This window comes from Pelobates fuscus, chromosome 7 (assembly GCF_036172605.1).
Source record: "Pelobates fuscus isolate aPelFus1 chromosome 7, aPelFus1.pri, whole genome shotgun sequence".
Classification (NCBI taxonomy): Eukaryota; Metazoa; Chordata; class Amphibia; order Anura; family Pelobatidae; genus Pelobates; species Pelobates fuscus.
The window spans coordinates 32,450,196-32,522,284 of NC_086323.1; the positions used below are offsets into that span (position 1 = coordinate 32,450,196).

At 40.0% G+C, this 72,089-nt stretch overlaps 2 protein-coding genes across 5 annotated transcripts; one reads left to right on the top strand and one right to left on the bottom strand.

Moving 5' to 3' along the window:
* The first annotated feature begins 260 nt into the window (after positions 1–260).
* LOC134569126 (interleukin-12 receptor subunit beta-2-like) lies at positions 261–29,356 on the top strand. Its single transcript, XM_063428031.1, has 15 exons — positions 261–297; positions 1,390–1,668; positions 2,107–2,221; positions 4,468–4,655; positions 7,701–7,840; positions 8,655–8,802; positions 12,624–12,703; positions 14,206–14,422; positions 17,744–17,938; positions 19,711–19,812; positions 20,811–20,969; positions 21,524–21,693; positions 22,574–22,716; positions 24,086–24,185; positions 28,775–29,356. The coding sequence occupies exons 1-15, from the start codon at positions 270–272 to the stop codon at positions 29,246–29,248; spliced, it is 2,538 nt and encodes an 845-aa protein (XP_063284101.1). The 5' UTR covers positions 261–269; the 3' UTR covers positions 29,249–29,356.
* A 5,147-nt stretch (positions 29,357–34,503) lies between these two features.
* Positions 34,504–50,334, bottom strand: SERBP1 (SERPINE1 mRNA binding protein 1). 4 transcript variants are annotated; one of them, XM_063427897.1, is made up of 9 exons: positions 49,955–50,333; positions 45,915–46,110; positions 44,157–44,300; positions 43,986–44,057; positions 42,092–42,166; positions 40,532–40,712; positions 40,268–40,297; positions 37,154–37,384; positions 34,504–36,958 (listed from the first exon to the last, which is right to left on the bottom strand). In XM_063427897.1, the coding sequence occupies exons 1-9, from the start codon at positions 50,217–50,219 to the stop codon at positions 36,899–36,901; spliced, it is 1,254 nt and encodes a 417-aa protein (XP_063283967.1). In that variant the 5' UTR covers positions 50,220–50,333; the 3' UTR covers positions 34,504–36,898. The 4 variants fall into 4 exon arrangements, with proteins under 4 accessions (XP_063283967.1, XP_063283966.1, XP_063283969.1 ...); XM_063427896.1 differs by having other exon boundaries at positions 43,986–44,072; positions 49,955–50,332; XM_063427899.1 differs by lacking the exon at positions 40,268–40,297 and having other exon boundaries at positions 49,955–50,334.
* Positions 50,335–72,089: the final 21,755 nt, after the last annotated feature.

Consider the following 72,089-nt stretch of genomic DNA (forward strand, 5'->3'; position numbering starts at 1 on the left):
CCAGTTTAGTGACTGTCCCGGCGGGTTACCAGGGATACAGTTATGTGTCTTTTGCAGGTTGCCTGAGTAGGTTAGGAAATGTAGTCAATAGAAGCTGGTTTGCTACAGTTTGGTTATCCCTAGGTAACCAATATTTGGTCATGTTTCTTTTCAGTTTTGCGTGACTGATATTCTTTTTTTATTATTATTTCAGTAATGCAGGCCGTGCAAATGCTCTGCCTATGGAGAGTGGATATTGGGAAAAATGGTTACTCATCAATGTTTTTGTCATGTGGCTTCTACTGAATACAAAAGCAGGTTAGTGTGGAAAAGTAAATTTTACGGCAACACCTTGTAGTAAAGAATTGTAGTGAATCAAAAAACAAACTGCTAAATTTTAAGGAACACCTATAGTTTCAGAAATACAAACCTGTATTCCTGACACTACAGTGTACAAAAATGCATTTTAGGTTGTCGGTCCCCCTTTGCCCTTGTTAAAAGGTAATAAAACTTAAAATAAATTTGGCCCCCGCAGCTGGCTCCGTCCCCGCTCTGCTTCCTTGGCTGATATCTTCAAAATTGACAATCTCAACCAATGCAATGCTTTCTTGTAGGAAAGAATTGAGAGGCTATTGTGCATGCGCTTTGCCAATCAGCATCTACTCACAGAGATGCATTGAATAAGTACATCTCTATTAGGAACGTGCAGCCTCTCCATGCAGATGGTGGAGACGCTGAACGTCAGAACTGCACACTTTGCAGCACTGAACCAGGAAGCACTTCTAGTGGCCGTCTGAGTGTTCCTAGGCAGTAATGTAAACACTGCCTTTTCTCTGAAAAGGCAGTGTTTACATTAAAGTGCCTGCAGGGACATACTATACACACCAGTAGATTACGCTGCTCTGGTGACTGCAGTGTCCCTTTAAGAATTTTGAAAAATTCTCTAACTCAGCTATAGCTTGGGTATTTTAGCCTCAATTTTGCAATTCTGTTTTCAGTTCACTGCAATCCAGTGTTTATTGAACCCCATTATATTATTTTTATTGCAATTAAAGAGAAATTAGAGGCATCTCTAAATAATGTATAGTTTCACTACTACTACAGTATGTGCGTATAGACCATGCCCTGCAATATCACCAACACAGCCTTGCATGAAAAAAATGGTTTCATTTTAAATCAGATGTTAACTTATTTTAGAAGTTTATATCTCCTGCTCTAAAAATTTTTACTTTAAACACACACAGCAGACTCCTGCAGGGTCTAGAAGACTATTAACAGAGCAGACACAAATTCTGTGGCTTAAAGAACTAGATCAATTTTAATGAGTAAAAACAAATACTGTAAAAATTAAACTATTGTAGTAGACCATGGTAGCCACTAACCCTGACACTTTTTGGGTTTTTCCCCTAGCATCAGGATGTAGAACAGCAAAAATGTCAGCAATTCCTGGCACAGTGTTAAATCTGGGATCTTCTGTCAGCATTACCTGTACCTTAACCAGAGACAGTAAGAATTGTCCAACAATATTTAAAAGAAAAAGCAGGTCAATGATGAACAATATTTGCAGCAATAATGCTTCCAGCGTGAGCGTACAAGACATCAACCCGTCTCCTGGTGATACAATATATACATGTCACCTGAGACCCGTCCAGGACCGGTCAGTTTGCATGATAAAGATCTCTGTTGGAAGTGAGTATCTTAATAAATTCCCAGATTTTACTATTTACATGATGTAAAGTCATAATTTTATTAACGACACGGAGGCGAGTATTATGCAATCTCTCTTTTTTACTTTATTCCTCAGCAACAAAGAAAAAAAATAACTGAAAGAGAAAATATGAATAATATGAATAATATATAACAGATACAACCAGCTCTGCCTAGTAACAGGGCATAATAGGAGCCTCCGTGTCATTAATAAAATAATAAGTGGTTGTATCACGGAGCGTCACGGTTTAATTCTCTCTCCCCTGTTATCATTGCATTCTCCAGACCTAAACACAGATTTCAATTTGTTCTGGAGTGCGCATTTAAATGATAAAGTCATTACTGACCTTTTATTTGAATATGAGAAAAACTATTAAAATGCTCTGAAATTATTTTTTTATATTCCCCGTCTCCTGGCAGAGTCTCCAGACCAGCCTACGATAGTGAATTGTGGAAACGAGGAGGAAAATAGTACAATGTTGTGTTCGTGGACAACTGGAAGTGAAACCTACATCAAGACAGCATACACTTTACAGTTGGGTATTTGTGTTTGAATGACACACTAAAGGGATACCTTCACTTCTTTCACCTACAACTTGTTTTAACCTGTTTGTCACGCGACGGTTTGTCTTCTTTTAAATTCATGTAACTGATTTACAAATTGACATCACATCAAAATGACATCACAATCCATTTAAATCCTGGCACAGCGAAGGCACACAATGCAAAACGGGAGGAGAGACAGAAACATTGGGGATTATGTATAAAATGTGTGGTGTTCTTAAAAGTGGTGCAAAGATGTAATAGGGGAGAAGTCACCAATGGAATGTGCCTGCTGGTTCCACTGGTTTCCATAGTGATTGCCCAACTTACTTTTTAGAGCATGGCACTTTTTATGCCTAATCCCATATGTTTAATTGCTTTCTCTGCCTAGTAGCACGATAAAGACGTGTTAGGTTCTGCATTTTTTTTTTACACCTCTCAAGTACAACATTGTTAAAGGAACACTATAGCATTTGGAATAGAAACATGTATTCCTAACGCTATAGTGTTCTAGTCCCTATTTAGATTCAGCTCCCCTCCCTCAAACTGCATAAAAAAAAAACTAGGGAAAAATAAACATTTTACGTACTGTTTTCCGGAGCCGAGACTAACTCAGTGCTGCTGCCGGCACCTCCTGGCACAACGGTCATTCAGCAGGACCACTTCATTGAGAATAAATGATCTGGGTGCCTTAACTGTCCCTTTAGGGGATAAGTAATATATATTAAAAATCTCGAGACGTGACAGGTTTCCTTTGACAGTGGCTTTCACTAAACCTGGGCTGGAACTATCCAGAAATGATTTTGAAGTTGCTAATCTTAGGTCAAAACAATACCTTAGAGTCACCTACTTTTCACCTATAATTTGAAACATTGCACTTTTTAGCACTGTGCACTTTATCGCACATTGTGCAATATCCACTTTAATATTCTTTAACTTTTTTTCACTTATCTATTTATCCTCATTCTGTCTAGTTAGTTTTAACAGGGAGAGAGGGTTGCTCTATACGTCTTTCCTGATTTCTAATATCTAGTGAATTAATACTCTGTCTTTCTTTGGAGGCTGTGGACCAGACGATCTATTTCACTAATGACAGCCCACTGTTTGAATAGGTAATTGTATCCACTCGTGTGAGCATGTGTTACTTTGTGTCTTTATATCACACAGTAGGGACATAGTGACCACCTTCTAAGAGACTACGTCCCCATCCCCCTTTTTACTGTTGTATTCTACACTAGACGCCATTGGCATGGTGAGAGATACCGTATGATCGATACTAGATATTGGACTCCGTGAATAAAGCCTCAGATCACATATCATTCTAATGCCTAAAGTAACTTGTGGACAAAATAAGTGTTCGTAATCAAATGCAATTCTTCTGTTGAAATCTTCTAGTGTAGGGTTGATTTTTTGAAAAGTTTCTACGTTGTAGTATACTATGGGTTACTTTTATATCTAGTGACGTATAATTAGATTTTGGGAGCTTCCCTAAACATACCAGATAGCTTTTCCCATCTCTTTTGGGAGAACAACTGACTGTTTGTATTTTGAACGGTCTTGCCCTGGGACCAACTGGTGATTTGGCCTGTTTTTTATTCAGACCAAAATATTAGTTTTTCTCCTGCAATTTGAAATTAATTTTGAATTCATACTGAATTCTTGACAATCCAGATCCTTGTTATTAACTCTATATAATCATTTTTTTCTAAAATAATCAACATATTAGAATATCCAACTACCTATTTAAATACATTATCAATCTACAAACTGTATATCAACTAATTTTCATTTTATTTTATTTCCTACACTAACTTACCAACAAGTTATAGCTAACTGATTTCCCGATAACACACCGCCACAACAATAGCTATTTACACTTGGCCTAACCATGATAAAGAGATTTATTTTTTTTTAATAATCAAAACATAAGCTGACTCTGAGTTTACAAGTATATATCTTTAATAAAAAACGCTTCCTAGGAATTTTAAGACATTTGGGACATTGTCTATATAGTTACTTCCAATCACAAACTTAGTGTATATGGGTTTTTTTCAGTGAATGTGTCATTCTGTTAATTTGAATTTGATATGAAGCAATTCTGAGTCTTTAAATGTAGGATAGACGACGGACGTGATATATTTATAAAGGTGTTTAGTGACTGTGGACTCCAAATTTGTGTGGGTGGCTTTAGGTTGTTTATTTACACTGTGTGAAATCCACTATTTTATTGTGTTTCAGGGTTTGCCAGGGAACATCATGCACTGACCATGCACTTATCTCTGGAGGGTACGGAGAACGTGGAATACGGTTTATGAAGTTTCCGTTCATCATGAGACGCGGGGAGGATTTTATAGTTAAAGTTGCAGCATCTAATGGTCTGGGTACAAACTCCTCGCTGCCACATACATTCGCATATTTTGATGCAGGTGTGTATAAAGGGTACTGCTGAATATGGGCCCAGAGGTCAGGGGAACATGTAAGTGGTATTATCTTACACATCTTCACGCAACTGTGAATTTAGTATTGGGTAAAAGGATAGTGAAAGAGTGTGGGAACACGCAAAACTGGAGGGTCGCAGCTGCTCCCACATGCCAGCCTCAGGAAGGTTAGCACCAATAATGTACTTATTAATTTCTTTTTTTTTGTAACGCACCACCATATTCAGCAGCACGGTACAACAGCAGATACGCAATTAACTGACATTCAGCATCAAAAGCTGAAGTTTGCCACTCCATATGCTGAGGACTACATCTCCCAGGATGCTCTAGCAGACAGGAACTGCTTTAATGTGGTTTAAAGGACAATGAAGCAGTCTGGGTGCAGTGGCACCTTTTAACCCCGCAATGTAAAACATTACAGTTTTTTTTTTTTTAAATTACAGTGGTGTTTACATTGCAGGGTTAAATCCACCTCTTGTGGCTGTCATAGTGGCAGCCATTGGAGGCGCTTCTGTGAAACTGGCCGAGAAAAACTCCATAACGTGATGCGGAAGCTCAACGTAAAGCACTAGTTACAATTCTGTAGGATTGTTTTGACTGATGGATTGTGGGTAAATTAGCTTAACCACTGAAATGGAACATTGCTTAAAGAATTGTCTCTGAAAATAAAGTGTAGCTCATGATCTCCCTAACTTTAGAGAGAGAAAAAAGCTGTTTGTTTTTTTTAAATCATGTCTATGTAAAATATTCTGGAAAATACTTATCTACCTCATCTTCTTCCACCACAGTTTAAGTCCTCTGTTGGTCAGAGAGTCCCATTCATATCTGTTTAATCTCTAATGTGTTTTCACACCAACTACTGTGTTCAGTGTGAGGCCAAAAATACCACAAAGATGTAGTTGTCATGGACCGTACTCTCCGACGGACGAAGGACCTACAAGGTGGTAAGCAAATAGACACGGATGTGGTAGTAAGGATTTTTCATTACATTTTAGATAAAGATAATTTTTGAAAATCTCCCCGCACACTCAGACAATACACACACAAGATTCAGCCACACTCAGACTCCCCTACACACACACACACACACCACTACAGCCACTTCGAACACACTCACACACAACATTCAATAACATAAACACAGTCACCGCACACACAATATTGTACAATCGTAATTTGATGCTGGTGTAGATAGATGTAGTTCAGAAGTTTTACAGTAGATATAATTATAGTAGATATCAGATGTAAAAAAATGACATTTAAGATAATAACTGCAACTGTGTTATACAGAGACAAACTTTATCACACAGAAGGAAATAATCCCACCCGCCCATCCATCTACCCAAATAATATAAATCACATATTGTTGTATAAATGTACAGATATGCTATGATGTTAAAGGAACACTATGGTGTTAGGAATACAAATCGGTATTTGTAGAACTGCAACGTTTTACATTGTAGGGTTAAGAGGACCGGGACACTGCACCCAGATTATTTTAATGAGATTAAGTGGTCTGGGTGACTATAGTGTGCTTTTAAGCATGCTTTGATACCTTGTAACATATACAATACACGTGATGGATTCATTTTAAGAAATACAAACAATAAAATGCTACCTGCTTCTGGTCATCCTGTGGTTTGAGGCAGGAACAGGTCAGGAAATAATGACACATTATAATAGCTTCCTGTGCTACATGTGACCTGAATTGTTTGGTAAAACACAACTTAACCTCATCATTGCTGGGAAAATTTGCAATGCTTAAGAAACCCTTTAACCGAACCAGAAAGTGAAACTTGGGATGCATGTTCCATTAAAGTGAATCCAACGCCTTAGAAAACATCCTGTACTACACGTGTCTGTAACGAAAATATACCCCAACACGCAGAATTCAACTCAACAAAAGGCAACACAGAGGGGAGATACGTCTACTGGACCTTAGAATGGCCGGACTCGACGTATATGAGAGGAGTACAGAGTCAAGAGCGTTCCGAGGTCTAGGGCACAAAGAGACAGCGTAACCTAGGACTAGCCGGGGTCTGGTACACAGTAAACAGCAAGCCGGCAAACAGAACAGATAAGGATAAAGAGATAACGTAGTCAGAAACAAAGCCAAGGTCAAGTACGAAGGAACACAACTGAACACAACAAGCGCTAAAGGGAACTGAAACAGAAACCACGATAGGGCAAGGAACTAAGGGAAAAAGGTAAGTTTAAATAGCTTCTAAACTAATGTGATTGGCTCCTGTCATATCCACACCCCCAAAAGGTAAGTGTATGGGGAGTGTGGCATGACAGGGGCCAATGGGAGCCTTTTGGCAATTTAGGCTCCCACTGTCTCTTTAAGAGCGCGCCCGAGACTCGCGGCGTGCTATTAGATTCAGGCGGGACACGTGGCCACTTCTCGTGGTCACTGCCAGCCTTCCTATTGACGCCGTCGGGTGAGCCGCACGCGGCTCGTGCAGCAGCAGGACCTCGCGCGGCTCGAAGAGAGGACCGCGGCCGGCCCCTGGATAAGATAAGTAACGCTACAGTGTCGCAGCCTTCTACAGAGGTCACATGAAAGTCTCAGATATCACAAAGCATACTGCGGACATGTGTTGGTTGTTTATAAAGAGCAATGTCTGGGCAAAGTTATAACTTCAAACTTGTAGAACTCAGTTGGAACTTTCCATTGGTTTCCATGGCGATTGCACAACATTAGAACTCTGTTTTAGAATTGTTAAGTACTCCTTGGTGTAGAGAGACTGGAGATAAAATATATAGCAATAGTTAATAGTCCTGAATTTTAGTGTCTGATACACCAGCATCTTATTAATTATTGCTCCATTCTGGTAGTCACAGAGTTAAATGTTGATGCCCAGAGCCTTGCTGGTCAGTGGTTCAGTCTTGTAGACTAGTATCCGTATTGTAATCACATTTAGTGCACATAATGTCCTCAGGTACAGCTGTTTGATGTTTCCTCTTCGTCACGTTTCCTCCTATCTCCACATCTATATTTCAGTTTCTCAATTAATATTATCTCTTTCATAGTGAAACCAAGTCCACCACAAGATATATTAATAGAGTTTAATAACGCTACAAGTAGCTGCAACATCAGCTTTCTCGATCCGCAAGATTCCCAGCATTTCCGGTTAAGATATCGACCCATCCATGACAGATCTTGGAATGAGGTAATACATCATTATATGAGGACTTGCTGTCGTTGTGAATTTTTGAAGACTTGAGATTTTCAATGTAATCTCATGAAATGTAAATTGGAATTTGAAACAAAGATTGAGCTGATGGGTTGAAAAGTCAACTAGTTCATTAGTCTATACATTGTCCATCTAATAACAAAGGATTATTTATTTCCTTGTCTGCCCCAAGCTCCATTGAACTCTTCCCCCATATTTGTCTCCTTCAATTACTAAAAAAGTTATTATTTTTATGTACAACTTCCTAATGTTATCTGCAGGTTCTAACCTTCCTTCATGTCTTCTACTGGCAACCCTACCATTTCAGAATTAGGGTTTCCATCCATGACCTACAACACAACCACACTTGGCTTAATATAATATCTTTGGGCCTAGTTCCTAGTTTCTTTGGGCCATTGTTGAGCCAAAGTGGTTTGTAGTTTAGGTCCAGAATGGGTCAAATATAACCACACATGATTCTTTTAATCTACCTATGCAGGTACATGGTCTGTATAGTTCTTAAAGACCCCAGTTGACTTCCCATCCTATAAGGAAGACAAGGCCTCCAAAATTTAACCTGGATATGTAAAGTGAAACCCATGTAGAAAAAAGAGATATGAAAAGTGAAACCCATGTAGAAAATAGAGACTTCAAAATATTACTCTCTGATAAGTGACACCAAAATATAGGAAATGTAGGGTTGTCTCTGATTTTACTGGAGTTTAGAGATGTTATTTATGGACTGTTTAATGGTTAAACTGTTATTCAATATATTTACTTTAAATGTCTCCTTCCAATGTGATTCATGTAGGTGGACATTCTAGGAACCAAAATCTATAATCTGCCCAACCTGATTCCATTTACAATCTATGAGTTCCAGGCTTCATGTAAATTCTTAGTCAATACTGGGAAATGGAGCAACTGGAGTGATCCAGTGATAACCCAAACTCCAGAAGATGGTAAATACGTCAAATTACTTGAATTTTTAGAGGTTAAACAAATTAGTGCATGTTGTCATAATATGTGTCAAATAAATCACAATGCCATTTATAAATCAGTTTATAGGTTACAGGCAGGGCTGCCACCAGAAATGTTTGGGCCCCTGATGCAGCCCAAGGTCTGGTCCTCCAGGGGCCCAACCCTTGAGTCCGCCCACATGACCCAGCCCTGAGACCGCCCACATGACCCACGCCCAAATCCACCCACAGGACCCATCCTGAATGCACCCACAAGGATGAAGTGTGTGTACTCAAAGATAATGCACCTTGGATGTAAAAACCCAAGGGCAGAGTACAGAATATTTGATAGAGTCCTAACCTCAACATCTGAGGAAAGGGATTTAGGGGTGATTATTTCTGATTACTTAAAGGTAGGCAGACAATGTAATAGAGCAGCAGGAAATGCTAGCAGAATGTTTGGTTGTATAGGGAGAGATATTAGCAGTAGAAAGAGGGAAGTGCTCATGCCATTGTACAGAACACTGGTGAGACCTCACTTGGAGTATTGCACACAGTACTGGAGACCCTATCTTCAGAAGGATATTGATACTTTAGAGAGAGTTCAGAGAAGGGCTACTAAACTGGTTCATGGATTGCAGGATAAAACTTACCAGGAAAGGTTAAAGGAACTTAACGTGTATAGCTTGGAGGAAAGACGAGACGGGGGGATATGATAGAAACATTTAAATACATAAGGGGAATCAACACAGTAAAGGAGGAGACTATATTTAAAAGAGGAAAAACTACCACAACAAGAAGACATAGTCTTAAATTAGAGGGACAAAGGTTTAAAAATAATATCAGGAAGTATTACTTTACTGAGAGGGTAGTGGATGCATGGAATAGCCTTCCAGCTGAAGTGGTAGAGGTTAACACAGTAAAGGAGTTTAAGCATGCGTGGGATAGGCATAAGGCCATCCTAACTATAAGATAAGGCCAGGGACTAATGAAAGTATTTAGAAAACTGGGCAGACTAGATGGGCCGAATGGTTCTTATCTGCCGTCACATTCTATGTTTCTATGTATGTTTCTAATTTCTATAACGGGGATGCATGTACCAATAAAGGACAAACAAATTAATCGATAACATAATTGCTAATTATAATTTTATTCCACTTAGAGCTAGTAGCAATTAAATAGCAAGTTGCTATTAAATTTCATGACTGCACAAAATTAATCACTGATTAGAACAGTTTTAGCGTGTAAGCATTTCTAAAAATTTCACAGTAATGAGTTATTTTAGCATGTTTTGGGGTTTGTTTGTTTTTTAAGTAATATTTATTATGCGTTTTGTTATTTACGATTTATCACTTTAGTGCAAGGATACTTATAACCATTTTGTTTTACCAAGAAAAAAAAAACAATAAAAAACAGGTTTAAACAAAGTTATAACTTTTTCCCCACAAATCTCATTTTATGATTGCTTAATTTGGGAAATCTTTTAGTAAATGCTGAATCACTAAATCTTCCATTAACGTGCAATCATCTCTCTCTCTAAGATTACTAAAATCTGCTAATGGTGTTTTATGCTATACGTGTGTTAAATGTGTAAAAATAATGTATTGCTTGGTAATCGCAAGACACACTTGAAAATAACAGAAATACGAATGTATTTTTCCATATAAAAACATTTCCTAAATGAACCAACATTTAAAAATTGCCAAGAGAATTCTGTTAGTGCCACAGCAGCCTTGCATTAATAAAAAAAATTTTTTTAAATGAGGTTTATGTTTAAAAAATAAAAATGCATCTGTCTTATCTAATATAATGCCACGGCAGCTCCTCATTAATGCTTTTAATAAAAGGCTTAATTAACATATGTTAGATCCCACTGTGGTTTGCTGACGCAGTCGATTTGCGTTTGAATTCTCATTCTTCCCACTGTGTAAAACTGCCTCATTGTTTTCTATTTTTTTGATGCGTCATGGGTTGTGGATTAAAAGGTGTGATATCATTCTTAGCAAGTTTCATTTTCGTGTGATACAATTAATCTTATGTTCACTCCTACTGGCAACCCAAAGACTCACCTTTAAGGATCCTGTGAACTCGTTAAAGGGTCACCAGGGAACGCTACGTCCAAACTCTTTTTTTGAATAGCAGATATTTCGGGAGAATTTGTTCTCCCCACCTGGTTTCGCAGAGTGACTTTGATCATTGAGGAAATCAGTTATTTTATTGCGATTGACATTTCCTGTCTGTACTTTGCTCAAACTGAATCTAACAACCTCAGAGTAGGTTAAAAACCCTAAACCCGAAACGTAAATAATAAATAGATAAATAAATTATACAGACGGTTGCTTCCAGTAGACTTAACAAAAGACTGAAGAATTTTGCATTAAAAAAAAAATCAAACAAATATTAAGAGACTTTAAAAAAAAAAATTTAAAAAAAAGCTTCTGTTATTGAATCACTTGGTTTGGGGTATAAATGGAATATATGGTTTCACATAATTCCGGCAAACCAAAAATAAGAAAAGGATAAATCAGAAGGGTTCGATTAACAAGACAAAAATGCCATATCCTCACAAAATTGCTGCTGCAAGAAAAGAGATCGGTCTCTAGACATAGAAAACATTGTATAAATTGAATCCTTACTAAATAACAAAGGGTCACTACTTTGTTATTTAGTAAGGATTCAATAAAGACATATGTCAACTATTTAATTTTGTTTAACTAAGGGCACTAGCCAATGCATTAGAAAGTCTATTTTTTCATATTTCCCCTCCGATATACACACCATACCTACTAGGAATTTGTAGGTATTATTTTACTATTGTTGTCTATTCAATTTTGCTGTCAGCTTTAGATCTCCTTAGTAGGAGGTCATTTCCATTTTTCACTTCTGGAACGTTAACTCCTTCTGTCCTGATCAGCTTCCCTCTTTTTGCTATCATCCGCCCGCACTTCTCTAGTCCGTACGACATTCCGATGTCCTTGCTGTATATCCCAGTTAGGTGGATCAGTGAGTCAATGTCTCGCTCATTCTTGGCATACAGTTTGATGTCGTCTATGTAGCGTAGGTGACTTTTGGTATAAAAGCTATGTTTAAAATAGCAAGAAATTACCGTGGGAAACTGCAGAAATGTGGGCAGGAAACCATACAAAGTTTCAGTGCTGTTTGTGCTTATTTGTGTAGTTATGGAAAGGCAATTCAATAAAATTCTGTTTAGAATAGATATTGTACTCCATCTTTGGGAAGTATGAAACCAGAAGAGGAGAGGCCAGGACTAGAGAGAGGGAAGGACACTGCCAAAAGAGACACATCATTTGGACTAGTAGCCATGGTGAATCTAGAGAGTTCTTTTCACGGAATGCAAGTTTAGCTAATTGTGCTCTTGTGCTATAATTTTGGGGGATTTTTATCTGGTGTCCTCAGGAGCAGATCACTATAGAAAAAAACCCAGAAGGGTAAGACAGAGGAGGTTTAAGAGATGGTAGAGTTATACGTGCTTTATTTTTAAATATCACATTTATTGAAGTGATTCATCAAACACAGGAAGTAAACAATATTTCAAAGAAAATCTTAATTGCCAGGAACAGTAGGTTTCAGGGAAATTAAATAAAACTAGTACAAAGGAGGGCCTCAAAATATTTTTTTTCGATTATTTAGTAACAATATGCAAATAACCGATATTGGGATTTTCAAAATCTAAATAAAATGGTTTAACCCCTTAAGGACCAAACTTCTGGAATAAAAGGGAATCATGACATGTCACACATGTCATGTGTCCTTAAGGGGTTAAACATTTTTTAACATATTTTTTTTTCTTTCTTCCAAAATAGTGCCAGTTGGGAAGGTCGACATCTGGTACAGATTACGGAACGTTGATGATAATACAAAGATTATAAATCTTTTCTGGAAGGTATGATTTTAGTATTTTCCAAACAGAATTACATGAGATATTAAAATTTGAGTTATTTATATGACAACACGCTTAAAATCATACAGGGTTTTAATAAATCAATGTTAAATCAAAGTGAATTTCAAGTTTAAGGTCAGAGTAGCTAAATGAAAAGCATTGGGGACTTTTTTTTTTACCAAATGCGGTTATTTTGACCTTACGTTTCAAATTCACTTTAAATGTTCGATTCAATGCAGATTCTTACAGGACTATATACTAAAGTGATCATTCTTAGGGACTCATACTTGCATTCCAAATGTAATGCCAAAATAGCTGAATTGGAAACATTCTACAAGTCAGCTATGCTTCCAGTTTGGTGTAAAATGTGATATTCACTTTGAATTCCCGACAAGTCTCACTTTAGTATATTAGTGAGACTTGCCAGTAAAAGAGGACATTTTCAGTGAGTCTCTGCATCAATGAACAAATTTTCAATAACTCAAGTAGACTCGACAGACTTCCAGCCTCAAAATTGTAGAGTACTGGGATGAATAAAGAGATTCTCAAAATCTCAAAGGAGAATTAGCAAGCAGTCAGGAAAAAAATATATAGACTATAAGGTATTGGGGGACTGGATTTGTAGAGTGTCAGGAGTGAACTGTCAGATTTGTAGAGTGTATGGAGTGAATTGGCAAACTTGTAGAGTCAGGAGCGAATTGGCAGATTTGTAGAGTGTATGGAGTGAATTGGCAGATTTGTAGAGTGTATGGAGTGAATTGGCAGATTTGTAGAGTTTCAGGAGTGAATTGGCAGATTTGTAGAGTTTCAGGAGTGAATTGGCAGATTTGTAGAGTGTATGGAGTGAATTGGCAGATTTGTAGAGTGTATGGAGTGAATTGGTAGATTTGTAGAGTGCATGGAGTGAATTGGCAGATTTGTAGAGTGTCTGGAGTGAATTGGTAGATTTGTAGAGTGCATTGAGGGATTTGGCAGATTTGTAGAGTGTCTGGAGTGAATTGGTAGATTTGTAGAGTGCATGGAGTGAATTGGTAGATTTGTAGAGTGCATGGAGTGAATTGGTAGATTTGTAGAGTGCATGGAGTGAATTGGTAGATTTGTAGAGTGCATGGAGTGAATTGGCATATTTGTAGAGTGCATGGAGTGAATTGGTAGATTTGTAGAGTGCATTGAGTGAATTGGCAGATTTGTAGATTTTCAGAAGGTTGTACACACTTTTTTTAAACTGTGATTTGCAGTGAATGGGTAGAATAATAATGAATATATTTTCTGAATAGATGGGCAGATTTTCAGAGTGGAAGTACAGATTCCCAGGTTGAATATACAGATTTCTCTGATTAAACCTCATTCTTAACTGTGTTAAACCTGTTGATACACGACTGTCCAACATCTCTGCTTCTTCTGTGTTTGGTCTCAGAATTCACAATAAATATATTTTCCTAAACATGTTGTGCTGCACATCAGTAGCCATTTTAAATAAATTTAGCATTTATTTTGTATTTCAGAATATGACTTTATCCCAATCAAGGGGGGTGATCCTGTATTACAATGTGTTTTTTTACAATGAGAATTATAGGAGCCCTGCCAATAAAATCACCACGAAAAACACGTGGCTTGCCACAGACATCGACGTGACAATATGTATCATAACTGTGTCAGCTTATAACTCGAAAGGAAACTCCCCTCCCACGTACGTTAATGTAACTGCTCAGCGTGTTTCAGGTAAATTTTCTCGGTGTTTGAAATTCTTCATTTACAAATGTATCTGTGGTCCAGACTCTTTTCATGCAACGTTTTGTAACATCAAAAGTTTTTAAAAGTTCTCTTACTGGAATTCATCGCTTTGTATAGTGGACAATTCTACGCTCGGCCCGGCATGAAATTTTGAATATCAGACTTGACTACTTTACAGAAAAATAAGAGTGTTTTTTTATATAACTGGAAATTGTGGATAATTTAGTAGGGAGTTGCTTTAAGAAACAATTAGTGGAACTGGACAAATTCTCCAACAGTTACTCTTCCAGCTGTGGAATTTTGGGGTAACTTTTTCAATTTCTCTGCAATTCATGGTGTGAGTAACCCAGCTGGTAGGTGTTTAGGAGGAGCTGTTAAATGCCAGAAAACTAGAATTACCATATTCTCATATTCTGGTAGAACACTAGTGCCTATTATTTAGGATTTTGCTGTTCCATGGAATCTTTACTAAAGATATTAATGTGTCCAATCCTGTGCCCAATCTCTACTTTCTTGCCCTCTGCTCCACCAATCAATGTATTTGCCTGTCTGCCCCGCTCTCAGAGAACACTAGTTGATGACCGCCGCTGTGTAGACATGCCAAGCTGAACCGAGATGTACTCTACTTGGCGATGAAATGAAGTGTAAATGAATGACACTTGGGCAACATTGCCATCTTCAGGATCCAACGTCATGCTGGGCTTAATCTCCTGTAACCATCCTTTTAGTGAATTACCAGAGGAATTTTAACTTCTTGACCCAACTCTGTAGTTAGCAAATAATTCCCTAACGGAAACTGGATACAAATAACACTAAATATATCTAGAAATATATCCAGCGCACTTACCCGTTCACTGAACAGCAATTTCAAGTCTCTCAGAAAGTTATAGTTTTCTTTAAAAACACCTCACCTGTTAATTAATCTCATAAGAGCAGGCATTAGGCTGCTAGAGTAGAACCTGCCGAGAATGGGGTACATTGACGTTGTGGCAGGCTTATGCAATGTATGATCATATAATGTAACTAAATCCTCATTTGTTTTGTCTAGGTGATGTGTTTTTAAATTAAACTAATAAATTCCGTGAGACTTGAAATTGTTGTTTAGTGAATGATCGATGGCGCTGGATCTTGTATGTAGCCCCAGCAGCACCCTATAATGCATGTATGTTCAGCCGAGCTCAGCCCTCTTGTGTTTTTTTTAAATTATATTTATATATACATATATATATATATATATATATATATATATATATATATATATATATACACACACACAAACATTACTTGGTCTCTTTCTGGTTGTTGTGGCTTGCTTTGTATCAACCATTGTACTATTAAGACAGCAATCTACGCAAGCAATTTATTGGTATCTCTCGCTGCCATTTAAAGAACGCAGTGACCCGATCATCTCTCTAGCAAGACAGGAAGCTGTGGTCTTCACCAAATATTCTGTTTAAGTAACACTTTGAGACTATATTTACCGTTAAAAAGAGAGTGCTTTCATTTAATATGGTGACTCAAACTGATTCTTTCGCTCGTGTCAAATTATCATAAAACCTCACATGAACATAAATAATGCTTGTGTAGTGCGCTAAATTCATTATACTTTTTGATAAAGCAAATCATTTATCATGTCAGGCATGCTATGAGTGATTGAGAAACTCCTCAAATTTCATTTGGCAACAGCTGGAGACTCCAGACACCATGAAAGTTTGCAAAAACATTAATTCCTGTTTTTCCAGATAATTAGGATTTGTTTTAATTATCTCCTAGTGCACAATGTTATACTGCAGTAAATGCTTTAAATATCAGCTTGAAAATGCAGGAGATTATTCAGATTAATACAAACAGGAGTGTGTTTACTAAACACCGAAAACTGAATGGGAATATTCAGGCCAAAACAGGTCCAAACGTCGGTGCAAGCATTTTCTTCGGTTACAACTTGGATATTTTAGCCTGGATTTTTAAGTGAATATTTTTTTTATTATTTTTTCTTTTTTTTTTGTGAATACATTCCTAAATTCTAAATTGCATAGAATCATGGTAAAGATAACCACAGATATATACAGTAAATACCGGTGATTGATCTACAAAAAAAGATAACTTCGTAGTTAAATACAATTAAAACTAATTTGATCACTGAGCAGCCAGAAGTGCACTCACAGAATGGATGGTGGTTAAATGGTCTCTAGGTGCCTTCCCATACATGTTTGGGGGGCTATCCACATATCTCCTTCTGCACCTGCTCACTCTTATGGTATAATTATCTAGGTATCTCCTGGTACCTCCATGGTAGGCGTCCAAAGTATAGTTTATTTTTAAAAACAACTTAAATTAAAAACATTAAAAAAAAAAAAGTGACGAAGCTCCTGTTCTCCAATTGAGTACCTTGAGTGTCTCCACCAGGTCAGAGCTGCTTTCAGGGACCCGTGAATGCTTCAGCCCCAGTTGCTGAAGCTTGACTGGGGTCGCTGAGCACTTCTTCCACCCTGGATCAGGTTGCAGCTCTCTTCTTCCAGATATCTTCCCCTCTGTATTTGCCTCCTCAGCTCCTCTCCCAGCCAGGAGTCCACACCTCTCTGGCTCTCAGACCTAGCTCTTTTTAACTTTTCCTGGAATCCAGGGACCAGCCAACAGGGCCAAAGACTCGGTTACTAAGATGGCGGGTTAAGACCATATGAACTGGGGATGCGCAGTGGAAGTTATCCTGAATAAATCCATTCCGATTAAAATAGATGTAGTTACTAACCGGGCTAAACTTACAGAGATTGACGTGCTGTTAATAGCATACATCAGGAGGCAGGAGAAGAATGCTGTGCCACTGAGTACAGATCTCCTCTTCCCCCTGAGTAGCAAAAAGGTTGTATGGACTTAATTATTTTTTGTGTGGAAAATCGGCAATCACAATCCATAAACATTTAGTTTTTACTTTTGTAAAGTAAAATAAAGCATGCAGGGGGGTGTGCAATGCAACATGTACCTGGTGTGTGCCTATCAATGTGAAATGAAAAGTGTGTCCTGTGTATGCAAAGCAATGTGTGCACAAAGATGTGAAATGGAAGGTATTCATGGTGTTTGGTGTGATTCCACAGAGATGTGTAACGCAGCATGTCCACTGTGACATGTAACGCAATGAATTGTACAATGTGGCACAAAAACAGCAAAAGGGCAAACAAATAGTATCCGATCTAATATAAAGGAGATTACAGTGTGTTTGCAAAATTAAATTGTATTTTGTGAGTGGGTTCCCATGTCAATAGAACATACCGTTTAATACACAAACCCTAAATCTTCACTTTCCTAATACAGATTTAATGTCTCCGATTAATGTTGCTGCTCAAGGAGCTGGTGACAATGTAATAGTGCGGTGGGAGGAGTCTCCGAAGAATGAAATGATGTCCGTGGATTATTTTACCATAGAATGGGTAGAACGTGGTGCAATACACTATAACCATCCAAACTGGATGAAAGTGCCCAGAAATAACAGATCAGCAGTAATATCAGGTAATTAATCTGACCATCTTAAAAATTATTACTTTCTAATGTATCCCTCCACTGTCTGTTATTTATATTGTCAGGTAACACGTCTATCTAACGTGAATGTATATATACAGCTGGTGGACATGTCTACACACGGGGTATGTAGAAAAAGGGGGGAATTGTGGACATACCCAGAACATGCATATCTCAGCAGTGGTGATGCTGTAAAGACCAATATTTATACAAAAATACAGATTAAGGAACATGTCTACTAATGGAGTATGTGGGCCTCAGGATGGTGACATGTCTACTAATGGTGTATGTGGGCCTCCAGATGGTGACATGTCTACTAATGGTGTATGTGGGCCTCCAGATGGTGATATGTCTACTAATGGTGTATTTGGGCCTCCAGATAGTGACAAGTCTATTAATGGTGTATGTGGATCTTCAGATGGTGACATGTCTTCTAATGGTGTATGTGGGCCTCCAGATGGTGACATGTCTACTAATGGTGTATGTGGTCCTTCATATGGTGACATGTCTACTAATGGTGTATGTGATCCTCCAGATGGTGACATGTCTACTAATGGTGTATGTGGGCCTTCATATGGTGACATGTCTACTAATGGTGTATGTTGGCCTTCATATGGTGACATGTCTACTAATGGTGTATGTGGGGCTTCATTTGGTGACATGTCTACTAATGGTGTATGTGGGCCTTCATATTGGGACATGTCTACTAATGGTGTATGTGATGCTCCAGATGGTGACATGTCTACTAATGGTGTATGTGGGCCTTCATATGGTGACATGTCTACTAATGGTGTATGTTGGCCTTCATATGGTGACATGTCTACTAATGGTGTATGTGGGCCTTCATATGGTGACATGTCTACTAATGGTGTATGTGGGCCTTCATATGGTGACATGTCTACTAATGGTGTATGTGATGCTCCAGATGGTGACATGTCTACTAATGGTGTATGTGGGCCTTCATATGGTGACATGTCTACTAATGGTGTATGTTGGCCTTCATATGGTGACATGTCTACTAATGGTGTATGTGGGCCTTCATATGGTGACATGTCTACTAATGGTGTATGTGGGCCTTCATATGGTGACATGTCTACTAATGGTGTATGTGGTACTCCAGATGGTGACATGTCTACTAATGGTGTATGTGGGCCTTCATATGGTGACATGTCTACTAATGGTGTATGTGGGCCTTCATATGGTGACATGTCTTCTAATGGTGTATGTGGGCCTCCAGATGGTGACTTGTCTACTAATGGTGTAATGTCTACTAATGGTGTATGTGGGCCTTCATATGGTGACATGTCTACTAATGGTGTATGTGGGCCTTCATATGGTGACATGTCTACTAATGGTGTATGTGGGCCTTCATATGGTGACATGTCTACTAATGGTGTATGTGGGCCTTCAGATGGTGACATGTCTACTAATGGTGTATGTGGGCCTCCAGATGGTGACATGTCTATGCAGGTGGCTCTCCAGGACCATCAATAGCCTAGGTTTCATTGATTTTCTCATTAGTGTGAGCTTGATTAATCCTTAAATTCTGGTCCTGTGAACAGTCTACACAATATACATTTACTATGAAGAACTGGAATATTTAAATTGTTCTCAGAATATTTTGAGAATATTTCTATTCTCTCTGTCAGATTTTTTTTCATGATCATGTGGGCCCGTGATTCCTTTCTTCAGACTAGAAGGAGATGTTAAATAATCTGCCGTCCAATTGCAACTCGTTGAATCATCTAGCTTGTTTTACTCAGGTAATCTCAAACCCTGGACGTGTTACGAGCTCCGTGTTTACCCAGTATTGGGAGGAAGAGCCGGAATACCTGGGAGAACCTCAGGATCCATCAAAGAGAAAGGTAAGGGTGAATCATTATGCTTGCCAGGGTCCATCCAGTCTCACAATGTATAGGGCGAGGTAGAGAAATCCTGTGGAGGACAGGACGTATATTTATTAAATTAAATTTACTTTATCTGTTTTGTATTATTTATGGAAGCTTTTACTAGTTTAAAAATCCCTAATAAATCAAAGAACATATAGTGAGGGTGGGAGATGAGACATTTTATAGTAGACTTTTAGTTGGACTACTTGCAGGCACGCTCAGAGCGAGAAGCTGGTTAAGTTCATTGCCAGCGCACAGTGCATGCTCTGACAGACAGAATTTTATCACAGGACTAACATTGGGCAGTCCAGAACAGATTTCCAGCCTGCCTAAGTCGTGTGTGCTGGGGCACAAAATTCTAGAGCATGTATAATCCTGGTGGTTGGAATAATCCTTTAAAGGATTTATACCAAATTCCAATCATGATTTAGCATAAGCAGAGCTGTGTCACTCCTCCAACTCTAAATATCCAGGAGATACACGCTGGCACCGAATCATCACTGGTTAGTTTGTGAAAGCAAAGTGTAATATTATTGGGCTGAAAAACAAAGACAATTTAAAAGTGCCTTATTGGGCACATTAAGCAGGATGATTCACTGAAGTGAAAAATTTAAGTGAATCTCAAATTTAAAGACAAAATAGAACAAACTGAAATATAAGTCAGTTATGCTTTCAGTTTAGCTACTCTGGCTTTAAATTTGAAATTCACTTTGAATTTTCTAGGTAGGAATTAGACTTGTGCACAAATGTGTTTCAGCTGGAATAAAATGCTTTTTAATCTGCGCCTAAAGAAATCGATCCTGCCTGGATTTACGTGAGGAGTCTTATTCATCGAGTCATTTGATTTGTTTATTCCAGCTGACACGCATTCCTGCGCAAGTCTCGTAGAAACAGAAAACACTGTGGCATCATTTTTATGGCATAATATTCACCCTGTCTCCTTTTTTTTTTCTCGTGGTGCATTGTTTCTCAAGCTCCACTTTCCAGTCCTGAATTTCACGTTAAAATATTGGATCACCGTAGCGTGTTGGTGACATGGGAAGAGCTCCCCCCCAGAGAGCAAATGGGCTGTATTGTCAAGTACACTATTTATATTAAGAATACAATCTTCGGCTTTACCAGTCAGATTACAAGTGAGTAATTTATATATGACCAAGAAAAAAAATAATAATCAAAATAAAATAAAATAAACATGTTGAAGCGTTTGCATTGATATATATATATATATTTTTATTCTTTATTTTTCAATGACAGACCGTACATAGTATCAACAATAGTACGGCTTTTGCAAAAGCCAAGGTAATGGTTCAGACAGATTTGGCGGACGTATTGTGGTTTATATGCATTCTGTACAGGTTTTTTACCTTTTTTCTTACAAAGAAAGAACCAAATAACATTTATAAGCTACACTTGTATCAAAGGCATTGATAATAATTTAAACGAGTTACAACAGCATTTAATTATTAAAATTGGAATCGTAGAGATTTTAAAAGGCAGTTAAATATTTTTGCCCCAAATTAGAATTTTTTCATCTCGTCCATTTGGACTAAAATGTGCAATTCTCTATTAATGCTAATATTCCAAAATTCGTGTTTAAGTAAGTAAACCCTTATCGTACATAACTAAGTTGATTTAGTCATTTTTTGTCAATTCTACTATTTTACCCTATTTTTGTGTGTTTTCTTAGTATTCCCCACTGAATTGTCAAAGAATCAATACAAGATCACTGACATGAAGCAAAACGTTCACTATCTCATCTGGATGACGTGTTCGACAGGAGGAGGAGAAAGCACTGGGCATCACGAGCGTCAAATATTTATCGACTCGCGAGGTCAGAACTTCAGAAAATCAAACAGATATTGATAAATGTCTTTTCAAATATGTGACCGTTTCCATGTTTAATTAGAATAGCCTTTAAAAAAATTACAACTCAAAAATGCGTTTGTTTTTACCACTGAATTGCAGCTGCGGTGTCACATTAGAATTTCCCACCAACTGTTCTACAATGTGTGATTTTAAAACTATTACTCGACTTTTCTGATACCTTTTGAAGGATTGAAAGACAATGAGCAAGAAAATCTTTAATACATGATTAATCCATCCTTTGCAGAAAATAAATAAAAATTGGAAGGTATTAATGAAAAATTTAAATTCTGTATATTTACAGAATTGTAAATTTTTTGGTATCCTTGAACAGCAAATTCTCGAGACAAACCTGTGACTAGCTCCTGGTGGACCATAGGTAAGTTGTCAAACCATTCACTGACTTTTCGACTACTTGCCCTGGGAAGGAGCAAGGGCACTTCTGGCACCATAGCCACTACAGCATACTGCAGTAGTTATGGTGCTTGAGTGCTCCTTTAAAAGGATACACAAAATACCATAGCCACTACAGCCCCCGCGCTCCAGTTACATGTCCGCATTAACAGTTTTAATTGTGTGCTAGTTTATACAGCATTCAATGTCTGAGTACTTCGGCTGATGTGATTCAATGATCAGCATTTTACAGATCAAGGGAGTGCCACAAGCCCCCAAAGAGACCCTCCGTTTATATCAAACCACTCCAAAACAAAAACCGAAATTAAATAATTTTTTAATAAGCTTTTCAAATTATCACAAAACTTTTCAAATGCTTTATCTAAGGAAGCCCCCATTAAAACAGATTGTGAACACCTGGAAAGCTTATCCGAAAGACATAAATGGATACTTACGATCTGAGATTGATCACTGAGTGAAGATTATTGATTTGCCTAATAAATCTAACATGACGTTTATTTGTGTGCTTCATTCCCAAGATTCCATGAAAATAGTTTTGAGTCTTACGCTGGTACCAGTGATATTGATAACCTGCGCCTGTGCAATCCCATCAGCGAGACGAAGGTAACATATATGTAATCTCTGAAAAAAAATATTTTAAAAATATGGTGTAATGATTGGATTAAATAGGTGGTAAACGAAAATCTTTGTATATTACTTATATAAGTGTATCACAGTAATGTACAGTGTGTATGGGTGTATCACAGGGCTCTACAACAATGACGTTTACAATAATGCATACTGCAAAGCAGTACATCACAGTGTCCCAGAGTAACAAAAATCACAGAGATGTGCAATCAAAAACTCAATGTATACAACTGGCAGGGGGTTTCCCCCAAATCTGATATACTCGGAGTAGTTGGGAAGCAACAGTACGATTTATAGTGACGTCAGCAGTGTGCCAGAAGATGTCTCAGGGTGAACGCATAGCCTTGTCGAGGATTATAGATAAGTAACAGATTTTTGGGGGGGCGCGGTAGGTGATCAACAATATAATTTTCCAACATTGGACTTGTTCCTTTAACAATAGGTGCTGGAAGGCATAAACAAAGAACCTTAAAAGAGGGATAAGACTACACAGATGACTTAATGTTTTTTTAAAGATTCACATTTGTTCACATAAACACTAAAACCGAATATAGAAAGAGGAAGATGTACTTCTGATTTCAAGAGGTTTCACTTAAAAACACAAACAAGATGAATAAATACAAGTTTCAGTTGAAACTTATCTTACAGTGAGCCCTAGTCCGTTGATAACAGAGTTGCAACATTTAGGTCAAAAAGATGATGATTTTTTTTTTTTTTACATAGATATTGCCAATCAATTGTCACTATAACTCACTAACTAACCTTAAAATAAACGTGGCAATTAAACAAACTGAAAAAGTAGTTATAGTAGTAAGTCAAAAGCAATGTGTACCGTACACATACAGAGCACAGGTTATGTATGATTCAAGGAGATCACCTGTTCATGTCTCCTTACACACAGTGCTCTAGGAGGTTGAAACAAAGACTAAAGCAGAGGTGCCCAAAAGATAGATCCCCAGATGTTCCAGAACTACAACTTCCATGATGCTTTGCATGTCCATACATACCTTTTAGAATGTCAAGGCATAAGTTGTATTTTAAAAACATCTGGTGATCTACTTTTTAGGAACCCCTGGCCTAAAGTCCATCAACCCTGAAACCCATCATTTTATGCTGTTGCTACAAATATTTGGATTGTGCATGGATAAAGTTGAAGACTGTTTTTGAAATATTATTATTTAAACCACTAACCATTTTAGAGGAACATTAATACTACATTGTTTATTTTCTAATCAATAAATTGTATTCAAATCATGACTCTAATAAAAATGTAAAAAGAAAATATTGAAATCTGGTGTTGATTTCCAACTTTTCCCAATTGTATTCTCTACGGTTTTCTCACCAGGCTTTTGTACTACCTGTATGCAATTCTTTCTCGATGGGATGTAAAAACCGTCCCAGACCCGGCTAACTCGAACTGGGCTAAACAATACACACAAAACAAGGTAACTATCCCTGTATAACAGTCATCCAGACAGGGTGAATCCTATTTTATGGCCATAGATGTTTCTAAGAGTCAGTTACATCTGATGCAGACTGGGCTACATTTCACTTTTATATTTTCAACCATCTGCATTTTTAAAGGTTTTTTAAATATTTTTCTAGGAATAGAAATGGACAGAGTTGGTAGTATCGACATATTAGTTACCAAGTCTACACCCCTCCTCCACCTACTGATCATGACAGAGCTAGTTCAACATGGGGGGTCCAACTCAAAACCTGTCAATTCAAGCATTTGTTTTGTTAGATGTCCTGAATTTTAACCGTTGAGGAAATAAATGGCTTATTAATAAAGCATAAGACGGATTGGAATATTCTTCAATATCACCCAAAAAGAATACGCAATCTAATTTTCTTGATAAAAACTAAAAAAAATTATACTCATAATGCAAACAGCAGGGCTTTTATAGAAATAAAAAAATCTTGACTGGTGGTACAGCTTAATAATGTTACATGAAGAGAGGGTCCTTTCTCCACCATTCCATATAGCTATGACTATAAATTCGTTGTTAACTAAAATTCTGGCCATTTAAGGACACACAAGGCTTGGTGCACACCCATTCCAGACTTCTAATAGTACAGGATAGCAAATTACCATCTGTTACTCTACTCATTAGACATCTATACTTAATATGAATAGGAAAGGTATATGTAATAGTCTACAGTCTGTAGAACAATCAGACCCTGTGAATTACATAGTTTGACGATGTCCTCAAAGTAAACAGAGGGATGATTCCTTACTCAACAACTTTACAAAACAGTACTTATAGGGAACACTACTTATGACAGATTAATATTTGTATTCTTAGATTGGGCTAAATAAACTGTGACTGCCACCAGATTGCTAGGCACTGGCTGGAATACGTACCCGCCTGTGATTTACCCAGCTGATATGCGGTCTGTGATGGCGCCAGCTTCAAGGCTAGAGCATGGTGTCGTGGTCTTAGTCTGCAATTACTTCAACAAATAAATTTGTGGATTCGGCTTTTTAAAAAAAATGTAAAGTATGCGTGAAATGCAATGTAAATCCACTGAAAAGTGCTATTGACCAAAGAAAAAGTTATTTGCACACTAGCCCAAATCCCCATGCACATATAAATAACTGGAGGTTCTTAGTATCACTCCAATGGCCATTAAAGTGTAAGGTCACCTGCCATGTTATGTTACAGTGCTGCCGCCCACCCCTTCTGTTATTAAAGGTTAATAAGTGTGTAGGGGCTTAGAAAAATACCCCTTTCTGTCTCATTAGAGATTTTACCTTCTAGCTGAAAGATGTGATGGGAATTGTTATGAGGTTTTTCCTTGACGTGACAGGTGAGCTTACACTTAAATGGCCGTTGGAGTGACACTTAACAAATAACTAGTTAATTAAATGTGCAGGGATTTGGGATAATGCACAAGTAACTCTGTATAGGGAGAGGTATTAGCAATAGAAAGAGGGAAGTGCTCATGCCATTGTACAGAACACTGGTGAGACCTCACTTGGAGTACTGTACGCAGTACTGGAGACCGTATCTTCAGAAGGATATTGATACTTTAGAGAGAGTTCAGAGAAGGGCTACTAAACTGGTTCATGGATTGCAGGATAAAACTTACCAGGAAAGGTTAAAGGATCTTAACATGTATAGCTTGGAGGAAAGACGAGACAGGGGGGATATGATAGAAACATTTAAATACATAAAGGGAATCAACACAGTAAAGGAGGAGACTATATTTAAAAGAAGAAAAACTAATACAACAAGAGGACACTCTCTTAAATTAGAGGGGCAAAGGTTTAAAAATAATATCAAGAATTATTACTTTACAGAGAGGTTAGTGGATACATGGAATAGCCTTCCAGCTGAAGCGGTAGAGGTTAACACAGTAAAGGAGTTTAAGCATGAGTGGGATAGGCATAAGGCTATCCCAACTATAAGATAAGGCCAGGGACCAATGAAAGTATTTAGAAAATTGGGCAGACTAGATGGGCCGAATGGTTCTGCTCAATGGTCACAAGGGCTGGACTGGCCCACCGGGATACCAGGAAATTTCCCGGTGGGGCGTCAGCACCTGGGGCTGGGCAAATAGGTGTACTGGCGGCCGCAGGGGTAGCTGGCTGTTCTGTCTCTGCTCCCCTGCCCTCGCGCACTTCTTAATGAGACCGGGGCCGGAATATGACGTCATATTCCGGCCACGGTCTCATTAAGCTGCGCGCTGGGGAGCAGAGACAGAACAGCCAGCTACCCCTGCGGCCGCCAGCACACCCATCTGTCTGCCCACAGGTAGCAACAATTATGTGTGTCAGTCTGTCAGTGGAAGTGTATGTATGTGTGTGTGTGTGTGTCTGTGTCATGGTGTGTGTGTGTGTGTGTCTGTTTGTCTGTGTCATGGTGTCTGTCTGTCATGGTGTATGTGTGTGTGTCTGTGTCATGATGTGTGTGTCTGTCTGTCATGGTGTGTGTGTGTATCTGTGTCATGGTCTGTCTGTGTCATGGTGTGTGTATGTCTGTCATGGTATGTGTGTGTCTGTTTTTAAAAATAGTGTTTTTACTCACCTTTTTTTTTCCCCACATCATGCTGGTCTCCCCTCCATGGCTGAGATCATCAAGTTTGATGATCTCAGCCAATCCGCACTGACACAGGAAGCACCTCTGGTGACCGTCTGAGTGTCTGTCACTAGAGGTGTCACTAGAAAGCAATGTAAACACTGCCTTTTCTCTGAAATGTCAGTGTTTATATTGAAAAGCCTGCAGGGACAGGCTATAGACACCAGAACCACTACATTAAGCTATGTGTGTGTGAGCTTGCTTGCTTGCATGTGTGCGTCTGCTAGTGAGTGAGCTTATGTATTTCAGTGAGATTGTTTGTCTGTCAGGCTGTGTATCAATGAGCTTGTGTGTGTCAGTGAGATTGTCTGTGTCTACATGTGAGTATGCTTACTGTATAATTAAATGTTTTACTCTGAAAGAACCAATATTTTATATTAGAAAAAGCAATATATATATGTATATTACTCAATCATCTGGGGTGGCAAGACATTTTTTTTCCAGGGCTGCTTTGTATCCCCAGTCCGGCCCTGACCGTCACATTCTATGTTTATTGTATGTCGTGGCAAATGTGTACTATAGTCATTGCTGCCGCCCAGGAGTAGTGGGAGTTTGAGCGCAGGATTTCATTTTGTATATCTGTATACTACAGATTACTTACTTATACTTGTATATACTTACATTACTTACTTATATAACTTGCAATTGTCATCACAGCTAGAGCTGCTCTCATTAAAAGAGGAAAAAATGCTAGACTCCGCTTTTGCCATTCTATGGACACTGAAGTCTTTTTGCATGTAGATGTTCCAATGTCAGCAGTAGGGTGGTAGGATAGGTCCCTGGTCAGTATGAGCAAGATTACAATCCAGCAATGACTGCAGCAATACCATCTAATAGGAAACAGTGGTAGCACACACAGAGTTTAACAGTAATGTGTTGGTTGTCAAACCTTCATCAGAGAATAGAATTTTGCACTTCTACTCACAGGGTCACCCCAGAGCAGGTATTCTTTCAGCAGGTGCTCCTTCAGCCTGGCTTAGTGATTCAATACACCCCCACCATATAAAAAAAAACAAAAAACAATAGATCTGTTCTGGATTTGTGCTGGAAAATTCTGGACATTTCATGCGCTAAACAACCTGGAAAAAATAGCACACATTCACAGTAAATACCCAGAGTACTTTAGGCCATTAGGTAGTATATTATACTTTCCCATATTATAAAAAAAAAAATACCATAAATCTGCAAAGTAAAAAACATTGTCCTACACCTTATATCTCTTAATTTAACTTCACACAAAATTAATTCTTAACCATTATTATATCTACTGTAGTGCTCTTTTGCCCCCTAGTGGATAGAATTATAATAACAGACACTCAAAGCTCTACCTCTTTCTCTTTAGAAGTTACCCAGGTGCAGATCCTACACATTAGACATGTCACACAGAACTCCAACTCCTATGATGCTGTGGCCATCAATGGCGTTGATAGAATTCTAGGAGGGCCAGAGTTTCAGATCCCTGCTAGAAGTTGTCAGATGCCCAAGATTTACAGACAGAAAACCAAGAAAAAAAACACCATTGAAACAAATGTAACTAGATAGTGTATTTTAGATGTACCCATGGCAATTGCTAGACTTATAGAAATCTGACCCAGTTTTCTTTCAGTGGAATCTCGAAAAACCCACAAACCCTCAGGTGAGTAAGTTGGTAACCTACACATGCTCCTTCGGGTAGAGACTCCACTATTTAAAGTGCACCTCTCTAATGCTTAACATGACAGGCTTGGGTTATTCCCTGTGAATTCTCCCTTTACTTAATAGCCCCGTGTATATCACTGGAAAACCTCTGAAAGTTAGCCATTATATATTGATTGGGCTTCCTAGGCTTTACTGCAATGCCATTGGCATGCAGGTGGCATAGACAAAAATACCACACACACACACAACAAAAAAGTCTAGATTTGGTTTTCTGTAACTATTAACACACTCTCTCAAAATCATTATTATAGGAGATAATGGATTTCATGCATAAAAACTTGTTGGAAACCTCCAATTATGATGAAACAGAGACCCTGGAAATAAAAGAGATTGATAGCGAAGAAGAAACTCTGCCTTTGACGTCTCAATTGTCTGTTGATAGTGTTGAAGATGAACAAACAACGTTATCAAGCACAGATGATTCCATTCCACCACCTACAGAGGATGACTTGCTCATACAGCCCAAAATTTTGTTGCAACCTCACGACCAAGACTTGTACAAGACTCTAAGATCTGAAGAGCCTGTCCAGTGTGACACATCGGATTACTTGGTCAATCAGGACATTACTATTGATTATTTACCAACGCACATGCTTGACAACACAGAGGACATGAGTGACGATGAACATTTCCCAACTCAATTTGTCATCCCTACCCAGTTTGTGGCAGAAGGAAAACTACGCTTGGACACCGTGAGGATCAACTGCCATTCTTTTGTCGAGTAAAGACTGGGAATAACTACATATAATCTGGCATTAACCATACTATCTGAAAATATTTTATAAAGTATTTATTTGGGAGCAAGTACCGAGTAGGATTATTTGACGATCAGCATTGACATGACACATCAAGGATTAGTTGTAAATTGAGAAATTGCATTTTTAATAATAAAAGGTTTTTTAGTTGTTTTTTTTTAAGGATGTTAAGAACTTTGTATTTTAACAGTTGGTACTAAAAAAAGGATATTAATAGTTTGGAGAGAGTTCAGAGAAGAGCTACTAAACTGTTTAATGGATTGCCGGATAAAACTTACCAGGAAAGGTTAAAGTATCTTAACATGTATAGCTTGGAGGAAATACATAAAGAGAATCAACACAGTAAAGGAGGCGAGTATATTTAAAAGAAAATTGAAATTCCATAAGAGGACACAGTCTTAGAGGGGCAAAGGTTTAAAAATAATATTAGGTGGTATTTCTTTACTGAGGGTAGTGGATGCATGGAATAACCTTCCAGCTGAAGTGGTAGTGATGTTGTTTAAGCATACGTGGGATAGGCTTAAAGGGAATCTCCAGTGCCAGGAAAACGATCAGTTTTCCTGGCACTGGAGGGTCCCTCTCCCTCCCACCCACCAATCCCCAGGTACTGAAGGGGTGAAAACCCCTTCACTCACTTACCTGAGGCAGCGGCGACGTCCCTCGCCGCTGTCTCCTCCTCCGCGACGCTCCTCCTCTCCATTCCGTCGGCCGGTGGGCGAGACTGATCCCGCCCACTGGCCAAGCAGACCTAATGCGCATGCGCGGCAATGCCGCTCATGCGCATTAGGTCTCCCCATAGGAAAGCATTAAAAACTAATTTCAATGCTTTCCTATGGGGATTTGAGCGACGCTGGAGGTCCTCACACAGCGTGAGGACGTCCAGCGACGCTCTAGCACAGGTGCTATAGAGCAGGAAGTGACCTCTAGTGGCTGTCTAGTAGACAACCACTAGAGGTGGAGTTAACCCTGCAAGGTAATTATTGCAGTTTATAAAAAAAAAACTGCAATAATTACACTTGCAGGGTTAAGAGTAGTGGGAGTTGGCACCCAGACCACTCCAATGGGCAGAAGTGGTCTGGGTGCCTGGAGTGTCCCTTTTAGGCTATCTTAGCAACAAGATAAGGTCAGGGACTAATGCAAGTATTTAGAAAATTGGGCAGACTAGATGGGCCGAATGGTTCTTATTTGCCGTTACATTCTATGTTTTTACACAAAATAATAGTGCCTGAAAGGTTAGTAGCATGGGGAGAGTACATTAAGCAGCAGACTGTAGTGAAATATAGGACAGAACATGGATTCTTTCCAATTTAATAATAGATTTAGCAATTTTGACTTTTTATTTTCTTAATAACAAAGCTAGCATACCTTTTGTGTGATAGTTTAAGTCTAAGTTTTTCAAATGTAGTTGGATATAAAGGTATATTCAAAGAGACCTAATGTTACAGGATAGGCAACTGGAACATGGACTAGAAGTTAAGAGGACCGTGGCAAGTGAGAGGTTCTGGTGTCCAAAACACATTTTAATTCAGGATTTTCAGCTGTTGGTTAATGTAACCTCTCAAAACAAAGTTTGCTATACACGCGTTGGAAAAAGAAACGTGTTCTATGAAACGAAATTCTATGGTTTCGCATTACCAGGAGAAAACAATCGGTCTTAAAATTAGGCAAATACAACCGTAGATGAACAATATATGACAGATTATACCATGTCATGATTTAACAAAAATAAATATAAGATAGAGAAGCTATGTGTGAAAAGCTATGTACACCTTATGATTCAATAGCTAGTAGAACCACCTTTAGCAGCAATAACCTGAAGTAATCGTTTCCTGTACTTTATCAGTCTCTCCCGTTGCTGTGGAGGAATTTTGGCCCACTCTTTAGACAGATTGCTTCAGTTCATCGAGGTTTTCTGGTATTTGTTTGTGCACAGCTCTCTTGAAGTCCTGTCACAAAATTTCAAATCGAGTCAAGGTCTGGACTTTGACTGGGCTATTTCAACACCTTGCTTTCTTTTTCAGCCATTCTGTTATAGATTTGTTGGTGTTTGAGATCATTGCCCGGTTTCATGACCCAATTTCAGCCAAGTTTGAGTGGTCTGACAGATGACCAGGCATGTGACTCTAGAATACTTTGGTATACAGAGTTCATGAATCGACTCAATGACTGCAATGTTCCCAGGTACTGTGGCTGCAAAACAAGCCAAAATTAATCACCCCTCCACTACCATGCTTGACAGCTGGTATGAGGTGGTTGTGCTGATATGCAGTATTTGGTTTTTGCCAAACATGGTGCTGTGAATTATGGCCAAACATCTCCAATTTGGTCTCATCTGTCCAAAGGACATTGTTCCACTAGTCGTGTGACGTGTTCAGAGGCAACTTTAGAAATCTAAGCCGTACTGTCACGTTCTTCTTAGAGAGAAGAGGCTTTTTCCTGGCAACCATTCTAAACAAACCATACTTGTTCAACCTATTTTTAACTGTACTGTCATGAACTTTAACATTTAATGCTGTGGCATGTAGAGTCTGCAATGTAACTAGTTTTTTCTGTTTGTTGCAATTTCTCTGAGCATTGCACAGTCTGATTTTGGGATGAATTTGCTAGGACGTCCACTTATGGGAAGGTTGTCAAAGGTCTTGAATGTTTTCCACTTTTAGATAATCTTTCTCACTGTAGAATTATGGACTTTAAATAGCTTGGAAATGGCCTTACAACCCTTCCCAGTTTTATGTGAAGCAACTGCTTCTCTACAACCATTACAGACAGCTTTCCTCTTTGGCATTGTGTTAACAATGCAGCAGACTAAATATTTAGCTTTTACAGAGGTGGCTACACTTGCTGATGATACATTAATCAAGGGCATTCGCCTAGCAGCATCTCTGTGCTACTTCGCCTCTTAATTGCCATGGAAGCAGTACAAGTGTACTTAAGTTTTACAGACATGGCTTCCCCATATTGGTTTTATTTTTGTTAAATCAATCATGACACTGTGTAATATGTCATGTGTTGTTCAGCTGATGTTGCATTTACTTAACTTTAAGACCTGCTAAAGAACAGCTGATTGTTGAGATGTGAAACCATGAGTGTACATTTATTTCCCCAGGGCTACATGTAGACGTATATACACATCAAGCAGAAAGGTATTATACCTACAAACATAACTAGTATGGATTGTGTTGGCTAATTTATACATTTTATTACAGAATAATCCTAGAGTCTTCACCAAATTCTCACTTACACCCCCCAAGGTGGAAATTACATCTCCATGTCACACATGTAGTGAGCTGTGCCCAGGTAACGTTTATTTTAGCCAAATTCATGAATTTGTTCCTTTTGCTTCCTGGTTTGACCCTGTAAATGTAAACCACCTTTGATGTGAACAAATTATTAAAAAAAAAAAGGGGGGAATCCTAGATTTCCTATTAAAGCCTAATATCTGGAGGAGCTAAACCTTGAATAATAATAATTTAAAAAAAAAAAAAAAAAAAAAAAGGAACCCACTTTCTATCCCAGCCCAGACTTCCCAATGCAGCCTTTGGAATGCAGGTATGTGAGTAATTGCCAGCCTCATGGGTTGATCTTCAACAAGTTAAACTAGCAGGAAGTAACAGGATCGGTTATCTGACAGCCATGGGGGTGTAAATGTATAAGTGCGCGATTTTCTATTAGGTCTCCACTTCGGAGAGAAGAGCAGAAATTGAAAGAAAAAACCAAACCAAAAAACAAATTCATTATAAAAGCACTTTGGCAAGCTGAATTGATTTATGGATCTGGAGAGTGCCTGTGATAATGTAAGAAACATTGAGGGCATGGTCTGTCCCTGCTACTTAATCAAAGCAAACTCAAATACCCCCTATAAAAGTCTACAATAAGTCAATAAAGACAGGAACAACAGAAAGCAGTTTCTTGCGGTTATTGTTACTACCGGCTTGCCCCTTTAAATTCTTTGATAAAGGGCTCTGTCCACAACTTAACCCCCAAAATGTTTACATTATTTTCTTTTCAGTTACATGCTCTGCCAGAAAAAGGCAAAGTCACAACCAACCCAGAAGTGGAGGAAGCCCTTTTTTTTTTTTTAAATAAAAACCACCATCAACACACTACAGTGGACCCTGCAATGGGATTTACTGGAGGGGGAGATAAGGAATTGTCATTCTCTAGAAGACAGATCCACTTTAATTATAGTCAGGGATGTTAACTAAATTCTTGATTTTAGAAAGTAAGGTGGGAATGGCAACACTGAGGCTAAAAACAGACAAGGCGGCAACTATAGAAGAGTTTAAGAATTTTCCCAAATCAGTCACGTCTGCCTCCATTATTCCATATGAATGTAGTTCCCTAGAATTTGAAGTTTGTTTAATAACCCTGTACTACGTTTTGAAAACACATTTGTGGTGCAATTCATTTCCAAGAGTTCTCAGAGTGTCTCTGTTCATAAATCCTAGATTTAGCACAATTTAATTGTACCGAATCCACTTACATTATGTTCATAATTCCAGAAATTACAAAAACATGCACCCTAAAAACATTTAATATGTAACAATGAGAAACCTGGATTAGCCATTAGAACTGTGAGCAGAGAATGGAAAACTAAAAATGTAATGCAAAGCACATAAATTTGGACATCTCAGGTTTCAGCTTTAGGCCTCGGACCAGCATTTATTAAGTCAAGGGTTCTCTAATGTCAGTGGGAATGAGATTATATGAAATGATTACACAGTAGTCTTATTTAAGCATTGAACATATGAATATGTAAAAATCCATACACGGACTTCTTATAAATACCTTACCTGGACTTCTATACACTGTCTGGGAATGGTTAATTATTCTCCAACACTGGTGTAAAATCTTAACCCTCAGGCTTCAGTGAGGCTACAGTTTTCCCTATTCTCTGACTGCTAGCAGAGCATAATAGGACATGTAGCCCAACAGTGCCTGATATGCCAAGACTGTACACCTCTGCTCTAAACAAATACAGGGTGCCCAATTCAAAAGGTGAACTTTCATGCTTGGGTTTAAGTCTTTTACATTGAATTTTGACTCAAAAAATATAAATTTAGCCTAGATAATTAGCCCAGATAAATGAGGGGGGGAATATATATTTTAACAATCAACATCTTGTTTTCGGCATGCAAGCACATATTAATAAGAAATACACCCCAAAAAAATATAAAGGAAAAAAAAAAAAGCTGCCATCATATTAACCTTCCACGAAACTAACAAAAGCATGAAAATTAACCTTTAATTCAATAAGCATCCACCAGACAGATAAGGTCACAGTTTTAGTTCACAAAGAAATGGATTGAAGAGGCAAATTTACAAACACAAGAGAAACAGCAGCAGTTTACTGATGGATATTGACCAATATCTCAAATTGCCTGTTGCCAAGAGCTAGGACTGTTGATAGATTTATTTTATTTTTATGTTTGTACCCTGCACAGTCACATGTGCATAAACACTTCTAATCAATCTTAAACCTGTATGGGAACTTAGCCAAAGGGAGGAGAGTTTGGAAAACTTAAACATTCCTAATAGGCTAGTACCATGAGATTTTAATACAGGTTCCAAAAATCTCAAACATAAACCAGACACAAGTCCGCAGAGCCAGCAAGGATCATCTATTTCAATATTGATTTAAAATGAATCAATTGCACATCAAGGTTCAAATTCCCACTGCGAAATTCAAATGCTTGTTTACGGTCAGGTGGAAAATGCAATTTCCTAAAATACTTATCAAGTGTATTTGTGATTGTCCCAAACCGAGCACAAACAATCCCCACAGACACAGGCAACTAAATTTGAGTCAGATGCTGAAAAAAATGTATTTTGTGAAGGCTTACTTCATTTATAGGTTAATGCACCAATGTGGTCACCGATGCCCCGGCTTGTAGTCCTAAAGTAAATTATTTGGAATAAAAATCGATCAAAAAAACAAACCATAAAATAAACTAGCCTGTTGAGGGGGGGAAAAAAAAACCAAAACAAACCACCAATCACACCAGATTCTGACATTCCGCAGAACGCAAGGTGGCAATTGTGGTTTTTGCATGTTTCAAATACTTTGTTGCCTCTTCTGTACAACTTTTATAAAAATAGGGCAATAATATTTATTTTTTTCAATTAACCTATGCAGATAAGAACCTACAAATTTAAAGCCTGCTAAAAAATGTAAAAAGAATATTAAATAAAAGCAGTATCTTCTAACACTGTAGACAACTGTTTTTTTTTCTTTTTTGATGTTTTGTTATTTTTTTTTTTCTCTTAGTTATCCTATTGTGTCTTGTAGTTTTTTTTTTGTTGTTTTTGTTTAAGTGGTAATGTTTACATCATAGGAACAATTTAAATAAGCTAAAAAGCCCAAAGGGAAGTGGGATTTGTATTACCACCCTTTAGGTGAGAAAACATTCATCTGTCAACCAGCCATCGAAGCCCAAAAGCTGAGATAGTAGACAAATTTCAAAGCAAAAAGGGGTTTGTTTTTACTTTCCAAGAAAACTGGTAACCTCCTATAATGATGTAGGTTATCCACCGTGACCATTAACCCTTCCCTAGTGCTCTTAAAAAACAAAATATTTATATATAATATGTCTCTTCATACAAGGATTGCAGCATATGGAACAGAATATTATGATCTTGTTTGGTATCTCAATTTTCCAGAAAGGGCCATAAAAAGAAAGGAACATTGTGATGGATGTACTACGTGTGATAAACTGCAGCAACATTCCAGGGAAAGTTGATCTTACGTGAAGTTTAACCCACTTTGAGGTTTTGTTTCTGTGACATTGTGCCGACGGAGAACGCAGGTTTGGGTGCTGAAGAAATACGCAGCACAAGTCTAGTTCAGGTGGCACAGAAGGTTCTGACAGTAACTCAGGGTAGGTTTGCAAACACACACAAGCATTGGCAGGTGAGGGTGGAGAATTGCTTCCCAAATTAGCAGTGTACCTGGAATTCGTGACACCCGATGAATGCCCAAGGATTGAGCAATTGCGCTCCTCCCCTGGCTGGCATTTAAAGGGTTGAGTGTTTAAAAATCTCCACAACCAAGGCGAAATTTATCTTCTCCCAAACAAAAGATTAGACGGCCAACAATTTTTTTTTTTTTTAAGCTGATTCAACTCTGCCAATTAAAGCTAGCCTTTCCCAAATATGCAGCTGTAAAGAGGAATTCTAAAAATGTTAAAGCAAGATTTACAGTTTGCAAATAAAACAAAAACCCCTCCTGTTTGTGGAGAATAAAAACACGGATGAAAATGAAAACTTTAACTGGTACACACTGTTCACACCTATATTTCAAGTTTGGAAACGCATATTTTCAAGCAGCAATACAAAAAAGTATTCATGAAGAATGCATAATCTCTGAAAAAATTATGAAAATGTCCCTGCTACCATTACATCTCTAATACAAAACTGGACTACCATATGAGTTTGCTTCTGCGTAGCAAGAGAAGTCCATTTTCAAAACAGATAAAATTCAGTCCATAGGTGTGAAAGGTATGACTGACAGTCTTGGGTTATTTTTTTTTTTCCTTAATTTGGAGGAGTTGTTTCAGGATCCTTAAGCATGCAAGCCTCGTAGAAGGGGCCTCAAGGGCACCAGGGTTGGACTCAGCCAGTTTACGCCAGAGCTGGGAAAGCTTCTGGGTCATCTACGTCAGGAGCAGAAGAATCGCTTGACTGAAAAAAAATAAAAAAAAAATAAAAAAAAGATAAACACTCATTAGTCGGAGATCACGGTTCTTCACAGTGCAACATGTGCCAATATGTTACCGCACATGAATGGACAATATGCAGGAGAAAACACTGGAAACAAAAGAATGTACATGCCAACTTATACTGAGGGTTAGTTTTAGGCAGTTTTATCAAGTTTACCTGGTAAGTCTTCCCGACGCGCCTTGGCTCAGTGAAGTTGTTTTCTAAAGGCGTTACCTTGTCAATTTTCCCTCCACGGCTTGGCCTTGCACCGCGGCCACGACCACCCCGGCCGCCTCGGCCACCTCGGCCAGGCCGGCCAAGATCGCCAAAGTTGATCTCAAGTTGTGAAGTGATATCATTTGCAGGCTTACGGAAGTGATGGTCAAAAGCATCAGACTCCGCGTGAACCTGGAACCAAAATATGAGAACGTTTTTTGTGCCGATGCAATGAACACAAAAAGACAGCACACAAAGCCAGAGAACTGCAGGTTCGCACTTAGGGAAAAGGTAATTTCAGAAAAACATTTCTAAAAGGAAGATAATTGCACACTAACTGATTAAGCGGAAACCAAATGATTTATTCTGCAACCAAAGTAGAGTTTTTAAAAAGAATTAAACTTTAAGTGTACATTTTCTGATGCAGGCACAGAGACGAACAAAAATTGTGCATTATTTAAGGGGGGGGGGGGGGGGGGGAGGGGTTAATTACAAGCCAAAGTTAGAATGCTCTAGTAATTTGTTCAGCCTTGGGTTACACATATGAGCACACAATGCAATAGGTGTCATTGCAAGCAGATGGGCTTGATATGCTCATGGGCTGTCCTCAAATATCTACAGAATACAAATAAGCAAAGGTGCAATATTATGCAAGGGTGGTGGGCAAAAGCAGGAAAAACCAAACACAGCACCAGGTATTAAGTAGAACTGAGCAACTGCAGAATAGTGTTGACAGGAAAAGAAGGAACGGCACAGGATGTGAAGTATGAGGGAAGAGGAAATAGACCAATTTACAGAGGGCACTCATATTACTACTACAGCTTATTTAGTGGATATGGTTTTAAATCTATGTGTACTGTCCTTTGGTTTTCAGCAAACCTTGGATAGGAGACTGGGATAGAGTGAGCACATGAGTCTCAGCAAATCATTACAGTCTAAAGATTAGTGTAATAGATTACAACGATGGCTGCAGAGAGACCCCTTTTGTTAAAAGATTCAAATGAGCCTTGGAGTGCACCTCCTACAATAGGTTTGACAGCACTAGACATCCAGATGTTTCTGCATCTTTCTCAGACATGTTACTATTAACTGCAACAGAACTGTTCTCACAAATACATTTACGCATATTAATCTTGACAGAGTGAGGGCAAAAATAAATCAAATAAGACTTCATTCTATAATCTTCTGAATCAAACACATGGTTAGGGAAATTGTAAAGGTCTCAAGCTCTCGAGTCACATGATGCAAAACAAATTGCTTTCAAGGTACAAAACCAACGAGGACAAACTGAACCATGCTTGTAGTTGGACGTTTCGGTGCTCTATTTGTTTGCTCTTCAGCTGTCTATAACAACCAGCATTACCTATCAGCCCTCCAAGAGTTAAAGGGGAACTGTCACTTCTTTGAAGAATTTACAATTAAAGATTGACCAAACTAAACAATCCATTTCAGACAGGGGGGGGGGGGGGGCATTGCATATTTGGAATAATATATAGATGCATTTGGGCTTATGTGTACTCTAGTTATTGCTGCTCCCCAGTAGTAGGAGTTATAACAAAGGGCATCATTTGTGTATTTGTAACATGGCTGTGCAATACAAGACAGTGCTGATGACAACCCCATGCATATTTTATTTTTATTTATTTTTCTTTAATCGGCACAGTCACCCCCCACCTGAAAATGTAGTAATATAACGATAGAACCTTTATGAAATACTGATGACAGAGTTGGAATTTCAGTGAAATTCTAACTCAGTTAAGAGACAGAGAAAGTAGTGAGCACTTTGTCTCTTTCTCCTCTGCCTGACTTTCAGACTCTAGGCAGATTTTGCCTTTTAGCAGAATGCAACAAGGTGATTTTTGTTTGTGTAGAACACATCCAAGAGGTGTGCCTTGACAGGGCAGGTGAGCCTTTACATTAATTGCCATTGGAGTGGTAGTAAATACCTCCCGTTATTTAGACTTCTTTCTATGCATTTGGGCTAATGTATACTGTAGCCATGGCTGTGAGTCCATGGAAAAATATGAATCTATATTTCTTCTCTGTATGTTTTCTATACGCGGACGGAAGAATGAGTGACTTAGATGAAAGAGGTTTGGAGTTCTATGCTTATTTCACCTCACAAATACAGGTCTATTAAATAAAAGGGATAAGTACACAATATTAAAAACGTTAAGAAGTGACAGCTCCTGTTTAAATGGGGGTGGGAGTAGATAGAATACTGAGCCTGTTCAAACAGACACCGGGGTCATCTGTGGGCCAATACACCAACCACCATATAACTACAAGTTTTTCAAATTCTGTGAAAAGGGACACTATCATGAATATTTTAACATTGTGAGAGATAGTTACTCTTAAAGGGACACTATAGGCACCACAACAACTTTAACTTAATGAAGCAGTTTTTATGTATAGACCATGTCCACATAGTCTCACTGCACAATTCTCTGACCTAAATCACTTTGTTTATACAGCCCTAATCAAACCTCTCTGCATGTGACTTGAAGTCTCCATACACAGAGACTTGGATCTTAGAGAGATCTATGGTTTATTGCTCAATCTGTTTAGTTTAGAAACATTTTTTTTTAAACTCCTGCTCTGTTAATAGCCATCTAGATTCTGCAGGAGACTCCTGTGTGTGATTGAAGTTCAATTTACAGAGCAAGAGGAAAAACATCTAAAGCAAGCTTACATCTGAAATTGAAAACATTTCTTCGTGCAATCTGTCTCTGCCGGAGGTGGTGTGGCTAGGGCTGCATAAACAGAAACAAAAACTATATACCTCCTAAATGACAGAACTGTCCAGAGGGACTGCAGGGGCTTGACCTACACACCACAACTGCTTCATTAAGCTAGAGTTGAATTGGTGTCCAATGCCCCTTTAATGAAGCCTCATTGACAAAGCTTAGAGATGCCCACGGGGAACCAATAGTGCATGTCTTAGGGATAAATTCTATTAGATCAAGGCATTCCACTGGTCACAGCAAAGCAGTAAGTTTTGAATAGGTATTCTTAGCCAAGAAAAGTAGAAATCTAAACACAAGCAAATTTTTAAGAAGACGGTCATAAACTTACAATTGTTTGCAAGCTGTCATCTACATTGATCTGAAAAATATTTTATAACAGGATTGTATTTAAGAAATGAATATAAAAAATAAATAAAATCAAATTCAATCATGTTAGTGTCCCCTTAAAAAAAATACACAACCATTTACAGACTAGTCACACCTTTCTAATTTGTTAAACAAGTAACTATTACTGCCATTTGATTAAAACAAAAGTTTAATTTTACCAACCAAACATGGTGTTAAAAAGTCAAAACAGCAGAATTAAAGTTACCTCTTCACTCTTTGACTTGTGAAGGACAAATCCCTTTTTCCATTGGCCGTCAGCGCCTTCATTTGGTTTCCGGATGTTAAATTCAACTTTTGCGCGTTCCTTATCTTGCATCGCCTTCCATTCATCCAAAGTCATTTCCTTAGGACCCTCTTCCTTGGGCCCTTCGCCTGCCTCGTTTTCCCTAGAAGCAAAAAAAAAAAAGCATAATACATTTCTATATATGTAGAAAGGTTTGCAAGGTTTGTTCCATTTAGCAGACCATTTTTAAAACATTTTTCATACTTCATGTGTCAGGTATACATATAGAATTATCAATATTCGAAGAAAGCCATTTCTGTCCTTTAAAAAAAATTAATTATATTTAAAAGGACACTATAGTCACATGGACAACTACATCTTAATGTAGTTGTTCTGGTGAGTATAATCATTATATGCAGGCATTTTAATGCAAACACTTTTCAGAGAAAAGACAGTGTTTACATTGCCCATAGGGACATCTCAAAGTGGCCACTCTTCAGATGGCCACTGGAGGTGCTTCCTGGCTCAGTGCTGCACAGTAGGCAGCTCTGCCATTCAGGGTCAATTGGACAATTGCTTCTATCCTTAACCCCTTAAGGACCAAACTTCTGGAATAAAAGGGAATCATGACATGTCACACGTCATGTGTCCTTAAGGGGTTAAAGAGCTAAAGAAATTCCACTAGTCAATAGAGACTCTTTCTGGGGCAGTGCTGCAAAGTGTGCAGCACTGACGTTCAACATCTCCATGCTCATTGATTCAATACACCTCTTTTAAAGAGATGCTGATTGGCCAGGGCTGCATTTGGCTGCGTCCTTCCCCCACCTTCTTAGCGGATATCATCAGAATCTACAATCTCAACCAATCCTTTCCAAGGTGATTGGCTGAGATTATCAATTTTGTTGATGTCAACCAAGAAGGCATATCGGGGGTGGGACCAGACGTGAAGCGCTGCATAGGGAGCTTAAAAAAATAAATTAAAAAAATGGCGAGTAAATAACCTTTCTTACTTGAGGTAAGGGGGGGCAGGGTCGACCACCTAAACGGTGGTTTTAGAACTAGTGTCAGGAATACAGGTTTGTGTTCCTGACACTATAGTGCCCCATTAAGCATTCTGGTGTGAGAAGAATTAATGAACCATGAATTCTGATTCACTAATTCTCCCATGATTTCATGAACACTAGCAAAATGTTATAAGGTACATGCAAATGTGTGCATCAGTAATAACTGCCATTACCTGGTTCACTTGGCGATGATATGTTTATCTTTTTTAGTAGAAGATATACAAGCAGGAATGCTGCTCACAGATCCACCTTATGTTTTTTGCTACAACAGTAACCCGATTAACATACAGTTTTCCCAATTTCCAAATAATGGAGGAGAAATTTTTTTTTTTTTTTTTTAAATGATGGTTTTTACATATAACAAGTGGGTGGGGATAGGGTTTGTGACAGACGATAACTAAACAGATTGAGAGTTAATAGACAAGTAACAAGATTTATTTTACCATCTTTACAAAATGAGACCGGAGTTAATACTTACTTGTTTTCAGAGTCGACAACTGGTTGTTCCTCTGCTTCAGGGGCTTCCTCAGTGACGGTGCTTTGGTCCAATTCACTAAAAATGGAGACAAAAGGATGGTAAGTAATAGAGTATTACTTTGTTTAGAATAAGGGGCAAGACACCACTTTAAAGCAACACCGTAACTTCATGTTTACATGAATATCAACTCATTATGAAAGATTCAGATTACATTGGCATTTTACTGAATTATACAAAACAAAGCCTATAATTTGAATTGCAAGGTTGGAGTGTTGAGCCAGGAATCAGTCTTCCTCTGCAGTCTCCCATCAACTGTGCTTCTTGCTCCAAAGCACCCTCCCATCCTCTGGTACATTCAGATCACTTTATACCCTCACTTTGCTGCCTTGTCTACCCATCAGGTATATGTTGGCGCAATATAAAATCTTTATCAAATACTAAAGACGGTTTGAAATTATACATTGACAAAGGAGCAACCTAAAACCGTAGCTGTATTTTGTCCTTCAAATAAATGGTTGTAGCACTGTTGGTGCACCCTGCATTTGGTTGTGTTGCCCTCATTTTTCTTACTGACTGTAGCTCAGGCAGGGTAAGCTAAGCAGTTAGAGGTGCATACAGCACAGAGTGAATTATTTTTTTACACAGCTATTACAGGTACTGAGGTTACCTTTATGCAGCTAAAATATAAAATACAAAAGTAAGAATTACTATTACTTTGTAGTATGTATTTTTTCCAACACCTGTCCAAAAAACGAAAACCCTACATGTGAGAGCCGACGAGCCCAGTCTCCTCCTCAGACAGTTTTGTACTCTCGCGCAGCGCTGACATCAGCTCCTGGCAGATGAATCACCTCGATTGAAAAGGATTTTGCAATAGAAAATGACAGTGGCTTTGTGGGACAGGTTCAGGTAACAACTACCTTATCCTGCACCATTAGGAGTAAAGGAGTCACTATGTGGGGTCTATGCATAATATCCAGACACCAGAAGGTAATAGAGCTGCTTTAAAAGGACTCTTCCATAAAAAATACTTTATTTCAATGCGGGCTGGCGTACCTGGATGAGGCTTAGCTTAAAGGGACACTAAGCACCCAGACCTGTCCCACCTCTCTTTACCCTGCAATAGTAATTATTGCCAATTACAATCAAGGGTTAACGCCATCTCTAGTGGCTGTCTATCAGACAGCCACTAGAGGGCATCCTGGTTTGAAATGGACCTTTGGTCCGTTCTGACGCTGGGCATCCTCACGCGCTGCACGAGGACCTCCAGCGTCACATTGCCACGCATGCAAATTAGGTCTCCCTCGTCGACATCAGAAAACGTGACATCGGCGCTGGATTCAGATAAGTCACTGAAGGTGTGCGAGGGAGGGTGGCATTGTAGGATTCTAAAGGGCCAGGAAAACGGCTGTTTTCCTGCCACTATAGAATCCCTTTAAGATGTTAAACGATTGGAGAGAAAGATGCTGATCAATGATTCCCTTCTCTGCTTAGTATAATGGCTCAACAGAAGAGACAGGATATGCTGACAGGCATCCAAAAGGAGTACCCAAAGTATGAAACCATTCAAAAATGTTTTTTACACTTTGATGTAAGACTACATCCATGGACTGCAAAAATAAAAACGACTTCATGAAGATGTCCCTTTAAATAATTTAAACTGCAGAAGAACAGAAACTGTGGCAGATTTTAATTAAGTGTCACGATTTCCCTATAAGACCTCAGCATAACAAGCAATAGAAACGCTTCAAAGTCACAATTATACTCGTGCAAATGATAAAGACAGAATAATCTCATTCACAAAATGATAGGATTTTAAAAAAAAAAAAAATTAAAAAAAAATAATATATATATATATATATATATATAAAATAAAAATTTTATTTACACCAACCTCATCTCATCCTTAACATTTCCCCAGTTGTGTTGTCCACTGCCACCACGCTTATCCTCATGCTTCGGGCCACTAAAATGTGAAGAACTAACCAAAATGAGTTATATGGTCAGTGTGTGGAAGTTTTGGGGAAAACAGAACAAAAAAAACAACAGAAGAGCATAAACTTACGCTCTGTCACTGCCACTATGTCTGTCAAATTCACGTTTGCCACGGGAGTCAAAGCCATCTCCTCTGCCCAACCCACGTCCGCGTCCACCACGTCCTCTTCCTCCAGGGCCGCCACGTCCACGAACAGGTCGTTCAATGATGGGTCTAAAATTGATGGGAAAATATAGATACATGAAACCAGATAAACAATTTGTTATTTAATAAGACACAATTTGTTCCACTACATCAATAATAAATGGGGAAAACCAAGCAACATGACCATTACAGCTCACTGTAGGGTTTGTGGAACGTTTCTCCCAACCCCATGTTTCTGTCAAATCTTTTGAACAGAGAACAGTGCATAGCACCTAAAGCCAAGATCTTTACCTTCTCAGAAAAATTAAATGAAACTTCAGCCTTATCTGTCTTAACAGGGAGAGCAGCGATGGTCTCCAAGTGCAAGGAAAACTGCACCCCACACACTCTTTGGACCAAAAATCCAACATGATCAGAATAGCAGGTGAAGGACTGTGTTTGGGTGCTGAACAGAACCTCATTGTTAAACATCTTAAAAATTGACAGAAAAAAAACACACACAATACAGGACCACACCCAGAACCACTGTGCCATAACCATTTCAATTAGCTAAATTAGTAATAGTGCCTAGCGTGTCTTTTTAAAGAGCCACGCCAAACACATGCAGATTAGTTTTTCTGATGTGTTATTTAGAGGACCACTCCCGCCAGGTTCTGTAAAAAGAGACAGCTAAAAGATGAAGAAAAAAAATTAAAATAATCGCTAGAACCAGCAAGTAGTCACATAACCTTACTTCAAAAGTTATATAAAAAGAAAAGTTAAAGGGATCCTATAGTGCCAGAAAAACAAACCCATTTTCCTGGCACTATAGGCTCTTGGAGAGCCCTCTCCCTCAGCACTGAAGCTACTTACCTTAATCCTGCACCGGGCTACCTCGGCACTGGTGACCTCTCCTCCCCCGTCAGCTCTTGAGTTAAACCAGAGGGGTGCGCATGCATTCAAACCCGCCCATAGGAAAGCATTACTCAATGCTTTCCTATGGGGATCTTGATGCTGGACTCCGTGTAAATCGCAAAAGCGGCCTCTAGTGGCTGTCAAGGAGAAAGCCACTAGAGACTGCATTAACCCTGCAGTGTAAACTTAGCAGTTCCTTTGAAACAGCTATGTTTTCAGCTGCAAGGTTAAAACTAGGGAGACCTTTATAAATTATCATTGCAGTAGTTTTATGCATTAAAAGTTTTACTTAGACAAAATTAGCTTGGTTTTGCTCCAACACTGCAGTGTATCCACAAGCCGACAGTCTAGACAGCCCTTGAAATCATTGAACTGCTGTTTTATGCATGTGTGGTTTTAAGACCAGCAGGTGTAAACAGTCTCATTAATTCCCCCACCTATACAACATTATAGTTTTCGGGTATACCACTGGCGCATTAAGCCCTTCCCATAGGAAAGCATTGCCTCGGCTTTTCTGTGTGTTTTTTTCTGACGCTGGACTCCGTTCTAGTAAGTGCCTCCAGTAGTGGTTTTACATTGCAGGATTAAGTGCGACAGGGACACTGCACCCAGACCACTTCAATGAGATGACGTGGTCCAAGTGCCACTAGTATACCTTTAAATGTAGTAATTGAGTTGCAAAGAGACTTTCCTTCCTAAAACATAAGGAGTGGACTATGCCCAGTTAATTTAATAATATGAAAATGTAAAAGCATGCTACCAACATTAAGCAATTGCAATAAGACTTGCCTATCCACAGAGAATTCTCCAGCTTCACCCTTCTCTTCAACTGGCTTTTCAAAGCGGCGTTCACGGGGAGGCCGTCTGTCTGTCTGTCTCCTGTCGATGGGCTTCCCTTCGCCCTGTGGGGCTTGTGGAGCCTGCTGCTGAGGTGCCTGCTGTTGTGGTTGTTGCTGGTCAGGCCTTCTGCCAACCCTCCTGATACCTGAGCAGATATTGAAGAGAAACATATAAACATGCAGGGCAAGGAGCATGACTGACTCCTAGGGGGGAAAGGGTGTATTGCAAGTGTGTAATCCAATTCTAATGTACTCCACACAATTGTAAAAACATACGATTCTTTATATTGGTGCGCAATTCTGCTTTTAAAACCTCTGTTCCGAAAAATCTAAATGCACATTCACAATATGTTTTAACCAATTCCATAATAAACCTTTTTTTTTTTAATAAATACACAATGTGACCATTTACAACAAATTACACTATTAAAAAAAAATTACTTCAAAAGGTAAATTTAACTATAGACACTGTGTGGGGCAGCAGATACAGGTGTTTGATGCTATAATTTAGTAGTACTATTAAAGGGACACTAGTCACCTGAACAACTTTAGCTTAATGAAGCAGTTTTACTGTATAGAACATGCCCCTGCAGCCTCACTGCTCAATCCTCTGCCATTTAGGAGTTAAATCCCTTTGTTTATGAACCCTAGTCACACCTCCCTGCATGTGACTTGCACAGCCTTCCATAAACACTTCCTGTGAAGAGAGCCCTATTTAGGCTTAATTAAGATTTTTTTTTTATCCCCTGCTATCTTAATAGCTTGCTATACCCTACAAGAGCCTCCTGTATGCGATTAAAGTTCAATTTAGAGATTGAGATACAATTATTTAAGGTAAATTACATCTGTTTGAAAGTGAAATCAGTTTTTTTTTTTTCATGCAGGCTCTGTCAATCATAGCCAGGGGAGGTGTGGCTAGCCTAGGGCTGCATAAACAGCAACAAAGTGATTTAACTCCTAAATGACAGTGAATTGAGCAGTGCAATTGCAGGGGAATGATCTATACACTAAAACTGCTTTATTTAGCTAAAGTAATTTAGGTGACTATAGTGTTCCTTTAAGTTAGATAACAAGTGTAACAGTAACCAACTGACACTTATAGATTTGAAAAAGAAAATAGGACCTTTTTTCTTTACTATAACCAGTCAAACCCTAAGAGGTAAAAACTTCCAAGTTAGACTGTCTATCACATAGTTAGCACGTGGGATCTCTGAATTTCTGCCCAGCAGCCAATCACATTATAGATGGCATTCTAACATGAAGAGATATTGGCACTGCCTCACTTTCACTGACTAGCAGGGCGTTCTGAGTGACAGCACATCCTGGCCCCCTCTCTAAGCGTAGCAGCAGAAGATGCAGGCTCTGTACTACTACTGCTGCTGAACAAGCTGACAACACCTGCTGAAAGTGCAGTATAAGGGGGATTAACTACTGCTACCCATGCCAATCAATGCTTGCAGCCACTTTATGCAGAGATTTGAAGGAGAGTAGAAAAGAAATTTAAACACGTACACACACCAAAACTCAAACAGCAGCTCAACCTAATAACTGTATCACACCCCCAGCATACAATTATTTGCTTAAAAACGATGCCTGGGTGTGGTCACAAAAAGAAGCTGACTCTGGGAAAAAAAACACACAACTGTAGAATGAGCAATAGAACCCGCCCCCAGCAATCACCAACACACTGGTAACAAGTGAACACAGGCCAGCGGCCACGATCGAGGGACACTAAACGCTCTGAATGTAAAGAAATGTTTTAAAGTAAAGATTTACAACAATGGAGGTTTGGACTGTGAAGTTAATTCGTTTGTAAGCTTATTGGAGCTTTTCCAGTAAAGCCAGGTTTTACGTCTATGTATGTATTAAAGCAATTTCAATTATCTCAGGAACGATTAAGTGCTCTTGTGCCATTTAAACCCTAAAAAGTCTTGTGCACGTGTTCACATGAGAACTCACTATCTGCTCTATTTATATCTACTTAAAGGGCAAAGTGTGTTTTCTAGGGGTTCCGTCACAGACCATTACAGACTTCCCTACTGCATAAGAGATTCCCCACTTGTTGCAAAGCACCAACTCACACCGAGAAACGTGGTGTTATTCTACAAATTACCGGTAGGATATTTGATGAGCGAGGTTGAGGATTCAGAACTTCTAATATTTTTGTTATGCAGGGTTCAGTAACATACTTTTACCATTCTGTCACGTGGTCCAAGTCTACTTAACCCCTTAAGGACACATGACATGTCATGATTCCCTTTTATTCCAGAAGTTTGGTCCTTAAGGGGTTAATTAACTATGGGTGCTATTGAATGTAAGACATGAACTGGCCGACTACTGGCATCTGAAAAATCCTTATTTCTGATTTTTATTTTACACACCAAAAAAAAATAAAAAACACACTTGTTAAAACTTTTTGTCACCCTGACTAGCGAAAGGGCCTGGAAAACAGCGACAGGTCTGTTTGAGAGCGTATAAAATCTTGTTTTTGGATCTGACCTGCAGCACTAGTCACACAGATCACCAGCATGCAATGACCAACTAGATAAGGGATAGGCAACCCTTTTCACTCCAGATAGTTGTGGACTACATCCCCCATAATGCTTACACACATAGTGCTGGCAAAGCATCATGGGAGGCGTAGTCCAAAACATCTGCAGTGAAAAGGGTTGCCTGTGCCTGGACTAGATGCTAGTCGATTTTATCTACTCTAAGAGGACCCCAAAATGGCAAGATTCTATTAAAAACTAGAAAACGCAGAGACACTTCATATAAGGATTACACTACACAACCGACATTCACCTAATCTGTCATACATGTTGGCAACAAAGTTAATATCGTGATAAACTCCAGCATACCCATAAGGATCACTTAGGACAGCCTACATTGTGCCATGAGAGTAGTGATCTCTTTGGACACACAATATAATGAACAACAAGGTGACAGGAGGACCCTACTACAATCAAAGGGTATATACTCAAAGAACCCCCTCCCCCCCAAATAAAAACCCTGTAAGTAATATCAGGACAATGCACCTTGACTGTGTATAGCCTGCCCTGTTACGGGTTCTATAAAGCACGGAGTGACAATTCATAGGGAATTTTACATTCAAGGCTAGAGAAGCCGAATTGAGAGCATAGTTAGTTTGGCTATTTTGGCCTTAAAACTAAACTCCCTTTGAATTCTAACATTAGTAAATAACCATCTTAGAATCCTAAAATGATTCTATACAATCCCACCCTCAGTGAGGTCAGTGACCAGCTTGGGAAGGTATTTACTATCCTGTGAAGTGGGGAGACCAGGCACAGTGATTGGGGCCAAAATAGTCTAAACAGAAAGCAGAGCTTACTGAGAGGCTGGGGCCTAGAGCGAGCTATTCGCGGAGATACCTAGAAACCCCCAGCGTTCTCCTGGTATTTAAATCCCCCACCCCTATATACCGGTTAGGGGGGCCCCAGTGCCCGGTTTAGGGGTGAGGACCCCCCGTTACCCCTATATACCGGTTAGGGGGCCCCCAGTGCCCGGTTTAGGGGTGAGGACCCCCGTTACCCCTATATACCGATTAGGGGACCCCCAGTGCCCGGTTTAGGGGCGAGGGCCGTGTGCGCGTGTTGTGACAGCCCCGGCCCCTCCCCCTCCTGTCAGCACGTGGTCGGCGGCCGATCTCCCGCCACAGCCTCTCCCCGGTGACAGGACCACGTGCGAGGGCGAACCTCCCTGTCAGCGGTCACCTCACCCGACAGGGCAGCCCGGGAACACACACCCCCCTCGCCCACTATCCCGGGCCCAGCACGGCCGGCTCTCGGTATGGGCCCCTGGCTGCCCCGCTCCCGGGGGCCCCTGTCAGACCCGGGGACCGTGTGTATCGGGGTGCGGGGGAGCCCCGTGTCCCGCGCTCTCTGTCTGTACCCCCGGCTGTCCTCCTTCCCCGGGCCCCCCGCTCCAAGCAAGCCGGGCCCCCCGCTCCCAGCCAGCCCTCCCCCGGCTCACCCTCCTTCTTGAGCGCCACCGGCGGTGGGGTGTCCTCCTTCTTCTCGGGCAGCGGGTTCTTGCGCTCCTTCTGGGACTCCTTGCGGAGCTGCTTGGCGGCCTGAGCCGCGGTCTTGCCTGATCCCTGGCCGGGGCCCGCGGGGCCCTCCTTCTTCTTGTTCTCGGCCGCCTTCAGGACCTCGAACGGGTCGGATTCATCGTCAAATAGCTGGTCGAACCGGTTGGTGACCACGCAGCCGAAGCCTTCCTGCAGGTGCCCGGGCATGATGGCCCCTCCAGCGGTGGATGTTCCTCGGATTGTGCGAGGCCGGAGCGCTAAGCTCGCTGCTAGTAAACCCAAAGATGGCTGGGAAAGAGGCCGTCTTCTCTTCCGGCGCGATAGACATCCGGGACATCGGCGCGGGGTACGCCGGGACGTGTAGGCAGAGCACGCAGGAAGTTAATGCTACGGAGTGCCTGATGGGACTACACATCCCGGCATGCTCCGCGGCCGCATTGTCCAGGCCTGCACTGTGTTGTGCTGCGTGCTGTCACTAAGGGCTGTGCGCAGAGACAGGGCAGACTGGGGAGGCAGCATGGGAGGAGGGGGGGCAATATGGGGGAGCTCACCATTTGTCAGGGGAACCCCAAAAAATAAAGACAATCTGGGGGAGCTTGATAAAAGGGGTGAGATACAAGAATGGCCCCACCTACTCCTGGGTACATTTTAATTTAAGGGAGAAGGCAATCTGGGGGAGCTCACCATGTGTCAGGGGAACCCCAAAAAATTAATAAATCTGGGGGAGCTTGATAAAGGGGGTGAGATATAAGAATGGCCCCACCTACTCCTGATTACATTTTAATTTAAGGGAGAAGGCAATCTGGGGGAGCTCACCATGTGTCAGGGGAGAAAATAGAAACATATTTGGGGTCTTGATAAGGGGTGCGATATTAGAATGGTCCCACCTAATCCTGGGTACTTTCTAATTAATTTATTTAGTAATAATATCTTGTTGTTATCACGCATGGTTAACAGCGCTGCGGAATATGTGGGTGCTTTATAAATGCCAGTAATAAATATATAAATTTGTTCAGTTGGTTAATTGTGCCAATAAATCTATTCCTGAAGCTATTCAGGTGCTTCCATTTTGGGGCCTCCAATTGGGGCTAAATAGAGGCAAATTGAAAGTTGATATAAATTTGTGGCTCAAAGGATTCCCCCCCTCCCCCTCTGAAGGTGTGACCATTTAGGCAATGATGCTGCAATCAATTTTAGATACAGGGTTGTTCATTCAAGTGTGAATTGACATGCATTTAAAGTGGATTTAAAATGTTTAGGCCAAAGTATATGCTCTCATTTGAAGGCCTAACAATTTCAGATTTAGTGTGATGGTCTGGAACTGAAAGTAAATTTCTAATCGCAAAACATCTCAAAGTGTCAGGGTTATTCAATAAAGTGTAAATTGATGAGGATTCAACTCGTACTAAAAAAAAAGTATCAGAACGTATCACATTAAAGAACAAAATGGCTGAAGTGGGGGGGGAAAAATCTTCAATTTGGCCTAAGATTAGGAAGTCAATTTGAATTCCTGACAGCTATCAACTTAACTGTGACATTTATGCCTCTAGTTTGGCCTGGATATGAAATTCACACACCTGGTTATTTAGTAAAATGAGAATTTGGGGGAATTCAAAGTGAATATAAAAATTTAAGGCCAGAGTAGCTGGACTGGAAAATTCTCCAAGCCAGCTATGCTCCCAGTTTGACTATTTAGGTCTCAAATCTGAATTCCTGACAATTCGCAGTTTAGTAAGTCTGTAAACCATTGCAGATGTACTCTGTGCAGAGAATTAATGGACAGCTTGATGTACAAAATAAAGGTAAGATACTTGTTTATCATGGACAATAGCAACTGTGAGGAAGGCTAAACTTGATGGGCGCAAGTCTCTTTTTTAGCTATGTAACTCTGTAACTCACCTCTACTGATCTAGCTTGCCAAATGGCTCACTGGAAATTAGCCACAACCAATTTTCTTTTTAGAGGAGATATTCTCTACTAGATTTTAAAGGGTGTCCTCTGGGCTAAGAGAACAAATTTGATATGGCAGCAAATCGTAAATGGAAAAATGGGGTAAGGAACAGGATTTTATTTATAATTTTCTACCAACACCTAAAGACAGCTGTGTCAAGTAGGAAGTTACTTTTACCAAATTAAACATATTGTGGAACAAAGGTAGTAACTTTAGTATTTTCATTAAAGTGCAGAAGTGGCAGGCTTGGACGGACAGAGTCCTGATACTGCTGAAGCACTCGGTAGTGTTTTAGATTGGTGTGTAAGATGTCTGGTACAAATCAAACTGTTAGTGAATTTTGCAATGTATCCTAGGGTACAGCTACAGTACAATAAAGATAGCCTTTTAAACCTAATGATGTTCATTCGTAGCCACTCTGTTAATAAAAATCCCATTCCAAAATAACAGACGGAACTGCTGCCTTGATGAACATACAAACTGAGGTTGTTGAGCTAATCAAGAGGGCATTTAACCCCTTAAGGACACATGACGTGCCTGACACGTCATGATTCCCTTTTATTCCAGAAGTCTGGTCCTTAAGGGGTTAAAGGGAACTATAGGCAATGTAACTGCTTCAGATAACTGAAGTGGTTATAGTGCCTGGGGTCCCCTGGTGCTGTACTTGCATTCAATGGCAAACTGTTTTAAATGTTTTTGTGCTAAACTAGAATCCCCAGCAGTTCATACAAATTGTGCTGCCTGCTGTTAATTCTGTGCAAAATGTACGTCTGTCGTCACACATATTGCAAAGGCTGCAATGGGAAGCATTTGTCTCTCTGCCTGGGTCCTTCATTATGTACAGCCCTCCTATACCAGAGCTTGTGTTTTTCAAATTATAATTATCACCCTATCTCACTCCCTCCCCTCGCCAACTAAGAGCGCTTAGCCCTCTGAGCTGGCGAAACTGTGCAAAAAAGATTGGTCCTTGCGAGGCCCTTGTTGACGTTGTGTGGAGGACTGGAACACAGTGCTGGGAGTTTCACCCTGAGCTGGATCTTTTTTCTGCTTTTTTTACTGCAAATATAAGGGGGGCGGGGACCTAGTGATTAGCGCACAATAGAGCATTTACCGAAGGAGTCTGACGTTGGGAAAAAAAGGGTTGAAGAAGTAACCGTTTAAGGAAGGAGATAATGGCTACTTCAAGCCTTTTTTTTTTCCCGTCAGTTTCCTTCGTAACTGTAGACTTGGAAGGATGATTGGTCAGATGGCCAATGTTTGTCCCATGCAAACCAAATGGTTCTGGACTTCACCTGCACATGGGGATCTTCCACCAGCCAGACTTAAAGGGGAACCATCACTGCTTTGGAAAGTAGCAGTTTTATAAAAAAAATAAAACAAAAAAACAAAAAACAACTTGTAGATGTAGTAAAAAAACAAGGTGCAAGAGAGTACTGAGAACGGACAATAGCTCAACTAGCCTGCCCTTTGGTGGGTCCCTGCTGAGATCTCAAGCTGGTTTTAACTCATCTTGTGCCATTACAAAAAGAATCAGACTGCATATCAGACTGATCCAATCCAAAAAGGGCAGTCCAGATCCGAAACGCCAGCTCTCTCTGCACAAAAGATATAGCAACCCCAAATGATCATTTCAGCCTTGTTAGGCCTCATCGGTGAGGTTTTTTTTTCTATAATGACCGCGAGGTGCAAAGGACAGAGCTTATAACAATGACTGACGGGTAGCTAAGATGGAGGCGATATGTTCCGGTATAGAGCAGTGTGGATTTCTTCATATAATTTTATTTTTTAAGACCTCACATTCATTGGTTAATAGTAGGGGATACGTGAACATAATATTAAAAGTCCTGGGAAGTGAAAGTTCATTTAATCCTTTTTTTCGTTTGTTACAAGAATTCCCGAAAAGTCTGCTTTATAAAACATGGTGCACAAAATGTAACTGAAGGTACATGAGGTACTGACTATAGTACATGACCAAGATAGCAGCACAGATAATTAAAACCCCTGACATGATAGTTAAAGGGACAGTTTAAGTCTTATCGAAAACCCAGAACAACAGCTAAACAATCAAAAAACCAATCCCAAAGAAGAATATTTTGCTATATAATTGGATCCTACGAACACACTTGAAATTAAAAACATGATAGTAATAATAAATATTCAGCTGTTTTAAAAAGAAAATGGGTTAAAGGGCCACCATAGGCACCCAGACCACTTCAGCTATGTTTACACTGCAGGGTTAATCAAGCCTCTAGTAGCTGTCTCCCTGACAGCCACTAGAAGCGCTTCCGTGATCCTCAATGCGAAAATCGCATTGAACTCACGCTAGATGTCCCTAGGAAAGCATTGAGTAATGCTTTCCTATAGGCGGTTTGAATGCGCACACGGCTCTGGCCGCGCATGCACATTCGGCTCCACTCGGGAGCTGACGTCGGCAGGGGGAGGAGAGGTCACCGGCGCTAGATTAAGGCAAGTGGCTGAAGGGGTTTTAACCCCTTCAGCCCAGCGGGAGGTGGGCATGAGGGAGGGAAGAGCCTATAGTGCCAGGAAAACGAGTATGTTTTCCTGGCACTATAGTGCTCCTTTAATATATAGCGCTACAGTTGTGCATTTTGGGAAGTGCAGTTTTGTGCAATGGATTTTTTAAATGATTTTATAAAATGGTGACTAAGAACATGATCGCGCCTGGTTCTGAAATGGTTAAACTTATTCTGCTGATTTAAAAAAAATAAAAAAATTTTTTAAACAGATTTTGTTATTTTAAAATAACCAGTTGCTTTGGCTTTATTCTGTGAATCAGCAGATAGCCAGCTGAGAAAGTCTTCTTTTAAACATACAATAAAGTGTCAAACAATTAGAACAATCCAGTAGAGTCAGTTTTGTTCCCAACTCATCTATTGCAAACAGAGTTTACAGAATGATGTGTTTTCTTATGAAAACTGGCAGCTGACAACAATTTGAAAATTAACCTCACCATCAGGTTTTTTTTGTGATTACCACGAAAATATATAGAATAAAACTCTGGCATGTGCAAAAAAAAATTTTCAAAAAATTGGGTGGATATAAGTAGGGAAGAATTTCACGTTGGTGCTTAGATAATTGACCTGCATTAAATCAAATATTGTTTCGATTGCGAACTGGTTAGGATTTAGTGCATTAGATAGGACTTTGGACTTATAGAGCGGTAGGGTCTATAAAGCAAAGCAAAGAAACGGAAGAAATCGCCTGACAAATGTGTAGTTCAAGGAAATATACCTGGAAGGATGGTTTAAATCATTAACCCAAGGTCTAGATATTGAAACAAGTTTAAATCGTTTTTCCTCCAAAACACACAAGATTCAACTTATCAAGCAAAACAGTAAAAATAGATAATGTAAGGAGAGGAATCTATATATTTGGCAACAAATGTAATTAGGTACAGAATACACAGAATGCGGGATATTAGAAATGGTTTGCTTTATTCTAGCTGAAACAAATATGCCGTGGTTATTATAATTATGTTTTCAAATGGGAAATGATAGAATTAGACAAATGTCAAGACAGGCTTTCTGATCAACGGCAGGTACGTGGATGTGTAAAAGGTTGAACTTGATGAACTTTCATTTTTTGATGAACTTTTTTTTTTTCAGCCCCTATTACTACGTTAAAATACACTATAACCACATATTAATTAGTTATTTGTGCCGAAATGTGCAATGGAATCGGCACACGTTATTGAAAAGCTTTATAGACAAAATTTAGCATTTAGTCACGTTGGCCTCAAATTAATAAAAAAAAAAAATTGAATACCTTTTTCAAATGATTTCAGATTTAAAAAAATATTTTTGCTTTTTTTTTATATATATATAAACCTCCAAAATGTCACAGTAAAGGCACTTTAGGCACTAGAGGTATTTAATCACATGGAATTGCTTATGGTGCTTGGAGTCCCTGGTGCTGTCCCTCCATTAAATCTATTTTTGAGAAGTTTTCAGACTAAATAAGGATCTTTGGCCACCCAAAACACCCGCCCTCACTGGAGTTATGGCTAAGACAGAGATTATACACTTCTTTCTAGCCATACCAATTCATACCAACAAAATATGTTCTGTGATAGGCTGAAAGCACTTAGCTGACACTTTCAGCCAATCACAGCAGCCTATTGCTGCTCACGATAATACTTCCTCATTAGCAGTCTTATTATTGAGTAGATAAAAGCAAAACATGTGCTGCGCTACCCGAAAGTGGGTATCTAAATCCTTGGTAAGGGAAATAGCCCTCCTGCTAAATAACACTAAATAACGAAACATGTGCCCTAAACCCCTGAAGGAGAAGACCATTTATAATAAGACCATGCATACTTTATTTATTACAAGAACAAACAACATAAAGAAATGAAAAACAATGGCGTTTATGTGGAAAAGATATATTGGTTACCACTTCTTGTGATTTGGCCTACATAAGAAGCAGTCACGTTGTACAAACAAAAACATGTTCTCTGTTGCAATATTACTCTATATGTCGCGTGCAGATTCATTGTACCGAGCTCTCAGAATACAGATTGCAGCCTGTCTAAAAGCAGCAGTCTGAATCAATTCACAGTGTGTGATACACTGGTTTTGTGCATACAATGTGATTGCTGGTATGCAAATACTCTGATCTGCCACAACATTAAAACCACCTGCTGATGGTGGGCGAGGGAGCATTGAAGCCGTCAGGGTGTGAAACGAATGAGCTCTGGTGGTTACAGCTTTCCAAAAGCCTTTTCTTATTGAAGTACCAGCCCCATTATTTATAAAACCGGATACTTACCATCAAGGGAAGCCATTCTAAAAAGTTGCAGGCCCCTACAAGTGTGGGTTTTTATGATATTGGGGACTATCTGGCCCGAGGCCTAATCAGGCATGCTTTTAAGATGGCGGTTGCCCCTTCGGAAGACTCTTCGCCCTCAGAGGAGCAGCTGTTGGAGGCACCCGACGACTTCTCGTCATCAGGCCTATACCACTCTTTCAATCCAAAATTTTGGATTGAACATTTCATGTGTATTTTTGGGCTATTCCATTTTTAGGTGCAGCTTCACACTTTGATACATTATAATTTTATCTTTTGTAGACGTTTTAGCGCCTTTTTTAAACTTGTTTTTGTACTTTTTTAGATCAATACCACTCTTTCTGAGATAAGGAAGATATAGACATTAAGGCTCGTCTTAGGGAGCTGAGGCAACTATTAGCGATTGAGGTGAGGAAGGTACGTGAAGAATTACAAAAGTTTGGAGGCCGTGTGACAATAGTAGAGAAGAAAGTAGGGGGCCTTAAGTGTTACCACTTAAACACACCCTATCTGGCCTTCCGGGGACTTCTGAGGCTATGCAAGCCAGAATTGCTTGGAGGATGACAGTCACTGCAAACACATAAAACCGATTAAAGAACGGTGCATACATACAAATACAGTCTTACATTTTATAAGGCTACTTAAAATCATCTATCTCAGCAATCAAATATGGGGATTTAGTTACACCATATGGCCATATCGTGTTAAGCCCACCACTACGCTACAGTACTCCAATATCAGTGGTCTTACACTAATTCCAACATGGGAGACAAATTAAGTAGTGCTAGTGCTTGATAAGCTACAGTGTATTTTAAAAATCTGTTGTAAGGGCATTGTGAATATATATACATATATAATGCATAATGTGATAAAAAATACAATACAAAAAATGCAGTGCCAGATCTAAAAAATTAAAGTGAAAGTGCTTTGATGTAAATACGCACAGTGCATATCATATATCTGCTCTATACCAAATGAAAATTATAAGTAAAGTAACCTTACTATCCAAAATCTTCACTGAAGCTTCAGATAGAGGTGACCACATGAAAGTATAAATTGAGGAGGTTTTGGATAGCAATGTCACTTTAATAATACTTTTTATTAGGATGTGCCTGGGCACACCCCTATGAGTAGCTTTATGTATTGCTCATAAAATATACACAAAGCAGCATGAAAAACGTAGAGTTATTTATTTTATTTCAAATAACTTAAAGGGGCACTCCAAACACCTAAAGTATTTTAGCTTTCTTATGATATCCTTTTATGGTCACGGAGACTCACAATGATTTGTAGTCCTCGGCTCTTCAACCAATATGTTTGGTTACGATTAACAGTATTGATATGGACGTCGTGTGTCCTTATACACAAGATGGGAAAAACTCCATATAGAATGTTCAAAACGATTTCTGCAGATAAGCTGCCTCGCTCCAATACTGTATTACAACCACTGATCCACTTACCCACCTGGGTCTGATATCATCATCACAAAAAATATGTTTTTAAACTGCTATTTCCTGCATGTTGTGCCTTTTTATTCAGCGTTTCTTATGGTTTTGCAATTATGTACTATTTTAATATTTAGTAATTAAAAAGCAAACGAGAAACATTGATTTTTTACAATTATTTTTAATTGTTAGTAGCCCACCTCATCACCATAACCACCACAATGAAGGAGTATCTAGAGACACTGGTTAGGCCCTGCTTGTATTTCAGCGTTACTTTCCCTTGTTATGAACTGTGCACACACTGTACTATAATTATTTGAAATGCATGGACTGCAGCCCATTGGTGTATTGCTGCATTAGTTTACACTGTCCTTGAGTGCAGAGTGACAAGGGATATCACTCAGCTACTGCAAAACAATGTTTAACACATGGAGACAGTGGCTCTGTGATATAAACTGCTGATATGGCAGTCTGTGATTGATGTGTCTCTCTGTGTAAGCATTCTGTTCCCCAGGAGAGATTAAACTGTACACAATGCTTGTGGTTTATGACAAGACAAATCGTACATCTTCGACGTTAACCTACCTATAAAGAGACACATACAAGGTTATTTATTAAAGTGAGAAATCAAAGTGAATTTCAAATTTAAGGCCAGAGTAGCCAAATTAAAAACATTGCAAATTCAGCTATTTAGACTATAAAGTGACACTATAGTCATTAAAATAACTGCACTCTCACTTTGTTTATACAGCCCTAGGCACAACTTCCTGCATGTGACTTACACTGCCTTCCTAAACACTTCCTGTAAAATGTCATCTAATATTTACACTTCCTTTATTGCAAATTCGATTTAATTTAGAATTCCTTATCTCCTGCTTGGTTAATAGCTTGCTAGACCCAGCAGGAACCTCCTGTATGTAATTCAAGTTCAATTTACAGAGCAGGAGATGAAAAACTTTTAACCCCTTAAGGACACATGACATGTGTGACATGTCATGATTCCCTTTTATTCCAGAAGTTTGGTCCTTAAGGGGTTAAAGTAAGTTACATGTGACTGAAAATGAAACCATCTTGTTTTCATGCAGGCTGTATCAGTCACAGCCAGAGGAGGTGTGGCTAGGGCTGCATAAACAGAAATAAAGGTGATTTAACTCCTAAATGACAGTGAATTCAGCAGTGGACTTCAGAGGCATTATCTATACACAAACACTACTTCATTAACCCCTTAAGGACACATGACATGTGTGACATGTCATGATTCCCTTTTATTCCAGAAGTTTGGTCCTTAAGGGGTTAAAGGGACACTCCAGGCACCCAGACCACTTCTGCTCATTGGAGTGGTCTGGGTGCCAACTCCCACTACCCTTAACCCTGCAAGTGTAATTATTGCAGTTTTTCATAAACTGCAATAATTACATTGCAGGGTTAACTCTACCTCTAGTGGCTGTCTACTAGACAGCCACTAGAGGTCACTTCCTAGTTTCTAGCACAGGTTTCCTGTGCTAGAGCGTCGCTGGACGTCCTCACGCTGTGTGAGGACCTCCAGCGTCGCTCAAAACCCCATAGGAAAGCATTGAAATGATTTTTCAATGCTTTCCTATGGGGAGACGTAATGCGCATGCGCTGCATTTCCGCGCATGCGCATTAGGTCTCCTTGGCCGGTGGGCGAGATCAGTCTCGCCCACCGGCCGACGTAATCACAAGGAGGAGCGTCGCGGAGGTGGAGACAGTGGCGAGGGACATCGCCGCTGTCCCAGGTAAGTGACTGAAGGGGTTTTCACCCCTTCAGTAACCGGGGATTGGGGGGTGGGAGGGAGAGGGACCCTCCAGTGCCATGAAAACGGATCGTTTTTCTGGCACTGGAGTTTCCCTTTAAGCTACAGTTTTTTTGGTGACTATAGTGTCCCTTTAATATGTTGCAGCTTATAACAATCACACTATATGTGGGGCGAAGTGCCCTTATTTTGATTACAATTATAACACATTTAAGAGATAGTTTTATCAAACTTTGAAATATGAGAAGATAAAAGGCACCACCTATGCAATTGTTTATAATACTTTTCTTGCAAGTTAATGGAATGAACACTTTTCTTGATTATCACTCGGGCTTCAAACTATCTATCCACCAAAAAATGAGTCTTTAAATCCCTTTCCCATTTTAATATAGAATAAATTGTTCTCTTACTTTGATTATTACATATTACGTTTATAACTTACAGAGCTCAATTTAGTACTAGATCTTTTGGCAATAATATCATCTTGTGGTGTTAGATCATCAATAAGATTAAATTTATAGAATTTATTTAATCCTAAAATATGGAAATATTTCTCGATTTGAGAAGGAAAATTTAGCTTGTATTTCATTAAATGGTAGACTATTTCCTTTTAACTTAAAGGAACACTATAGTCACCTAAATTACTTTAGCTAAATAAAGCAGTTTTAGTGTATAGATCATTCCCCTGCAATTTCACTGCTCAATTCACTGTCATTTAGGAGTTAAATCACTTTGTTTCTGTTTATGCAGCCCTAGCCACACCTCCCCTGGCTATGATTGACAGAGCTTGCATGAAAAAAACAAACTGGTTTCACTTTCAAACAGATGTAATTTAGCTTAAATAATTGTATCTCAATCTCTAAATTGAACTTTAATCACATACAGGAGGCTCTTGCAGGGTCTAGCAAGCTATTAACATAGCAGGGGATAAGAAAATCTTAATTAAAACAGAACTTGCAATAAAGAAAGCCTAAATATGGCTCTCTTTACAGGAAGTGTTTATGGAAGGCTGTGCAAGTCACATGCAGGGAGGTGTGACTAGGGTTCATAAACAAAGGGATTTACCTCCTAAATGGCAGAGGATTGAGCAGTGAGGCTGCAGGGGTATGTTCTATACACCAAAACTGCTTCATTAAGCTAAAGTTGTTCATGTGACTATAGTGTCCCTTTAATATCTGCTAAAGTAGAAATTCCTTTGCTAGTCCAGCCAAATAAATCAATATCTTGTAAATAATATTTAAGGGTTGTATTAGGGGTAGCAGATGTAAAATAATTGTTGGTTACCAATCTTGCTCTGATCTTTACTCTGGTCTTAACTGGACTTTTCAAGAATTTATTTTTCCTCCTTAAAGAATTGCTTAAAGAAGGCTCAACCCAAAATAAACAAAATTAATATAAATCCCCATTTTGAGAAGACTCTGGTAATTATACCAGCCCAAATTTGTATCCTTTTTAACATGCCAAGCAAGGATGTGTGTAAACATCTTCACATCATGTGACATATTCAGATTTGCAAAAACCAAGACCTATTGGATATTGCTCTCTTTTAATTATATTTTAAATAATTCTTGTTTTTTTTTTCCAAGCAAAGGAGAGTAACAATCTCATTAAATCATCCATGATCTTACTTGAACCACGTAAAGGAATCCTTCTAATTATATAAGTTATCATAGGGACCAAGTAAGCTTTAATCATGTTGATCCTGCCAATACTATCTCTATGTCTTTCATCTTATGAATCCAATTATTAAGTTCTTCCACAAAAACAGTGTAGTTATTTAAGAGTAATTGATCTAAATCAAACATTAAACTTATACCCAAATATGCTATCCCATCTTTGCTCTAATTAAAATGAAAATCAGGCTGTATGTTATCTTTCTGGACAGATGTTAAACCAAATAATATAGATTTGGTCTTAGGTAAATTTCTTTACAATTAGAATAAAAACAATATTCTTTGATAGGTTTAAGTACAGCAGGAATTGAGGTTTCAGGAGCAAGTGAATAACCCGGCTTGTTTTCAGAAAACACAACCCATAACATTAAATGACATTTAGGCAGCAAGCACCATGGGAACAGTGACATTCAATATCTGTACGGATCAGTAATGTTCTTAGGGAGGGGCGTTTCAGCAAAACGCCCTGAGTGATAGCCAGGAGGAGGGTGCACACAGTACCCATTTCCCGGCTCTGCACTGCTACAAATGTAACACAGCCAATTGGGATCATGGCGTACATGGGCGTACACACAACCCATGGGGCCCCGGTGCGAAAACTGATCTGTGGGCCCCCGCCCCCCCCCCCCCCCCCCGCTTACTCTGCGCGGGCTGGGGCCGCAACACATGGCGGGCGGGCACCTGGTCGCAGGGCTGCGACCCGTGCGACCGCGGTATGTACGCCAGTGCATGCATAAACACATACTCTTAAAGGACCACTACAGACACCCAGACCAAATCAGCTCAATGAAGTGGTCTGGGTGCCAGGTCTCTCTAGTTTTAACCCTGCAGCTGAAAACAGCAGTTTCAGAGAAACTACTATGTTTCACTGAGGGTTAATCCATCTCTAGTGGCTGTCTCATTGACAGCCGCTAGAGGATTTTCTGCGATTCTCACTGTGAAAATCACAGTGAGAAGACGCTGAACGTCCATAGGAAAGCATTGAGTAATGCTTTCCTATATGGGCGGTTTGAATGCGCGCGTGGCTCTTGCCACGCATGTGCATTCGGAGCTGAGAGGCGGATCGGGACAGAGAGATCCCCAGCGCCAAGGGAGCCCGGCGCTGGAGAAAGGTAAGTGCTTTAGACACACACACACTCTCATGAACAGACGCACACATTTACTGACAGACACACACTCAGTGACAGACGCACACAAACATACTCAGTAACAGACACACACACTAACACACTCTAAAACTAACACACTCACTAACACAATCACTCACACTAACACACTCACTAACACACACTCGCTAACACACACTCACTAACACACACTCACTAACACACACTCACTAACACACACTCACTCACTAACACACTCACTCACTAACACACACACAAACTAACACAAACTAACACTAACACACTCACTAACACACACTAACACACTCACTAACACTAACACACTCACTAACACTAACACACTCACTAACACACTCACTAACACACTCACTAACACAATCACTCACACTAACACACTCACTAACACACTCACTAACACACTCACTAACACACTCACACTAACACACTCACACTAACACACTCACACTAACACTAACACACTCACACTAACACTAACACACTCACACTAACACACTCACACTAACACACTCACACTAACACACTCACTAACACACTCTCTCACTCACTCACTAACACTCACACACTCACATTAACACACTCACATTAACACACTCACTAACACACTCACTAACACTAACACACTCACTAACACTAACACACTCACATTAACACACTCACTAACACACTCACTAACACTAACACTAACACACTCACATTAACACTAACACACTCACTAACACACTCTCTCACTAACACACACACACACTAACACAAACTAACACACTCACTAAAACTATCACACTCACTAACACTAACACACTCACATTAACACACTCACTAACACACACACTCACTCACTCACTAACATTCACACACTCACTAACACTAACACACTCACTAACACTAACACACTCACTCACACTCTCACTCACACTCTCACTAACACACTCACTAACACACTCACTAACACTAACACACTCACTAACACTAACACACTCACATTAACACACTCACTAACACTCACTAACACTCTCACTAACACACTCACTAACACACTCACTCACTACCACTCTCACTAACACACTCACTAACACTAACACACACACACACTCACTAACACACTCACTCACACTCTCACTAACACACTCACTAACACTAACACACTCACTAACACACTCACTAACACTAACACACTCACATTAACACACTCACTAACACTAACACTAACACACTCACATTAACACTAACACACTCACTAACACACTCTCTCACTAACACACACACACACTAACACAAACTAACACTAACACACTCACTAAAACTATCACACTCACTAACACTAACACACTCACACTAACACACTCACTAACACACTCACTAACACACTCACTCACACACTCACTAACACACTCACTAACACACTCACTAACACACTCACTAACACTAACACACTCACTAACACTAACACACTCACATTAACACACTCACTAACACTCACTAACACTCTCACTAACACACTCACTAACACACTCACTCACTACCACTCTCACTAACACACTCACTAACACTAACACACACACACTCACTAACACACTCACTCACACTCTCACTAACACACTCACTAACACTAACACACTCACTAACACACTCACTAACACTAACACACTCACATTAACACACTCACTAACACTAACACTAACACACTCACATTAACACTAACACACTCACTAACACACTCTCTCACTAACACACACACACACTAACACAAACTAACACTAACACACTCACTAACACACTCACTAAAACTATCACACTCACTAACACTAACACACTCACACTAACACACTCACTAACACACTCACTAACACACTCACTCACACTCTCACTAACACACTCACTAACACACTCACTAACACTAACACACTCACTAACACTAACATTAACACACTCACTAACACTCACTAACACTCTCACTAACACTCTCACTAACACTCTCACTAACACACTCACTAACACTAACACACACACACACTCACTAACACACTCACTAACACTAACACACACTCACACACACTCACTAACACACTCACTAAACACACACACACGTTTTTTCTGGTTTTTTTTTTTAATTTAATCCCCCCAGCCTCCTTACCTGTGTGAGAGCTGGGGGGATTCCCTGGGGTCCAGTGGTGTTGCTGGTCACCCGGCTGGCGGGCGCGCGAGGGAGCACTGTCCCCTGGGTGCTCCCTCTTCAGCTCCCTCGCGCGCCGCGTACTGATACCGGAGCCGGAAGATGACGTCATCTTCCGGCTCCGGTTTCAGTGTGGTGCGCGAGGGAGCTGAAGAGGGAGCACCCAGGGGACAGTGCTCCCTCGCGCGCCCGCCAGCCGGGTGACAGCAGGGCCAGCCTCGGGGGGCCCGGAGGTGGCCGGCTCCTGGGCCCCCCAGCAGAAGAGGCTGGCCCTGTGGGTACATACCGGGTCGCAGGGGCGGCCGGGCCCCCTGGTGGGCCGGGCCCGGTCGCAGCCGCGACCCCTGCGACCCTGGTATGTACGCCACTGATCATGGCACTGTGAGTACATTTACGCTCCTCTGCCTGGTCTATCTGTTGCTTCCTAAACACAGTCATCAGAGAATGGAGGGGCAATAACTTGAAGTCGTATCATGACCACTATCCACTACCCTCTGTGCTCTAAAATGTGATGCCAGCCAGATAAGCATGGGTGCTCTTTACTAATTGAACATGGCAGCATTTATTAATGGGTTCGATACTCCCCTCACTGAAATTGGTATGAATAGATCCATCCCCACCCCATCAGGCAGTCTTTTTTACTGTCCTTAATAGCATTTTGGATGGAGTTTGCGTATGTTGGTCTAGAGGTTCTATGTAATGCTCCAAAGGCCAAATATTTTTTGTACTCCGACGGCCATTTGCCGTCCGCCCGACGACCGAACTCTTTCCGGACCAGCCACACACATTCACACACACCCTAGCAAGAGCGCAGATCGTGCAATACACCCGATCAATTCCCCAAAAGCCATGCCTACTACGAGAACTGACACAGTTCGAACAGCTGTGCATGCAGGACCAGGAACCAGCCCGGGCCATATCGCAGATCTACTCAGCCATCATAGTAAACAGATACATCCTGGCACCACCATGCATCAGACGCTGGGAGGAGGACCTCATCGAGTCCCTAACGGACGCAGACTGGGACAAGATCATCACCCACGTACAGAAAATGCCGGGCTCGGCAAGACTACAAGAAAATTCATACAAAATCCTTACCAGGTGGTACATAACCCCATCGAGCCTCCACGCCAGAGACCCTCAGATCCCAGATACGTGCTGGCGATGTGAAACAGCAGCAGGCACCTTTTAAACATATCTGGTGGGAATGCGCCCGTATCCGACCCTTCTGGGAGATGATCCGAAAAGTTATACAAGATGTAACGGACGAGACACTACCACGGACGCCAGCCGCCTTCCTCCTCATCACACCACCATGCCAACGCCGGCGTACACCAGATCCGTCATCCCGAGACTCCTTAACGCGGCCAAGGCAACGGTCCCCATGTTTTGGAAACAGACAAGGACACCACCCATGAGACGTTGGGTGGAGTAAGTAGAGGACATAAGAAGATACGAAGACATGAAAGCGACCACCCCCAAAACAAAGAGATAACTACACAAAACGCTGGTTCTACTGGTTACGTCACCTTAACTCGGACGACTTCCTGCAACACATTACCGAACCATAAGCAGGAACGAGAAGGGAGACACAGGCGGACCCAGAGGGTATCAGAGTGAGGCACCGGGAGACGGCGGACCTGTAGCGGCGACGGGGGATGTAACCCCCCCCCCCCCGACCCACAGGACCCTTCCCCCCTACCCGGAGGGACGCACTAAATACAGGACAATGACCACGACCACCCACTATAACCCAGACACACCACTGCACTTCCCTAACCGCGTTCCAGCGGGACCCAGGCTCCGAGCTGGGAGGACACACTAAAAGTTAGCCTCTGCGTAGGCGCATTTTCGACTACCTTTGTTATACAAGCAGAGCCTCTGCGTAGGCGATGACGCAGTAAAAGTTTGTATATGCTGTATGTACGCTTAACATATGTAAACATACAAAAAATATTTGTGTCGAATTGTTTTTATTATTAGGTTTTAGACTCATGAAGCCCCAACAGATCGCTCATATACAAAAGTTGACTCCCTGGGTACTCACTTTAGTGACCAGGGGTCTGACCTTACTCTCTCCCTGGGTGGATGACAGCAGTCCACTGAATACATGAGGCCAAGTTGGGGCTAAGCCTCCTTCCCTGAAGACCCAGTAAAAAGCACTTGCATAAGGTGAACCTAAGTATGACTCTTTTTACGTATCCCACCATGTCAGGGGTCTGTTTTAAGCTTTCTCCCACTGGTGATGACGAAAGACATATGGGGTGCACAAGGAAGCTACTAATTTAGGCTGCCAGTTGTTCAGATACCCATTTGCCCCTGAAATACATGCCTGTATCTGTTCATCTGTCTCTTTGACCTTTTAGTATGTTTTTCCCATCTCGGGTAAAGGGGATGCTGACCAGCAGCCTCAGGCGTACAATCATCTAAATTGATTGTCACGCAGTAATGCCTCTAGAGGCTGCGAGGGGTAAAATTGAAGGGCCTCTGCTCCCAGACCACTATTTGAGCTGAAGAGATCTTGGTTTCTTAGTGGTCCTTTAAGGCAGGAGAGAATCACAAGGCATAGAAGGGGAGGGGGCAGTGGACATACAGAAAACAGGGGGTGGGCAGTGAGAGTGGGGGTTAGATAAACTGAAAATGGGTATTGGACAAACAGAATGAGCGGTAAACATACTGAGAATGGTAGGTGGACATACAGCTAGTGGGGGGTGAAAATACACATGGTGTACATGGAGGCTATGGTAAAGTCTTGTATTAACCCCTTAGGGACCAAACAAGGCTTCTACAGGGTCTAGTAAGCTGTTAACAGAGAAGGATATAAGACATTCTAAATTAAACAGAATTAGCAATAAAGCAAGTGGAATAGATAATTATTTACAGGAAGTGTTTGGGAAGGCCTTGTAAGTCACATGCAGGGAGGTGTGGCTAGGGCTGCATAAACAAAGTGATTTAACTCCTAAAGGGCAGATAATTGAGCAGTGAGACTGCAGAGGCATGTTCTATATACAAAAACTGCTTCATTAAGCTAAAGTTGGGTGACTATAGTGTCCCTTTAAAGCAAACAATCAAAAAGGTATAGTCGGAGATAAATTACTTTATTCCAGCAAAAAAACAATTTTAGGCAAAAAGGCCATAATTAATGTGTCTAGACCACCACCAACTGACATGTTTCAAATGAATGGAATTATCGTAAAGGATAATGCACTCTCCTGGATCCCCGGGTGCAACCGGGCCTGAGAATAGCCAGTGCTTACAATGCAATTTGCAGAAAATAAATGATGATCCAGACACTCAAGGTAAAGCCAAAGTGAGCAGGTTTATTGGAGCAAAGGAAAGCAAAGTTTCAGCCCACAACAGGGCCTTTGTCAAGCTTGACAAAGGCCCTGTTGTGGGCTGAAACATTGCTTACCTCTGCTCCAATAAACCTACTCACTTCGGATTTACCTTGAGTGTCTGGATCATCATTTAGGTTTCATATAAAGATCCGCACTTAGTCATGTTAGGAATTTAAGGTTTAAGCTTCTATAAGCCTAGTGGTTTTCACTAAGCAGTGCGTCCTGCTGAATGATTTAATTGCTGCATTGTTATTTCCTATTTACATGGTGGCTATGGTGCTTGGGGTGTGTGGGGAGGGTGTCAATGCACAAATCCACCCTAGACCCAAATACCCTAGGTACACATCTGGTATAGGGATCATACTGTATCTGTACTGTAATGTCAAATATAACGCACTGAGCACACCCATGTTACTAAAATAAGCACACCAAGAGGGTTACTCATTAAAACTGGAATTGTCTGGAAATGAACAGAACATTTGGCATTATGGGTCAAACCAACCAAAGGGTAGGCGAGGTCTCACCAGTTCAGGCAAATGTAGGGTATTTTTGTGGCTGAGTTATAAGACAGAATAGTTATAGTCCCATTGTACGGCGCTACAGAATCTGATGGCGCTATATAAATAATAAAATAAATAATATTAGTAATATTGTGTTGACTTTCAAGCAACTCTATGCACTCACTTTGATTTTGGTATTTTAAGTTTTGCTAAAATGAAACAAACAAACAATAAAACAGAGAACGTAGTAACTTACAGAAATCAAATTATTCTATCAGTCTCCAGTTTACATTGTTTTCCCGGAATGTATGAGATGACTGAACGATTTAATGTAGGTTGTGGGTTTCTCTTTTTTTTTTTTTTTGTATTTTGGTTTTTCTGCTTGTTGTCAACGGGGGAGGGTGGCTTCTAATTTAAGCTTTGGTCACCTTTTGTTCTCTCGGATCTGGGGGGAAGCCTGTTGTAGGCATATTTCTGAGGTTAGATGGTTATTTCGGCAAAGTGAATGTGTCCAGCTGGTTGAAAAAAAACATTGCTCTATTGTTCCCAGAACAGCATGCTCAACTGGGGGTATTTACTTCATCAGAAATCGAGAACTGACAAGGGAATTGTAACTTTTAGGCAAAACTAGGAAAATTATCCAGATTTTGTAATTGTTTGTTGTTTTTCATTTTGTTGTTGTTGTTGTTGTTGCGGATGTTTTCTTTTTTGGGGGTAAGGGGATTTTCTTTTGTTTTTTATACTTGCAGTTCTGCATGACTGCTTGTTTAGTAAATAAACCTCTGCCTGTATATAGACAAGAATACAGTGTACGCATCTTTACTTACTGCATCAAATAGCTAAAACTCTGACACATTTCTCTTTTAATATATTTATTGAACTTTTAATGCTAGAAACATCAACAAGTGGAGTGTTGCGGAATAAAGAAAAAATAAAATATTAATACAAAATAAAATTTTAAAAAATGGAGAGGGGGTGGTTTTTCCATTCACAATAGGACTGATCTACTTCTAAAGAAGACCTGCAGTGTCCAGTACTGCATGGCTACAATCACTTACTATCAGCTGTTACTTTCATGGCTTGGTACTCCCCTCCCCCTTCCCCTCCTTGTAATATATTCCGGGACACTATGAGTTGCAATAATATCGCCCAGACATTCAGTAGGATTGTATAGAACGTTTATTCCATCAAATAATTTAAACAGATCTATTTCCACTCACTTATGTATCGTTATCGGGCTTAAACAAAGCCTGAGGCTTGACGAAGATCCCGGGGTGGTATAAACGATTATGGAAACTGTATTCATGCTTACTGTAATTTTCTTTTCCTGGCTATTATTCATGGCAGCATTTAACAAATGGGTTAGCTCCTGACTCCAGCCAATGGGACAGGAAAAACAATTAAATAATTAGGCAGGCAGGTATAACAGTACTCCCATCATCCCATGCACCTCAGTCCAGTAACAAGATAATATAACAAGAAAAATGGGGGGGGGGGGGTCCAAATGCTGCCATGAATAATAGCCAGGAAAAGAAAATTACGGTAAGTATGAATACATTTTACATATTCCCGGCTAATCATGGCAGCATTTAACTAATAGGAATACCCAAGCAGTACGAAATTCACACAGGGCGAGAATACATGCCAAAAAATAATTTATTAACTTAAGAGGAACAAGACCTCAAAACTGATAAGCCAAACTGTGAGTCAGAGGGGCCAGCAACATCCACCTGATAATGGCGGACAAACGTCTTGACAGAGGACCAATTATCCGCTTTGCATATGCTCTCAACTGGTACACCAGCCTCTGCAGCCCAAGAAGTTGAAATGGACCTGCACGGATACCCTTTAGGTACTGGAAGCCCTTGAGTTTTATAGGCTTTGGAAAAAGCTGAAGTAACCCAGGAACAAAGAGTGGCAACTGAGACTGCTTCACCTTTACGAGACCCCCAAGGGATAATGAACAATTGCTCTGATTTCCTCCACAGAGCTGTTCTTTGGAAATATACCCGAAGACATCACTTGAGATCCAACTTCTGGCATTTTCCTCCATAGGAGAAGAGTGGGTAGAAAAAAAGTCTGGCAGCACAATTTCATGGTTGATGTGATAAGTTGACAGAACCTTAGGAAGGAACTCCAGTCTGGGACGAAGAACCACTCTATTGTGAAAGAAGGTGGTGTATGGTTCTTCCACAGAGAGGGCCTTAATGTCCGCCATGCGTCTAGCAGAGACAAAGGCCAACAGCAGCAGAGTTTTTGAGTGAGCAATGTGATAGAAATATCCTCTAGGGGCTCAAAGGGTGCTTCGGACAATGTATGTAGAACCAATTGAAGGTCCCAAGCAGCAGTGTATGGTCTGATAGGAGGTCTAATCCGAATAACCACCTTAAAAAACTTGATAACCACGGAATCTTCAGCCAATCTAATGCCTGGCAAGGCAGATATGGCAGAACAGTGCACTCTGAGAGTATTGAGTCCGAGTCCCCTATCCAGACCTGATTGTAAAAGGAAATGGAACTCAAAGACTGAACATCAGATTTCAACCAATCTGCAAATGAATGCCATATCTTGTGGTAAGTACTAGAGGTTGAAATCTTCCTAGAACATAAAAGTGTGGATACCACATTTTCGGAAATTCCTTGCGAAATTAGCGACTGCCTCTCAAGAGCCAAGCCAAGAGTGCAACCTGTGACAACCTGTCAGTCCCTGCATTGGCTTCCAGTTAGGGTGTAGCCTGAAGAGACTACAGTCCTTACACACATATCCAGAATTACTTCCCAGGCATCTTGGAACCACATCAATCTGGCACCTGCCAGTTCCTGGGAATTGACACCTTCAGAACTGTTTTTGGGGACGAAAGGAAGAAGTTGGATTCTTACCTCTGGAAGCCTTACCAGATTGTCTGGTACGCCAATTAGCGTTTCTGGACTATTCACGTCCAGGTCTGTAGGACTTACTTTCTCTATAAGAAGGTTGATCTCTATATCTCTATAAGAGCATCTGTCTGTTTAAGCAGTATGTATTGCAGTTCGCATGTAAATCTCCCATGTTAAAATTAGTGTAGGAACCACCGATATTGGAGTACTGTGACATGGTGGTGGGCTTAACACAACATGGCCATATGGTGTAACTGAATCCCTGTATTTGTTTGCTGAGATTTTGCCTTTGAATCTACAGAGTGTCGGGGGGATACTGTACTATCTGAACAATTAAAAAAAACTGGATGCAGTAGATATTGGAGCATGGAGATATTTTCAACATATTAACAGGG

Excerpts from the sequence above, each read along its gene's own strand:
- LOC134569126 (XM_063428031.1), top strand. The coding sequence starts at position 270 with ATGTGGCTTCTACTGAATACAAAAGCAG. Across the intron at positions 2,222-4,467 it reads AAGACAGCATACACTTTACA|GGTTTGCCAGGGAACATCAT; the intron begins GTTGGGTATTTG and ends ATTGTGTTTCAG. Across the intron at positions 8,803-12,623 it reads AACCCAAACTCCAGAAGATG|TGCCAGTTGGGAAGGTCGAC; the intron begins GTAAATACGTCA and ends CTTCCAAAATAG.
- SERBP1 (XM_063427896.1), bottom strand. The coding sequence starts at position 50,219 with ATGCCCGGGCACCTGCAGGAAGGCTTCGGCTGCGTGGTCACCAACCGG. Across the intron at positions 40,713-42,091 it reads GTTGTCGACTCTGAAAACAA|GGAAAACGAGGCAGGCGAAG; the intron begins GTAAGTATTAAC and ends TTTTGCTTCTAG. Across the intron at positions 36,959-37,153 it reads GCGTCGGGAAGACTTACCAG|TCAAGCGATTCTTCTGCTCC; the intron begins GTAAACTTGATA and ends ATTTTTTTTCAG.